The following is a 72,089-nucleotide window of genomic DNA, read 5'->3' as shown; positions in this document are numbered from 1 at the left end:
TGATGACCTACTTTGTTAGATATTTTGCAGAGAGAACACTTTTGTAAATCTGTATTTTATGATTCATATACCAGACACATTGGAACAAATCCAAAGAAAGTTTTGGGTTTCTTTTCCATCAAATTTGATAAGCATCCAAAGTTTTTCCTCAAGAATTTTTTTGGAATACACTTCCCCGGTTGTAACTACGTCAAACAGCAGACATCCTCTGCGCTGTGTGCACTTGAGCAAGTCAAGTCTCTCACTCTGCCATGTCGCAGACAGCCTGAGTGGCCTCAGGGATGTTTTAATGGTGACTTGAGCTATCACTCAGAATAACTCTTTCTGTGTCTTAACTTGCACCTGTTGCATGAAGTGCTTTAAAATACCAGACCTGACAGACACTAAACACACTCGGCACTTACTTTTCACCCTGAGAACACAAACGACTTCTACCCAGCAACACGTTTTCCTCTAAAGCCCGACCTCTCAGGCCTCCTGATAGCCTCTATTAATACGAGCCCACCTTTCACATTAATGTGACTCATGCTTCTGTGAAACCTCATTGGTATTTATGATCATTTTGATCTGCGTGCGCTGCGGTGGCACAAGCAATGCAACCCTGCTGACCCCCCTACTGCATGGAGACAAGGGTAATAAGATTAGCCGTGCATGTGTGTGTGAGTGTCGTTTGTGACGTGTCCTCTCCAGATTGTGCGTGCTTGGCTCTCAAGCTCTGCAGTTCAAGTGACTAAATCACTGCAGTTAGGAGATTGAGGATTACTGGGAAGGGTGAACGGGTTCATGAAGCGACGAGTTCAGGCAAAGAGTTTGGCTCCACGTGCTTGTGCCAGAGGAAATGACATGAAATGACACGGATGTGTGACTGTTTCCAGTACAAACTTTCTTATTCTCTTAATGATATTTGGTAAGTTCTATTTGAATGAAGTGGTACCAATGTTTTGACTTGTATGCCATGTCTCTACTCCAAGTGATACTGGCAGATTTGCTTCCTTTGCTGGTTGCACAAATTTGTAAATTTGTGTCTGAAGTATCCGTATGACCAACTGATGACTTTGTTTTGATGTTTGTCTAATCTGTTTATTCTTTTGTAGGATTTCCTGGAAAGGCAGATAAAGGACATAAACTTGTCTCTGTCAGTGAAGTTTGGGGAAATGGATAAAGAAATAAAGCCAGATACAAATGCCAGCAGAGCCAATTTGTTATGAGCAGTGGGCTGTTTCAACCACTCGCTCAAAATGCAATGCATTCTGGACTGTTGGAGCTTTTCAAGCCTGGTCTTCTCTATATGAATCGGATGGCAGTATGAAAATGGTAGCTGGTTTAGAAAAAAATCTCTTATCCTTAAATAATGCAAAACTTGAAACTTCTTTTCAATAGCTGAAAACTCTGGTGACAAAATGTATGATCCAAACTGAGAAATAATTAGTTGGTAAGTCAAAGAAAAGTACTCTAAAATCTAAGATATTTAATTACTGTTCAAACAAAAAGGCAACATCGGTTCTACTTCATGCTTCTCAAATGGGAACGTTTAAATATTTTTCTGAACTCATGGATAATTCACTTTATATCTCTTTGTTTTGGAGAGTCGATTTCAAAATAAAAGCCAATTTGCAGCTCATAGAAGAGACATTTCAGAATTAAATGTCAGTCTTTAGACATTTTATATAAATCATTTTTCAAGGATATCATCTAAGACCTAAAACAATAAAATGCCTTCACTATGCTTCTAAAAATGAAATGTTTCACATCTGATCTTCTGTGTTTTTTATCTTACTATAATCGGTTTGAAAATCATTGTGTCCACTTAAACTACGCCAAACATCCGACATTGAACTATTTTAAATCCAGTGTTGTTTTAAAGTTGGACAAACTTTATTGATCTCTTGAAACTATCTGAACTTTGATCTCAGGAGGTGGTCAGGCGTGTAAGTTTTTGTGTTTACTGCAGTTTTGAGGGAACACGTATACTGCCCACTGACTCTGGCTCCACCCAGAAAGTCTTAAAAAGCACCACAAGGTTTCGCCCTCTATACACCCACCCGTCTGGTTCGCTGTAGACACAGATGCAGAGACAAAGACACAACTGTGATTCTGTACGTCTAATCCAATCACTTCAGTCTACTTTTGCTGTTGTCGTTTTCTTTTTCTCAGCCTCAATACTTTAGTTACATGTTGAACACTGGATGCAAGTTGTATGACCAGATATAACTTGCTTTGTCTCCTCTATGTTCTACACAGACATTCCACACTGCATCTTATTGGCATAGACAGATAAATAAGTTAAAAGTCCACAGAGTGCAACTTAAAAATCATTGGATGGTTTTGTGTTTGGGTAAGTAGGACCCCATGCCTCATATCATGTTCTAATGTTTTTAAGAACTTGTAAATGCAGATACATTTGGTAATTTTATGTCCTTACTTCTCCTACTTGCATGAATATGTATTTTTTATTCAGGAGTAAAGAATCCAACATTTATACATTTGATATATTATTTGTTTGTGCAAATAACGTGTTTTATGTTGTTGTGCACACAACAACATGCCAAACATACACATCTTCCCTGACTTTGAAATAAAGGGGAGTTTGTTCTCCACAGTACTGCTGCTCTTGCCTCCTCCAGTCACAAGATTAAATGCTCCATTTTTATTTTTGATTCAAAGTCACTCTACTTTTTTGTGTGGCTGAACATGAATGCACAGATATTTACGCTGTTTCTATACTTTCCCCCCACACAATGACTCTCTTATGCTGCTCGATCAGGAGTCCAGACACAAAATGCTTGCAAATGCAAAAACCACTTGATATTTAGATTAAGGATTACGACTTACTTGTCTCATTGCCTCTCCTAGAATTCAATGGAGGTTTCCCATCATCCATAGGCATGTGAAATCCTGCTTTGCCGTACAGCGTCGAGGTCGCCTCTGACTGTGCTCAGATGTTTTGCTTGAATGCTCCTTGACCTCAGACTGTCTGGAGGCTCTATGCGCACTAAGCCATGCTTATTTGTAAACAGAATGCTTTGCTGAAGCTCTCCACGCTCGCCCTCCTGCCTCTGAATAAGGCACCTTTGCACAAAGAGACCATTCTCACTCCCATTTCTATACTTTATATTTGTATTAGAGGCCTCCATTTGCTTTGGATTCAGAGAATGGGACTTTTTTTTTGTTTAAAGCATGCTTTAATCAGTAAATTAGGCATGAGTATGTGAGTGAATGACTTGAAGGTGAAGCTTGATCTCTGTAGTCTTAAATAGTGCCCAGACCACCAACTACACTGACAATACACCTCTTTAAATGCTGCATGAAATCAAACAAGATTATAAACCAAAACTGGCACAGGACCTGAAACTCTTGGCTGCTGCTAACTTTCTCACATTTCTCCCTTGTGCTAGCCTGTTAACTTTCCAAGCTACCTCCTCAAGAAAACATGTTCATTAAATTCCCAGCAGGGGTCCCTACGTGGGCTTCACCCTGTCATTGACAGATGCATGAATGACTCAATATGCGTCTGGATTTGGAACCTGCCAGAGCTTAAGAAAGAGCCTGGGAGACAATAGCAACAGAGGCAAAGCTGCACAGCCTTCAGTCCAAACAAAATCTCATTGTTCCTGTTTTTCACAGTTAAGGGGGGGTTAGGCCTTACCCTCGCCCACCTCCCCTCAACTCCAAAAAGACTCCCAGAACCTCAGTCCGCTGTCCCACCTCAGCCTCTGTGATCCAGCAGCTCTGAGTGCTGTTAGTGGGGCCGGTAATTAACCAGGGTTGCCTCTCAGTTTCTGCAGCTCCGTGGGGGGAGTCCCTTCATGAAATGCACTCCTCGTCCTGGGTCCAGACGGCAGTTGATGAGGGATTATCTGCTGGCAGAGGCACGGCATTCTCCCCACCGTAATCTTCAATTAGTTCAGTTCACGCTGATGTGTTCGGTGGACCTGCCTCCGCCTTTCCCAAGACTTCCCAACATATAAAATTTTGTTTTGTTTTAGAAAGTGTCAGGTTCATAGAACGTTTTGTGCATGGTGCGCCTGGAGCTTGGTGGCGGCTATTCACGTCTTAACACTTGAGTTACTTCGCCGGTGGGAAAGGTAACTCAAGTGTACAACCGAGGTTCTTGAATGTCAACCACAGTTGACTTCTCTCAATTGCAGGCTTGAGTTGTTGCTGGGAGGGTTAAGCGCCGTTATAACACAAGCTAACACTGAAGAGCCATCATGTGACCAGGACCCCAACGTAAAGCGGAGGGGTTCCTCTGGGATAACAATCTGCTAACTATACATTGTCCCGCTTTATAGGGTGTGGCCCCACTACAGATTTCCAAGATCCATACTGACACACTGTCCAGCTCCACCAAGCGCTGCCTCTAACTTGTGTCCCTGGAGTCTTTCTCAATAATAACTTCAGACTTCTAATGTACTTCCATAGCCTTTCCATCACAAGCATAAATATACTGTTGACCCAGACTCGGTTACATCTGTAAATATCGGATGAAAATCTTGTTAGCTGTGACAGTGTAAATGACAGTTATGGTCAGGGGAGTTTTAGAACTGTTCCCTTGAAGTAGACAAAAACAAAACACTACAGACAGAAAAAAGTCAGAAAGAACCCTAACTTGAATATCTAATCAAGAACAATAAAGAACAGGCGCATGGAAAAGTCATAACCAGTAGACTAATCTCAGCTAATACGGCTCACATTACCTTGAAGGGGCTACCTTAGACTCTCTGAGGTTAAACCTTCTAACAGGCATGATTTACAGTCATCATCAACAGTTCCTTTATGTCTTGGCTCATTAACAATCTGAATAACAGGATTCAGAGGTTGTGTATCGGGTTGCAAAAAAGACAATTACTTTCAGTGAAAGTTTTTCCAAAAGCTCAGGTTGTAGCTTTTCAGCCACTTTAGGAAATACAACACTTATGTGAATACCTATTGCAGCCCCTTTAAGCTGTTCAAATACATTGGTATTACACCCTCAAAAGCCACGCACCTCACTTACATGCATGAGCACCGTTGCTCCAGAAGCGGACCTAAGCTCATCACTTACATTGATTCAGCGGTAAGTAAACACTTAACTTTATCATAATTCATGTAAAAAAATTAAAAAAACATTGGTTGACATTGGTCAATGTTTTTACAGGCTTACAACTGCTACAGATGACAGATTTTCTTTGTTTCTTTTTCAGAGCACATGAATTATTCATTTCTGTCAGGACCTAAAGACAAATTCGACCAAAAATTTAAAAAAAGTCCATCTGGAAAAATTACCAACCCTTCCTTTAAGAGCATACGGTATGGGCAAAATCTGTTATAGCTAGACTCTGTATGAAGAGCATATGATTAAAATGGCAACATCAGTCACAGCTGCAATGTATTAATTGAATTTAGTTGTACTTATAAGTAATAGCAGTATCTCCCTAATAATCCGATTGTAATATTATCATTCATACGAGTAGATTTTAGTGAGAGAATACTGAAAAGCCATCATCTCTAAAACCTTTCCATCTGAATTATTTATCCTTCATCAAGAATCAAAAGTTTCTGTGGGCTTGAATGTCAAAGTGAAACTGGGTCTGTATTAAATGAACTGCAGTGTTTTGAGAGGAACACAATATTCTGCTGAACCAGTTCTCCCTGCTTAAACATTTCACAAGCTTATGTTTGAAAAAAGTATTGGCTCTGATACTGAACGTCACATAAAACGGTCCACTGCCAACAGACTGTTCAACAGCGAGGAGATATGATGACAGGGATTTATAACTCACCCTTGTCAGTTTGAAGGTTACTCGTTGCACTCATCAAACAGCAAAGTGACAGGCAGATAGGTTGGACAAGGAGAGTGTGAAATGAATCTCTCAGCAACGTCAGCTCTCTCTCTCTCTCCTGTTGGCCAGCTTGTTTTTCGTGGGAAGTCACCAACAAAATGTCCGAGCAACCCTGGGAAGCATTTCACATGTGAAAATACAACTCTCCAGTCTGACGAAAAAGTTGAGGATCAGCTTCAAACATCATCACAAAATCTGGGCACTGCATGAAAACAATGACTTAGGCCTTTCATCATCATCGGTTAAGTTTACCATGATTCTTATTTCAATATTCCAACATGTTGAATTATTAACACTGACAGAGATTTTACAGACATGTTTACATGTTGTTTCTTTCTGGCAAGGCTTTACTAAAATGGAACTTACCTTTTCATATTTTTTTACACAAACAGAATTCAGTTTGATAGAATTACTCTGCTGTGAATCAATGAGCAAATACTTTTATTCTGTGGGTAAGTCTTCTCCTATCAATATCTTATGAGACTGTAATCTTGCGTTATTGTCTTCCTCTATGCTAACTATGTGCTACCCAAATATTTGTGCTTTAAGTTTTTTGTGTTTTTCTGTGCCTTCAAAAATTAGAGTTGCAGATTCATACATTTTAGGCAGCCCTCTTAAAGTTGACAATTCAAACAATCTGCTCACAGTTTCTTAATCTGCATTTCTTTCTTGCTACATGTAAGGGCAACAGCATGGCAGAGTGTAAACTTCACAAACAGAGACCTGAAGTTACCTTTTGGTGTCACTTGCCGTCACTCCGCCTTTGTACCTTTGTAATGAATCCACAAGACTATAACAGCCATGGCATTATGGTGGGACTTTATGATCCTGGGCCACTGGCTTGTGCAGCTGGCCGACCCTAAATGATTGGAGAAGAAAATATACTTTCTTTACTTATACTTTATTCATTCATATTTGATATTTAAATGCAATATAACCCCTTCAATATTTTTTTTTTACAAAATCATGCTGCTATATATCATGTGTAAAAGTCTTGACTAATTAAATTAGGCCATCTAACGCTACCTCACTTGTAAAACTAGCGCCTTTATGCTGGCACATACTTCATGTTACTTTGCCCAGCAGCCGATGGATCAATGAGGGATGAAGGGTTCAGAGAGAGGGCTACATGTGAAGGACAGGAACTCAACTTTCACCCAGGTAAAAGAGTGTTTGTCTAACTTTCCTTCATGACTGCCACTGCTTCTGGTGTGAGAGTCCCTTCTACTTTCATAACTGTAAAAACGTTTTCCTACTGAGTCTAGAACAAACAGAAAAGAACAAAAATCAGTCGAATCTGGAGGTTTTCAGTTGTTTCAGATGGGACGGAGCGACAAGAGGGTCAAGAAACTACTGTTATAGATTTATATCATTGACAAAGAACCAACATTAATCCACTATGAGCACATGGCAGTATTTAGCAATTTTACAGTGGCAAGGAAAAACAGCCTTTTCACAGGCAGAAACCTCAGGCAGAACCAGACTCATGTGGCTGTTGCTAACATTAGCTCACTAGCAAAATACATTCCTTCATCAGGTAAAATAATATAGTAAAAATGAGATTGTATGCCCTTAAACACTAATAAAATAGTAAACTGGACATTTTTACGAGTAGTTGACAGCCAGCATTAATGGTTAAAACATGAGACCTGCGTCGGCTGGGGTCTTTGGTACAGTGCTGAGCCATGACAAAAATGAAAGGAATAGCTGAAGCTCCACAAAGAACATCCAAATCTGGTTTGACAGACAAATTTGTGACTTGACTACAAAAAAGCTTTCATGATAAACCAATAAAGTTCCCTCAAATATTTCTTCAACTATAAGTATTCTTGATAGTGCGCTGACAGTGAGGACTGGTGTTTGTGCGAGTATTAAAAACGAGTGGCGAGCACCGGCTGGCCAAGCCTTTGGTCCACGCGACCCATGTGCATAGGCTGTTGTTCTCCTAGAGGGCAGCCTAGGATTGACTCTGACCCTCAGCTCCAGGAGCTCTCCCTCCCCGGTTTCTTATTCTGTCCACTGTCTGGTCTGAGGAAAAGCATTCAAATTTAAGATTCAAATAATCCCAGAAATATTTATTAAAAATATTTCAGTACAAAAAGAAGCAAAAGGAAATACAAAAAATGAAAATGTACTGCTATGCTGATACAGATAAACAGCTTTCAGAGCATACGCTCCAAGTATTTTCAAATTAAATTCACAGCTTTTTTCTTAATACAAAAGGCACCAGCTCAGGTAACAAACCCATTGAAACGTCAGTTTTGTCCTGACAAGTTCAAAACAAATACAGCACAGCTCTTTACCATCTTTACAAACCGGTGCTTTAGTCTAAAGTGCACAGCAGGTCGTGTTACATTATAATAGAAGGTAGAAGGAAAACAAATGCAGAACACCCATAAGGTGAGTCACATTCATGTGGCAAAGGGTCATGTCAGGTAAAGTTATCACGTGGGTTTCCACTGGCACTACATGGCTCTTCATCCTATTATTGAATTGAAAAGCTTGTCCCATATGCTCTGTTTTGCAAGAAAGTCAGCCTGACACTGACACGAGTTCAGTGCAGTTCTGTGACACAAACAAGACACGAGACTCCTTGGTGTACCTGTGACCTGTTCCTGAGGACAAGTCAGAGAGGATGCTGCCAAGTGTTTTTATGGAGTGTGTGTATGTGGGTCTTGTTTGTTTTCCCTGGGAGCGCAGTGATAGGCTTAGATAGGCTGGCAGACGTGCCTTAACAAGATGTGGGGCAGGCCTTTGATAACACACTCAGATGAGTTGTGTATTTTTGGTCATGAGACTGCATGGACTCATTCACCCCAGCCAGTGCAAATGAAAAACATTCGGCTGCAGATTCAAATACCAAAATAAAGCAGGAAATTTGTTTTGTTGCTTTATTCATACGAATGAAGCATGAATAACATGAGGGCTCAAGCACATATTCTGTACATTTTTGCATTCTCTATTATGGGCATATATTTCCCTTGGAGGCATGTTTGCATGTTTTAGAGCACTAGAGTCATTTTTGCATGTGGCATCTAATGTTTGCCTCATGTGACCTGGCCCTGTTGTTTGTCTCAGCGTTACCACATCTGATCCCTGCCAGCGCTTCTTGGGTTGTCTCCACTCGAGGGTTTTATCCCTCCAGCTGACCCAGAGGTATCTTTGCAGTTTCAGACCGTCTGTTGGGCCTTCCCCACAGCTCTGCTGCGGTTCTCTTACTCAACACAGCATGTGTTATTCATCACCGGTTGTCATGAGCTGTCAGAAGCAGCCATGACAAATGCTGCCTTTTTGTTTATGAAACGATCATCTTGGGCCCAAACTTCAAACCACCATTATCTTCCACGGTTGACTGCTCTGCACTTGCAAAAATCTGTTATGTGGGCATGCGGTGTCGTAAATCAAGGGTAGGAGGACGTTTAATTTGCAAAAACAATCAAATACAACATTCTTTACTACATGCAAAGAATCAGGGCGTTACATTTGTTCAGGAAATGTCCTTCTCTCTTGAAATGAAATTCCAAGTACTGCTTTTTTTTCACCTTCATTACACTGCAAAAATCAGACTCATTCTGTCTTTAAGTGATGCAGCAAAACTCATCTTTGCATTTACAACCTCTAACAATAGGGAATGGCAGTAATTGAGCCTATTCATTTTTCTGCCAATATGTTTGGTTCTGCTCGAGATTTCTGCCTATTTAAAGCAACGTTGGGTTTGCTCCTTACTAAATTAAGTTTGGACTTCTGTAAACAATATTTCTACAGTAAAGTCTCGACATGCTCTTAATGTAAAGTGTCATTAGATAACATGCTGGAATCAGAGCAACATGAATTGAACTTGATTGACGCCAGTGCGCATAAAAAAGCTAAAAAATAAGTAAAGGAGAGGCATATATTTAATGGTCAGACATAAGGATTCATCACAAAACATTTCCCCTGAAAGGCAGTGATCTTAAAGAACTTAACGCATGAACTCATCAACACTGATCACTGCACAAGACTTTACTGTATATCTCTTACACCCGTCACTACTGCCAGAGATGACAAACATGTATTGTCCCTCTCCAGGGCCTGAACAATCACTTCCTTTGTGGAGGGAGGCTCGAAGTTCAGGCAAGGTCAAGTTGAGGATTTTCTTTTGGTACAGGAGGACTGTAAAACAAGGCACATACGGCAATGTGTGGAAGGGAAAACTAATTCACCAAAAACGCTATTTATAATATAAAAGAAGAATATTCAATTCTGCTTATATTAGCACTTCAAGCATCTTTTCCTATAAAACCTTTTATCAGCAGTTCAAATCAAGTTTCATACATGTGTATTTATTTTTTATTTTGGATCACGAATGCTCACACGTCTGGTAAAGCGCTTCCTAGGTCACAAAGCCTTCCTGAAGATATTTCTGCTGCATGGAGACAATATTATCCCTCCCTGCATCAGTCCTTTTTTTCCTAACCCCTCCTCTTTCTCCACACAGGCTGAATCAGCACGCTCGGCCTCCCGGTACCGCTTTGCTATGGCATCACCACAGATTTGCTTTGGTGATCCGGTCCATGCATCATTGACAGAGAGCGGTCTCCTCCAATGACAGGGCCAGAAGGAGCTGAGGGGGCGGGAAATACGTTTGAAATAGTAAGAAATAAACCAATGAGAGAAAAAAAGTTTTCCTGAAGTGAGATTTAAGGGGAAACAGGCATAATAAATCAAAGAGAGCTCATGGAGCTTCTCTGTAATGTTGTTTTGGCTCATGTTCTCATTTTGACATTTAAAAGACATCTGTATTCACTTATTGGTGTATAAAGACCACAGCGTATTTGTCATGATGAAATACATGTCGAAAGAGTAAAATCTAACGCTGCGTGATAACTAAACACGAAGAAAAGGAAGGAGATCAGTGCAAAACTGGCACATGTAAATATTACTCGCTGACTTTGTACATGACCCATATGATTAGAAAGAAACTTAGGGCTCACACGTGCAGCAAATGGAGAAGTCGAGCAGTTTATTGCTGTGGGCTCTGCTCTGTTCGAAGGTGAAAATTGGTCTGGACACAGCAAAGATTGATTGTATACGGGCAGGAAATGTGCTGCACACTCAGTCAGTCTAATTTACTGGGTCACTGCAGCTTGATTTTTATCTTTCTGCAAATCTTTGGAGCATTTTAGGGAAAGATAATCAAATTAGTAACAGTATATTTTATGGTAGTTTGCGTGACGATGCTTGCTGACCAAGGCTGACAGTTTCTGACAATTGAAAAAAACTGATTAAGAGATCCTGAGTAAACTTTGTCTAGAAGAGATTAGAAAATGAATACAGGGAAAGCAAATGTTCCACTATGTATTTGCAGTCTCCTTCGTCTTTGGTAGTATTTTTGTTCATTTGGACTCAATTTCCATTTGCAATGGATGGAATAAATGGTAGTCATCAGCATATGAGTTAATATTTTTAAACATTGTGACTTTGGCCTAGTCCACATGTAGGCGGGTATTTTTTTAAACTGAGGTTTTCCTCCTCACACTCTTAGTTCTCAAAAAAATATTTGTCCACAAAAACACTCTGTTATGGCTGTCCTGAGCATGCCAAGTCAACAACTATGTCTTTGACATGAGAACATTTTCTCTGCAATGGTCATTTATTTTCAAGGTTGTCCCACCAACCCAACATTGGCGGCGGGCAGGGTTTGTGATATCAGAGTGTTGTATGAAGCAGCAGTGACCTCCGTAGTCCATCTAGGTGCCTCTGCTTGTCAACATATTGAGAGAGCATCTGTGTATGTATGTGTAAGCATGTAAATAGTCCAGTTAGCAATGTTAACACCAGCACTAGTTTCTTTAGGTCTACTATTGCACTAATCTCATGTTAACAAAAGTGACAGGGTCGCACGATGACATTAAACAGAGGAGAAACCGGCACACAGTGTGACATTACAAGCCCAGAACTCAGTTTTCCCAGTCTTCACATAAACACCTTAAACAGAGTTTCTGAAAATCTTCAACGTGGAAGGAGTATTCCAAAAGGTGTGTTTTCAGTTACCTAAAATGTAGTTTGTGTGTGTACGAAAGTCAGAAACACACAGAAACGCTACGCTTTAAAAAAATGCCTATACCTACCTCTGTTACTGTAAATCCCCTGGAACAAAAAACAAAATGTTAATATTACAACTGACTGGGTTGCATTTCTCGACCAAAATGTCTCTTTTAAAACTGATTTTCTGACATACTTTTGCAGATCACATTGTGTGAGTTAAATTATAAAATTAACAAAACTTTATAATACTGGTTTTAGAAACCATTACATAACCAGTTCCCATGAACATGGAAAAGGGCAAAATACTTCACTAAAAAAGATGGGCTTGGTATCTTTAAGCAAAATCTGTTAAACAGGAATAAATGTACATTTTAAGGAACTACTTTCAGCTGCAGATTCATCTGTGTAAAACATTTTCACATGGGATGAAGTCGGTTGCAGTGTGGAATAAGAAGTACCAGACTTTTGCTTCACACATTACTTGTAAAAGAAAAAAACTCTTTGTAAGTTTTCAATGGAATTGTTGAAAATGAAATCAAAGAATAAAATGTAGCATCACAATACGTATCCTTTTACAATGGATTGAAGAATTCTGACATAGAAGTAAACTCTCTTTGTGGCTACAGGTGGAGTTACTCCAAAGCAAAGTCTTCAAAGTTGATTTTAATGGACTGCAGTGGCAAAAAAGACTGTGGTCATACTGGGGAGGCCCCTTATGTTATGCTGGATTTTGATGAAAAAAAGCTGCTCTGGAAGCAAGGTTTAAAACGTTTTCTCCACACAACCCTGGACATGAGTGACATTTCCTCACAGGGGAATAATCACATCGCTCAGTGCATCAGTGATTATTATTCAGCTTGTGTAAGTGGCATACACCTCTATGTATTCCAGACTTTTACTGTCACTCCGCACACTATGAGAGGAGACAGTTTTGATGATTAATTCCGGTCCAGATCAGCCTCTGATTGTGCAATTAAACAGAGTATTTACATACGTTTGATGTTCAAGTGCTTTGTGTTACATGCTCAAACAGACCACGGCCACTGTAATGCACTTTGACTCGGAGCGGCGGGCACAACGTCTATCTTTGATCAGGCTCTTTTTGAATCTTAATAGGGGTACTGTTACTGTACAGTGATACGCCTGGTGGGACCGGGAGTGTGGGGTGTCCGAGCCAGACACTGTTTCAATCACACGGCAGGGCTGGAATTGGAGGAGATGTGTTCCTCTGAATCTCGAAAGTGGTGTGCAATCAAGAGTCAAGAGCCCCACACACCCCCTCCTCCTCCTTTACACTCTGACTTACACACATACACACAACCCAGTCAGCAATCCAACCCAGTGTAGTGTTGGCTGTAGTCAGGAAGTGCTAATGAAGTTATTAATGATATTCATGTGTGCAGTGGCGTGCAAGCAGAGCCTGGGCCTCCATTAGCCAGCTGGTAGATCTGTCTCAGCTTTAGTCCATGGTGATTAATAAAGTGGGGAAGAAAAGAAAGAGAGACTTTCATTCTGGTTTTTCAAGTAAAAACCAGCAGAGAGATACTACAGATGAAGCAGGAAAAGCCCTATAAGAGGAATGCTTCTTGTGAATTACAGCTTCGAGTGTCCTCAAACATATTTTTAATCGTGGTGAATTGCTTTTTTGAGAGGTTTTATTATTTCATGCAGTTTGGTTGGCCGTAAGATTTTTGAATAGTAAATATCTTGGCAGTCAAACTTTTTAAATTTATTTAGGATTCTTTGATTACACTATGTGCATCTTATCTCCGAAAACATTTCGTCGCCACAGTGATCATTTTTAACCCTGAGTCGCTCCTGTAAAAGATGGCAGCAATTAAGATGGCGGTGGGTCTGGGGAGGACAGGCAGACCCCAGCTCCACGCCGGCCGGATCCACTACCAGGGGCTGCTGAAAGTAACCACCTCCCTCACACCGCTGCCTCAATGCTTGTGCAACAACTCCCTCTGCTGGGTGTCCATGTTTGTCAGATTCAAGCACCACCTCTGTTTAATCAGACTTCTGAACCGTTTTATGCATATAAAGAGCCGGTCCATGATCACTTTCTCTTTTAGCTGCTTTCCTCTCCTGTTTTCTGCATTTGTCTGTCTTAGAGTCAAAGTCTATGTTTAAGATTTGACATCACAATAAAGCTTTTAACTAAACTTTTTTTTATGCAAATTTCTTCGATGGTCAAATAAGGGAGAGAGAAAATTGATGCCACGCTCATTGTGTAGCATTTTGTTCTGCATACTTTGTCTCCATCTACTGGGAGGACTCAGCTGTCACTTTGCTTTACTTAGTTTATTCCGTTGGCATTTAAGGCATCAAAATGTTGATATTGAAAAGTAGGAGGGAACATGAAGACTTTGATCACTTTAGGTTTTGCTCAATCAGGTTGGCAGTATTCATAGTGCACTCAGATGCACATTTTATGTCAAACAAAAAAAGTGATCTGTGTATGACTGCTGCTGTTCCCACAGGAAGGTAGAGTCCTGTATAAATCACAGCACCAAACACACGTTTCTTTGAACAGACGGTTTCAGACAAATCACACATAGATAATAACACACTGGGCCGATCCTTTGACATATTACTCTGATTTATCATACCACACACAGGCGGGCAAAGATCCCTACAGACATCATCATTAGAATGGATTCCTGATGACAGCGGTCAAGTTGGAGTATCATACAGGAGTGCCAGGATCCAACCACCCCTTTACCACCAATATATCCCTCAATATATCTAACCGCTTGGTTATGAATGATTTATCTGTCCGCCTGTGTGCGGCGCCAGCACGGTGCACGTTTGGGAGTCATTATTCCGTTCAGGCCAAATGATGATAAAGGAAAGACAAATTTATTGCCCTCATGCACCATTGGTAGAAAAAGAGGGAATTACATTGTCTACATTTGCTATGTGCCACTTTCTGAGTTTTCTGTATGTCTCCTCCAGCAAGCGTTTGCTACGAATTCCACTAGATTCCAGTAAGTGGTGTCAGACAGCTTTCCTGGGCTTAACGGGAAATCTGTCTTTGGGGTGCAAGATTATAACCTCTGTAAACCGCTGGTCAATGGAAAAGTCCTAATCCACTCAAAAAGGCCAACCACTCCTGAGTGTAATATTGGCTACAGAAGATACGGAGGTGGCCGATTTGACCAAAAACAAATAAATTCTGTGAAGAATAAAATAAATAGTCAGAAGAACAGCATGTGGGGAACGGAAGAATATTACGGTTGCTGTTTTCTTACAGTCACTTTTGGTTATGTTACGACTTCATTCGGAGACCAGAAAATGCTGAAGATGTGGGTTTTCTGTGTCCCCTCTGAGAAGCTTAAATCACTGCAAACTCCTTGACACCGAAGCATTCACACAAGAACATTAGCTTGTTACAAATTACAATTACAGAGTCAAGCGAACATCTTCCATATAAATGTCTTTTATGAGAAGATTCCCACTTACAGCAGCCTCTCATCAAAGCCAATAATGACTTTTACTCCCGCACTTGGCCGAAATTTTACAAGACAGTCCAAACAAAGGATATGTCTTTGAATCCTCAGAGAGAATGCATGCAGTAAAAAAAAGTGTTGCACCGCAGCAAAATAAAACCAAATGTTAGCCCTTTCATGTCTTTGCAGTTTTGGTTTATGACCGGGTTTACGCTTCAACTGAAAATATCATTGACATGCTGGTGGAGGATGAGGTAATGGCTCTTCTTCTGTGTCCGCCAGCCGTTGTTGTCAACTTTACCCAAAGTTCTGACACCAAACAGAGGGAGGAACAGATGAGGTTATGAAGAAGACAAGCAGAGGAAGAAGAAGAAGAATAAGGAGGAACCTGAGAAGCTACAGTCTGAGAGCAATGGATCAGTCAAATGCCCTTTCACCTCTGCCTTCTAACAACCCAGAATGTTCTCTGTTTGGCCTTCTAGTTGCGCTGATCCTGCCTGCAGGGAGCTCTCGGTTAGGCGGCTCTAGCTGTCACTCTTCTTTTCTCCAAGGAAATGTCTTCTTCCTCTTTGCGCTGAGGGGAAGCTCGAGGGCAGACACCCAGACCGACAGACAGACAGAGAAACCGCAGGCAACCCAAGCAGCGCTCGCCCTGGAGTTGAAATAGCAGTCACTTCTCACAGGAAGTCATTGCTCACTGGGATGCTTCACCGCTCAGACACAACAAAGTGGGCTTTTACAGACCCAAATGCACAGGGAGGAGAGTGCGGGGTTAACCGGAGGCCAGGAGCAGGATGAGAGTTGAAATAGAGTGTGTGTGTTTACTGTGCATGCTAATTGTGTGGGATTCATGTCCTTAAAACAGCCTTGAAAGAGTGTTCATTCACCGTTTTCAGAAGGCTGCACTTTTTGTTTGACGTCATGCTCACGGTCGTAAGCTAAAATGCGGATAGCACGCTATAGGCTACTGCTGTATTCCAGGTTGTAAGTCTTATAAACTTAAGGATAGCCAAAAATCATTATAATTACACAGCTTCCTGATGTATGAGACAATTATGATACAAAAAAAGTAGAATTGTGTGAACACATCAGGCAATATTTAAAGTATAAACCATCCTTGACAACCTGTTAGCTACCATTAAATAACAGCTAACGTAACCATTCAACAACTGTCTAGCTAACGTTATGTTAAATAGAATTATCTATACTTCCTGCTTTATCATGTACCACTACCTAACACTGACATAAGGCTGCAGCCTTTTCCTAGCTACAAGTAACAAACCAAAAGGCGCTCAAGTCCACTTGTCTGTTTCCAGGCTTACTAAGCTAGCTGGGCGCTGAATGCTAACATTAGCTGTAGCCTGCATGACTGTAGCTTTCAGACATGATCAACTTGGAATACCCTGTTTCTCCTTCATATATTATCTTTTCAGTTGCTGAGTGAAACGATAATTTTTCCAAAGCACCTTAAATACATGCAACTTACAACCAGGGAGGCAGCAATATGATAGCAACATTTGAGCTTCCCATCCTGAGCGTGACATCTGAGGAAAACGACAGCTTTATGAATGTGGTCAATAAGGAGCTCATTTCTATTCTGAAAAAAAGGTCAACATGAGTCCATGCAGTCTGGTTTCCCTTTGCAACCTGTGTTGTTATTTAAACTGATATGCTGTCTGTGTCTTTTCAGCAACGTCACCACCAAACACCTTGTACTTTTATTGTTCTTGACAGTTTAAGCTAGTCTGACTTCAACCCAGAACAATTTCAGTCCTTCTAGCATTTCCCTTTCTCTGTCTGCCTTCGTATCCACTGTCCGACCTCTAAGCCCTACAAGAACCTCCTGGACCCAATTTAGATGTCAGATTACTGTTGTGGAGTCAAACAGGCAAACAAGCAGTGTGTGGCTGTGTAATGGATCCATCCAAACATTCCTTTGTGTACATGAGGCCCCTGCGAGGTTCAGTGTGTGGCTGACACAAACAAAGAGAACCTGTGTTTTATGCCAGGCCCAACCTGAGGCTGAGAGAAGCTCAGGACTCTCTGCACCTACCTGAGGCCACCGGTCCAGCCCAGAGACTCCACACAGACACACAAACACAGATTACAAATTCAGAATGTGCTCACAATCTCAGGAAGCAGTAACTAGCATTCATTTACTTTTTATTCTGAGTTTGTGACACTTGTGTTATATATAGGGGTATTTAGTTGGTTTATCCTAATTACCAGATGAATCATAGAAACTATGACGTTTTTTTAACTAGATTTTGTCCTGTGAGAATTTTTTTAACAATGAAAAGATGCAAATAAAAGGATGCCAACAGGACTGGGGATTAACCTGAATTCTCTCCTCATTGTAAAACTGGATAATAAGCCTGGAAACAGACAAGTGATTTTGATTTGCTACTTAATATTTATCTTGTAGGCCCTGCATTATTTTCAAGTGTGAGATACTAAAAAAGATAGTTAGCATTTCAGTTTGTACCTACAGTAAGTTAGTCAAATAAAGCATCCCTCTTTACTTTAATAAACTGGCTTCTAGGAAACCTTTATTTCTTCAACTCCTACACAGTGCACAATTCTTTCAAAGTTTGGGATGCTAAAATGCTACTTTTACCTGAACTGTAGATGGAAATACAAGTCAGAATATAATTTCATAATTGATTAGCGTGACCTCTCAAAGTTTTCTTAGTGTAACTTTAAGTCACTTGTGGACAGAAGCTTTAATGCCATTGATGCCACTGATGATGATGAGGAATTGAGGACTTTGTTGATGTTGATTAAAATATTGGTGATGATGCTATTGTTGGGAAAGCTGTTGAAGCTGTTGATTTGCCTGTTGGCACCTGTGCCACTATATGTCTGATTTGAAGCTGTTTTGCAGCACTTACTCCTGTTGTTTCTTCCTGTCTGGATCCTTTACTTACTCGCACTGCGTTCACTATCCAATAAGCCCATTTATAGAAGACATTTACAAAAAATGCAGTGCGCAATACAGCAACCACGGCCACAACTGATGTGGCTAATATACAAAATTAACAAACTTGTTTCAGGGTTTTTTGCTCATTATCTTCTTCAGTTGAAATAAAGTTTGTCTCATGATTTCATTAGGATTAAAATCTGTCTGACATAACACATGTTATCACTAACGCTTAGATTCCACCTGCTGAGGAAGTCAAATTGACCAACGTCTTGTCAGTCCTCATTAGTACTGTTTTTCTCTTGGTTTTGTAGCATTAGTGACAGTTACTTCACCCCTGCAAAAAAAAAAACTTTTTAAGGAGAAAGTAACCATTTCTTCAGCTGTGTTGTGTAACTGTAAAGGTTGCAAGAAAATAACAAAATGTACCAGCTACTTCATGTGTTTGAAACCTTCAGGGAGAAATATAATCATTGCATAACCCAAAAAACTTGGAAGCGCCACAATATGATGTGAAGGATGATTGGTCGGGCTAATTGCTCCCTTATATCAACAGCGAATCTAGCTTGAATATCAGCTGTGCTGAAAAAGGCTGCATTGTAAGGAAAGAGTTTTTATACCGCAGTGTATCAGCCCGGTGTTATTAGGCCTCACCATACAGCTGCCAAACCATCAGAGAGCAGGAGTGAATGCCACAGATGGCCTTTACATATTACATACTCAGTGATTGATGTCAGGATGGTATATGAAAAGATACTGTGACAGTGCCAAAACAGGAAAACCGCGTTCTTATATCCAAACATATCAGACCATTGGTATAGAAACCTCAATCTGCCAAACGCAATGCTGAAGATAAACAGCACAGCTGGATGGAGGGGAATGGCAAACGCAGAGGCCGAGTGGATCGAGGATAGAAAAACACTTTGAAAAATCTCAGACATGAAGCTGATGCAACCATGCATAGCATTTTATGCTGGGAAATTAGCAGAATAACCCATGTGTGGAAAAATTAAAAACCTCTTATTAAAGCTGATCTGTATTGGGGCCAACAAGGGCAAACACATCTCAACAGGCCCAAAATATGCTCATCAGGAGAAACTGCAAAAATCAGAAACACACACAAAAAACACCAAAACAAATACAACAGTTAAAACATGTTCTGAATGAGAAAACATGCTATAAAACCCCAAAGAAATACTTTGACAGAAAATTATTTGCAAACATTGGTAGCAACTGGGGAAAAATATGCAAATGCAGCATCTTTATGTTGGTATGTTTTTTGCATCACATATTTATTTGCACTGTAAGATATTTTTTGGGGTGCTTTTTCCAACACGTTTGCTTATTTTAAATATGTTTCCATTGTTGTATTTGTGTTGTACTTTTTCTATTCATTTTTGACTTTTCTAAGTTTGAGGCATGTTTCTCCTCATAGAGCTAGTCTGGGCTGTTGCAGAGTGTCTGCCCTTGTTGAACATCGTATTTGTGACTTTGAAAAAATAAAAAAATAAATGTAAAGCTTGATGTAATATATGACGGATAGATCTGTTTTTTAAAGACCCTTCTTTCTTTTAGACAGTGTCTAGAGTTCGTTGTCTCTTATTAACCGCTCTATGACTAAGCAAAAAGCTTAACTTTGTGTACCAACCTCTTCCCAAAAGTGAATTTGTCTTTGTGACCACAATTGTTACAGAAATGAAACATTGCCCAACTATAGTCTCTGTGACCCTCATAGGAATGTTAAAAAAATATATCTATTTGCCATGGCAAAATGTATCAGGTGCATATCTGACACTCTACTTGATTTCTCAATGAACTTGTCCTTTGTTGTCTCAGTGCGACCTGAGGACAAACCTTCCTGTTTTGTGTGAGTGTGTGTGTGTGTGTGTGTGTGTGTGTGTGTGTGTGTCTTCACAAAAGCGAGCGTCAGAGTGTTGCTCGAGTGGCTAGGGGACGGAAACGTGCGTTGTTTGAGCTGGGTGCAGTGCAAACACAGACAGTGCACAGGTCAAAGTGAGAGACAGAGTGGAGAACCAACGAGCCGCTCGCACTGCAAACACTCCCAGCTGTTCAGAGAGCGGTCTGCATGCACGTTGGTGTGTGTGTGCGCACGTCTGTGCACTTGTGCCTGTCCATAGCTGCGGCCACATACAAATATGGTGGCCACACCTTGAGTCAATGCTCTCTGTTTAACTTTCACAGGTATGTAAACTCCCAACGCCAAAGCATGCATTTGATGTGTCCGCAAAGTTTACCCAAAATGGAGAGCAAAGTTAATGCCTAATTCGGTTTTGCAATGTTTTCTCATTCATATTCCTGCCTATTGAGGCAAAAAAGCTCCCAACATTCACTAACAGAGCTCAACCAATGAGGTCAGTGATGCAAGATGGTTATTTAAAGAACCATAGGCCTTGTTGGAGGGCTAAGAGCACTCAAAATATCATAAAATTAACCTCAAACTTACTGTTTTATGTCATTTATGCTTTATTAATGCTCCTTTTTAATAGCCTTTTTGAAAACAAAACAGCAATTATCCAGTTGAATTGTTGCTCCTGGACAAAAGGAACATTCATGATATTAATATTTCAGACGAAATCTCATCCAAAGTGCCAAACTGACGTGGACTCTGTGTGTTCTCAGACCTTTTCCTCATATCCTCGGGCTTATTAGAGGCCAGCAGAGAGTCTTGCTTGTGTTCGCTCCACTGCACACGAGGTCCGGGGCCTTTGCTGCAGACACAAGCCATATGTCTGTCAGATTTTATTGTGAATGTAAATGCCTTGGTTCCATTCTCAGAGCGAGGAGACTGACTGTGGTTTGTGCATTTCTTTATTGTAGCATCAGTCTTTTTTTGTTGTTTGTTTTCTGGTGATGAAATTCATTGTTCATTGTTTGCTCTTAGCTTTGCAAACTTGGCTGTATCCACAAGGAGTAAAAAAAAAACAACAACAGTACCATTAAAACGCACCCTAAAACACAAAATATACACATATACACTTATCCATGATATCCCTTCCTTATTGCAGCTCACAAGCCGTTTGGAAACTGATGCTTGATTTCAATTCAAGCCTCTGCATACAAATAATTTCTGAAGAACTGGCAGGCCAGTCACATGGTACATCATGCTATGTCATAAGTGTGCATTAGCAGGGTGCTGGTGGTGCGCTGGTTAGTGCACGCGTCCCATGTACTGAGGCTATAGTCCTCCAAGTTGGTGGCCCAGGTTGGAATCTGACCTGTGGCTCCTTTCCCACATGTCATTCCCCTCTCTCTCTCTCTCTCTCTCTCTCTCTCTCTCCCTAATTTCCGACTCTATCTGATGTCCTATCTCTACAATAAAAGGTACAAAAAGCCTAAAATAAATCTAATTTTTTTTTTTTAAAGTGTGTATTTGCTTGTGTTTGGCATATTCAAGTCTGGCTGTGGGTAAAAACCAGACTCAATTATGATTTCTGGAGGTAATAATATAACTTCCTTTTGTGTCCCTCAACCCCGCTCCACACTGAATATTTGACCTAGGGAAAAAATCATCAGAACATAAATCTTGAAAAAGAAAATCTGGCAAATTGGCAGAATACGAATATTGTCTACTGTATAGGCAAATATTAGTGTGTACTGGATGTGTGTCTGTGTGAAACTAAGTGTTTGAACTGTAGACATGAAGTAGAAAAGAACTGTTATGTGTCTTTTTTTTTATTTAAATGAGCTGATGGTGGCAATGATTTCTGTTCTAGCAGGATTTATTCTTGATACTGAGCATTTATTATGTTACGTCTGTGGAAATAAACAGACCCAACTACAGTCACATATAGTCACGGGCCAGCTCTAGACACATGGCACAGTAGCAACGAATCCTAATCTCACTCATTCTCCGGCCCTCTCCAACTTGAAACTGGATTCTTTTCTTTCCTTTAAGCCATTTCTTTAACTTTACAGAGCGGGCTCTTGAATCAACCCTACAGCTTTGGCTTGGCGTCCAAGTCTGTCAGATTTAGGTAAATTGATCCTGCCTCCCTGTTCTGTTTCAGAGCCCTGGTCTGATCAGGAAAACACCCATGACAGTTTGGCTCGCGGCCTTGCTAAGAAAGGAGCCCCCTTTTTGAAAATGGCAACATTGCAAATGAGTGTTTGAAGGTTTTAAACATGAGGGGGGAAAAATACTGCTTGTCCTTTGATTTTCTGTTCAACATCCAAGCGAGCTCAACAAGTGGTAAAAGTGGACACTGGTGAGGCCAACCCTCTGAAAACAAGTGATTTCCATTGAGAGGGCATGACGCAGAATTTCAGCCTGGGCTAATCAGCTGCTAAGAAGCAGACGGGGACACACGCGGACTGAAACACACACACACACACACACACACACACACACATGCACATAAATGAGCAACCAAGGACCTGACATATCAGCGAGCATGGTGGGGAATTAATCAGATCACACCCTGTTTCCTTTTCCACAGCTGTGACCGAAGAGGACAGAGGGAAAAAAAAAAGGTCAAACTCATTGGCCCGGGATGGGAGAGCAGGGAGAGTTGGTTTAACATCTGACCCCTCGGTTAGACGTACGAGGAGACGTCCGACATCTAGGTCTAAAAGGTCACTTTTCTCCCTCTGCAGCTCCTCTTCCTCTGGGGCTGCTTCCTTTTACTGTGTCATGTTCTCTAACTAATCTGAGCTTGGTCAATTGAAGGAAGAAGAACAGAAAGTCCCATCAACCTTTATTTGTACTCTCAAGATCAAAGAGAGGTGACTCTCCTTCACTAAATGGAGCCAACTACAAAAAGCCATTAAAAGACAGAAAACATGGCGATATAAGAACCACAAAGTAGATTTAGAAAAGGCCATTAAAATCAAAGAAAAGTAGAAATATTTTTAAAAGAGGTTAAGACGATGGAAAAGGTCAAACAAAACACAGGTCCTCCAGAAAGAGCGGCTTAAAAGCTCCTGCAAGGAACTTTCAGTTTGTGACGATTTTAGCGCCCCCTTAAATTCATATTATTCTTTCCCGAGGTTGGTGGGGATGGAGATGTAAAGGGGGACTTTTTCGAGCGTTATAGCCGTTTTCCCCCCTCTCGCCTGGGGCCCAGTGTAGATGTGGTGGACCCAGCCCCAGACGCCACTCCATGGTTTGGCACACTCTGCACTTCAGGCCTCTCACTGTTTCCAGCTGAACCGGCTCCCATGCAAACACATGGGCAGCCGGTGGGTTTTTCTTATTTAGTTGTCGGTCAAGAGTACTTAATAATATTCAAAAAGACAGTGCGACATATCATCCCCTGCTTGCCAAAAATACTATCCCACTTCTTTTTTTTTTTTCTTCTTCTTCCCAACATTTTCCCCTCTTGCAGATGAAAAGGAACAGATACACAATGGTGCAATCTTGGGGAAAAAAAAAAAGTCTGGCTGACAGTTTTTAAAGTAATGGAGCAGACTGAGCGGAGGGTAAGAGGACATTGACCGCCTTTCAGGAGGAGATATTTCAAATACAATGGCCTGTAATGCAGCGTAAAGCTCGAGCGCTGATGTGGCGTATGACTTACTCAGATTGATACGTCCTCGCTGACCCACATGCTCTCATCCCTTCCTCAGCTTTTTGAAGTTAAATAAACAGTGTGTCACAAGATCCTCCGCATACCACCCAAGTGCTACAGTGTGTGTGAGAGCCTCTGTGTGTGTCCGCAGCGCTTGTGTCTACACTTTGATTTGTGAGTCTGCATGTGTACTTACTGTAAGTGTGGACGCAGGGAGACAGATTTGGTGTGTTAGCGCTCGCAGGAATGTGTGCGAGTGTGGATGTGTGTGACATGTCTGTAATGACAATGGCGGGTGACGAATAACGCTGACGCACGCTGTCCCCAGTCTCGATCCTGCTTTAATAAAAACGATGTAGCCTCTTTGAACATTTTAATTAAACTAAAACAGGACCATCCCCGCCCAGGCCTCCACGATGAGCTCTGTACATTTGAAGACAAACAAGACCATCTGTTGCAGGGTAGACATCAAATACATGTCTCTTTTTATGTCACCCTGCGCCTGCATGTTGACTTTCATTATTCCTTAAAATCCATCTGGAATTTTGATGGGCATGTTTTGCAGGAAAAGGCCTTGAAACCACAACGCAGGGATCGTCTTGAAACAAAAGGTCTCTGCGGTTTTGTCTGTTTCTCGTGGTCAACAACAACCCGGCAGCCTTTGTGTGTGTGTGTGTGTGTGTGTGTGTGTGTGTGTGCTCAGATAGCACAAGTTTGTAATTTTAGTTTATGCCATCATTATTACAACACGTGAGCCGTTTTTCATGCAGTTTCTTGGAAATGCGAGCGCTTCTTTTAAGAAATTGATTTAAGGCTGTAAGATTTGAAGAGAAGAAGAAGGAGTTCTTTAGATATTCAGACGCTTCAGGGGACACAAGTGTTGGGATGAGTGTTTTTTTGATGCAGAGAGATTTTTTTCTGATGCAAATTTGGGAAATATGAAAATGGGTGAAAATATTAACAAAGGCCTTGTCAAACTAAAACCACTTAAATTACAATCTACACACAGTATGAGACTTAAGACTTAAGTAGATGGTATTTGATTATTTATGCATTAAATGTGGCACTATTTTAGGCACTGTTTCTTTGCATCTAACCTAACACTCTAAATAACTATTTTGTACGTATATTTGATGCTTATTAGGTTGCTCTTATTTTGTACAGTAATGTTAGAGCAATCTGGCATCATTATTTCCTTCAGGGTTAATAAAGCTTCTAATAAAGCTTCTAAAGTCTAAAAGCAGTATTGCAAGTAACCAATGATTTCACTACATCAAAGATACCTGAGGAAGACTTGAGTTGGACTTAATTAATCAAGCTACAAGAAAAAAGTAGTTGTGTTCCTTTGAAATAATGTCCCCATTGAGAATATTGATCTAATACAAAATTTGAACAAAATAAAATTCAAACAAATGTCACACACCTCAGTTAGGATTAGTTTAAAACATATCTAATGGTTCACAAGCAATCAAAACCCCCTATATTGTTTCTTCTCGTCGTAATGAGAAAAGAATGAGTGTTAAGAACCAAGCAGCAGTATACTACTCAGTGAATCATTTATGAAAACCTGTGACAAACTGAAATCCATTTAATTCAAGTTTGATTTTAGAAATATAAAAGCAAACCTACAGGTTCCAAAGTTTTGCTGATCATCCAGCTTCTTTGATACACCTGAGACCTTAATCCTGAAACAATGTAGAAATAAGCATTTCATTTGTCCCATCCATTCCTTTAACAAACCCAGATACTGAAAATATGAATGAAATTGATAATGTATCGGCTAGATTCTGCGTACTAGTCAAATGCTAGTTTAATTAAACGAAGTTCATCTCACCCCAGTGATTTATTAAACTAAGGTGTACTTCCTGGAAAAGCTTCACAGAAGCCATTGCACAAATCTGCTTTGTGTTACAACATATCAGGTGGTTGGTTTTAATTGATAGTGTCTGGATGAGAAAACTCCCTTAATTCCATTGTGATATCTATTTCTGCAGCCCCCTATTAATTTAATATCATAATACCACATATTAATGCATTTTTATCTCTGTTCAGACTAAATCTTAAAGTGTGCTGTCGTGTTTCACACAGGATTGTGAAAGGTCTGTCTTTAAGGGGGGTTGTCTCTGTGTGTTGCCACCAGAGGGAGTCTTCTCAGTCAGATAATGGCACCCAAAGGGGTTGACTGTATTCTGAACATCTGCACAAAATTCACATCACTCTGACTCAAGCCCAAGTTATGGGACTATTACTGTTTTGTTTATGTTGTTTTGTTCATGCATTGCTCTGTTAATCAAAGTGACTGACAGAATCCCACTGACAGATATTTATCATGACGCCAGTTCAGTATTATTAGTCATTATTAGTCATGCGATGGTATTTTTTATCCATGCAGCTGGAAAGCCATTCCTCGTCTGTTTGGCTTTATGGGGCTCACTGTTGTGGTAAAGCACATCACTGGTGGGGCAATGCCCAGTGTTGCAAGCGACAGAAACCAGTCTAGTCCGGGCTGCAGGCCTATAAAAGGCCATTTCACTTGGTTCCTTTTAGTTTTCTGCACAACAACTACACATGTTGCGCTCAGAGTTGAAGCCCGACCCATTCCCTGCAGATCAATGCTGCAGGAGGAGGAGGAGGAGGCGTGGAACCCTTTTGTTACCTGTGTTAGTGTACCTGGCTGTTGTAAGTTAGTAACAAGAACTGAGTTTATGATGCCTTTAGAGAAAAGGAACAGCGTTATGATAAAACTTTAAACGAAACAAGGTTGGCAGGTCACTATACAGTGCAACTGTTTCTACCTGCATGGCGCAGCGAATGGGAATGTTAATTAGGCTCCACCGTGAGCGTAAGGACGAATAGGAGGCACTTCCTCCAAGAACCCATTCACCTTCCAAGTCCGACCCTCTCTCAAGTTTCGTTTTGGACTCCTCAGCCACCTTTCAGCTCGTCCTCATCATCTCACCTGTATACGTAGAGATCATGGATTTCACACGGTCGAAGATTTCAAAGGCGCTCCAGCTTCACGTCACGGAAAAAGGGCGCTATACGTGCATCTGGAAGGGTTAGAAAAGGCTGCCAATGTGAAAGGAAAACGCGTGACCACTACTTCATGTTACAGTGAATGGCCTCCGGACAAAGTGGACACGAACATGCACAAACCCCTCCGAAAGCGGAGTCTCTACGTGTTGCTGTGTTTTGGCATCATATACCTCAGACTTGGGTGAGTTTTTGTTACCTGTGTTTACCTGCCTGTACTGTTTTATTCACATGCGCACACCTGAATATCTAATTTAGACACTATGTTTTTTTTTTTTTATTGGACTTCAAACTGCACCGACCCTTTGACACCAGCCCATATCACAACATGAAATTTCGGGTTCAAAACAATACGTTTATTATTACATCCAAACCCCTGTACCTGGGCTACGTGCGGTGCGTAGAAGTGTCAGATCAGGTCTCATGTCAGCAGACACTATAATTGATTGAAGTTCGCTGACAGAGGAGTTTTTTTAGTTCACCTCATGAGACTCCTGATCCTCTGTGGCACAAGATAATTTGAGCCGCTGTCTGCGCTGCAGATCCAGCTCAGCCCTGCATACCTTCATTAATAGCGGCAGACTGAGTTGTATTTCCACATTCCATCGCCCCAGACGGAGTTTTTACCTGTTTTGCAATAGCTCACCTTGATGCATACACACACACACACAAGGACTTCTCTCCATTATGTACCACAGTGTCTCTCACTTATGATCCCACGATGTACACAAATAAGAAGAACCCTAGTCAGTTTTTTCTTTTTGTATTTTCCCCCCCACACTCTCCCTTTATTCTCTACAAATGTATAATATGAAATACTTCTTCAGTAAGCCTAAGAGGCCTGCAGGTGGGCGTGCAACTATGCATACCTGCAGAATGAAGATGGAATGTTTTTTTTCCCTTCACAATTAAAATATGAATCACCATCAATGGTAAAATCTATATTTCATGCGAATTACATGTGTGCCACTACATGACCTTTTTGAATAACTGTAGCCAATTACGCATGAAATATTTGAAGATTATTAGTTTAACCTAATTTCACCCGGGAATAATAAAGTATTTCTGATTCTGATTTTAAAAGCTGCATATCAGACTGCCAGATTATTTAAAAAAAAACACTTCAATTGAGTTCCTAGTATTTTCAGAGATTTTTGCAAGCCACAAAGAATCAAGAACAAGCGACTTGTGAGCCCTCCCTGCGCGGACCTCATGTGGATTGAAGCGTGGAACTGACAGATGCTCATATCACATGACAGTAGCTCCTGCAAGGGGGTGAAAGTCCCCCCCCCCCCACCTCAGTGTGTTTACTGAGCGCGAGACAGTTTGCTCATTCCTTCCATCCTTTGACTGTGTGCTTCATCTTTCATGGTACCCTCTTCATTTACACAGACTGCAGCCTGCAGGTGTTGAGTGAGAGTCACGATGCTGAGGCGATAAGAGCTCCTCCACTCTCTGAGCTCTGTGACAAAATCTCTCAAAGTATTTGATTCCTCTCTTCACATCACGGGTAACAGGAGAGCGATTTTTTTTTTCTGCCTTCACCTTAAAAAAAAAAATCCCTCTGAGGGGGAATATTACCCAAAGTAACAGCAGGGTCACAAAATGAATATTTGGACATTTCAGGATGATTGCCCTGAGATTTTATCAGAGCGCAGCAGACAGGCAGACTGAGCAGAAACATTATAGACGCCTATAGGAATATTATAGTGCTACCACAGGAAATAATAAGGCCACTGAAACTCATATCTGAATACCACAAACATACTTTATGTCTCATAGGAAATATTATAGGAAACTTGTTTCCAGAGGACATAATATCGTAAAGATCCCAAGAATTTTATAGGATTATCACAGGAGATAATAATAATACATTATGCTCTCTCTCCAGTGCAGAAATATTATGAGATTCGTATCCGCCTTAATATGAAGACTTTTGTGCGTAAATTTGACACCAACTTGTTGATCCAGAATGACGCATCCTGCCAGAGAAATGTGCTGATTTTTTGCACATGGATGGAGCTGTGATGATGGTGTGAGGCTCGAGCAGCCAGCGTCTCTGTTTGTTTATTTTTGGCTCGATGGATGGTGCGGATGGGGTGGTAGTGGTGGAGAGGGGCTGAGTGGGTGATAATGAATGAAAACCTTCGGCACGTCCAACGGGGATCAGATCAGTGTCACCCTATTGTCCCGCTGTGGCAAAGTGGGCGGATAGCAGTGTCTCTCACTGCCCAATGGCAGGCACGACTCTCATGAGAGTGGAGAGAGGCACTTTTCTGCCATGCGAAATCCCTAAAACCATCATCATTCCGGCTCGGGAGCCCACAGTACTGTGCAACAGCCTCCGCCGCTCAGAGATGTCAGAGCCAATCTCAGCGCACACACGGCCCTGGGAGCTTGGAGCAGCGTAGAGACGAGGAGACTCACGGCACATCTTTAATGATTTTGTGCGAAAACGGACTTAAAACAAGGAATTAAGGGATTTTTTTTCATCCTGTCTGCGCCATCGATCGTGGCCATTTGCTCAATGTCATCATGATCATCTTCTCGTCGCGCAGTGTACTGCTGTCAGTCTACTATCCACAGATCTTCCTCATCCTGACAAGTGGCAGCTACCTGTAAGTTTGAGCCAATTAACGGGCTCCTTAATTAACTTCAGCGAGCGCGCGCGCTTATCCTCTACAGCAAATAGACGCACGGGTTTCGGTTTTACTTGCGCGCAGATTTCCTCCGGACAAACGATCTTAATTTCTCCTTTCCTCATCATTGTGAGACAACTTCTTCATTTCTACAGATTGAGGGTGAAATCAAAAGTTCTTGTGTTGGCGTATTAAAGAAGGAGCAGGCGTAGCGAAAGTAGGGTACAACTCCCGGAGAAAATGTGATTAAAATCTAGGATTCATTCTCAAAAAACTTCTCAATGTAATAAACGCAGAGAAAACTCATCAGCGGACACCACGGCTGGGAATAATCCACACGGGAATATATTAATTAATTAGCTAAAAACCTGAACAGGTTGGCGGGCTAATGGGGATGTCTTGTGAGTAAGCAGTGATGGTTTGTATCGAGCTCCCGTACCGCACATTTCTTGAAGAAAATATTTAGGTATGAGCTACAGAGATTCATTTTGGCCACAGAGTGGCAGAGATGTTCAAGACAATCGGATGCTTAGACTCCTGAGAGGAGAATTTAACACTTCACTGTGGGCACTTTTTACGCATGTCAGCACCGTTAACCTGTCAGAGCGTGTGAGAGATCATCTCTGCGCATTACCTCATCTCTGGTCCACTCTTGAGTATTTCGATGTTATCATTTGAACCCACATCTTTAAATATCTGCCTGCCCTGCAACATGCACGTGATTGACGCTCTAATGCGCTGCGGCTTTGAAATCAAACGAGAATTTCTCTTGCAGGAGAATACTGGCTTTCTGAACGTTTCCAAAATAATTACTCACCCATGCTGCCTCGCTCCTTCCTCTGCTGCCCGGAGACCCCAAACCTGATGCTGAAATAGATGTGGTTTTTGGTTTTCTGTTAAAAGTGGCCTACACTGCTAAGTATAGTGATGGCGTGCAGATTAAAACATACCATTGTTTGTTTGGATTATTTAAGTATGTTTTCTGTTGAGCATTAACCACAAAATACGTTTCATGGAGCACATTCAGACGTGGAAAGGATGCAATGATGCCTAAAAGCGGCAGGACTCGTGTTTGTGATGTTGAACTCTAACATTTGTATAGCTGTGGGTGGCAAATGAGCCGTCAGCAAAGGGATCTGACCATGTAGAGATTTTGAGGCCATTGCACACCTCAAAATTGAGGAATTTTACACTTAATGCTCCAAAGGCAATAACCTCCCCATCCTCCGTCTGTGTTGTTGTTTTCAAATAGGTCTGTAGGACTTTGTTATGAGTCAAATATCTCTAAAGTTCTTGTATTTGTAAATGAGCAACAAAAGAGGAAAAATCATATTCGGCACTTTGATAACTTAATTTTCTGCTCCTGGAAAAACAGGCACATTTACTCACTTGACTAAGTAAAGTTGTGTCTCAGACATTTTTGTGAGTGCATTCCTGGGTAGAGGATGCATGCCTGGGAGCTTAACAGTGTGTCAGTTAGGTTCAAAGTGTTCCATGTGATGGAGTAGGTGGCTGTCAGCGCTCTTCTTCCCTGTATGTCGTAACTGACTATGGTCGCTTGAAGAGCCAAAATACCATGTGATAGAGAATGTTTTCAATTTTATTTATTTTTTGGAATAATGTTTTTTGTCAAAGCAATTACTTTATTGTCATGTTAAACTTGCAGAGTCCTCTGTTACTCACTGACATCTAGTTTTGACGCTGCTGAGATTTGTTTTTCTGTAAGAACAAATAATGGATATATAATGTGACAGCTCATTTTAGAAGTAAAGTTGTAGTTGTCAGAGCAGCGCTCACATGCAAACTGATTTACTAATGTTTGATGGATGCAACATCAGACAATTGGTCTCTAAATGTCCGAGGTTTACTTAATCTTGTAGTCTGTGCAAGGCATCTCGGTGGTTCTCATGCCACATGTTGCTTTGTAATTAACAAAGATTCTCCCCTATCTGTCATCACAGCCTCATTTTTTTTTTATCATGTACAGAGATCAATTAAACACAGCACATTTTGCATTTGTGTGAATTAATCGATTACTTTAATATCTGATTCCCAAATCCTACTCGATGTGTTGCATGAACTTGTAAAAATTGATAGCTATACTGCACCATCTGCTCAGACGAATCCTGTGACATTTTCAAGTGTTGTTAGAGTTTCTGTGGCGGGTGTATATGATGGTCTGTCTGTGATGGTGGGTGAGCTGCACACAGACACACAGAGCACATGCTAAGCAAACAGAATCGCATTTGTGCACTTTGATGATTTCAGGGATTTGAAAGCTTAGCTGTGGAATTCTCTGTTTGATGTTGTCTCAGGTTTTTTGTTGCACACAGTAGACTGTGTTTCTATTAATAAGCAGGTGAATGACATGAGAAAGTGCCAAGAAAGGAAGTCTTTGTCAGACTTGAAAACAACATTGTGCTGGTGTGTAAGCTTTAAAGCAGTGCATTAAAATATCAGAGATATAAATAACGCCAGTGCATTTTATTGCCTTTGGATTTATACACACAAACCCGTTTTTCTCCCTCTTAGCATTCATTGTGCAAGACTGAATATGTCTCCAGTTGCACATTACTCGTCTTAATGAGCCTGACCTTTTTGTTGGTACAGACTTCATGTCATTGTTGCCATGAACAACCGCATATACAGCAGAGGGTCACAGAGGGTCAGAGGAGTTCAAGCTTGTTTAACAGCAGAGAGAGCAAAGAGGGTTTCAGAGCTGCAGCAACAGCAGCAGGCCGAGTGTTTACGGCAGACACTGAATGCACCTGATCGAATTCTGGTTGTCTTTGTTGTTTAAGATTTGGAAGTAAACATATCAGTTATATGCACATATTTTTAAGCACAAGATGAATTATGTTTTTTAAAATCTCAGTTCATGATTCTCTCGTTTTAGGAATGCAATTGCAGGATCACATTTCTTGCATTTGAAAAACAATCTTCCTTCAACTAGCTCTTGTAGTAATTTCTAGAGCTGGGTTCACAAAACTGGGAACATCAAGAGAATGTGTGCGGTCTTCAGTCTGGAGACAGACACTGGTCTCGCTGACGTTGGGATTTATTTGAACTTGTTTGTTTGAAACTAAGGTTTGTTCTTCTGTCTTTGTAGAGAAAGTTAGAAGACTGCCTGAAAATGGAACATGATTCTCTAACGCTACTTGTAATCAAAGATCACATCTTTGTTCTTTGTTGGGGTCTTATCAAGAACCCTGTGAAATCATTGTTTCAGTGTATCTTCCTCTGTGTCTCTACATCCTCATCAATTTGTCCTTTTTCTCTTTTTTATTGCCATTGCTTTTAAGCTGACACATAACTCCCAGCCGTTAGTTTGCCTCGTCTGTGGTGAAGCCTTTGGAGGTCGACGTCATACTTCAAAGCTGGCGCTCATTTCTGGCTCCCTATCCCTGACATGTTTGAAAAGTATGTATCTACATGGTTTCCAGGCCTATAAACAGAGTCGTGGAGAAACCCAGCGTTTTGTTTAGCCGTAATCTGTTTTGGCTTTCTCAGTGGTTGCAAAGTCATCTTTAACATATGTTTTGATATTATCACATGGAGTGATCAAATATGATCAAGTCTCCATGAAGGGGACGGAGAAAGATATAAGTCACTCACTGTACAGCACATTAATACACTACAAATGAAGGAAGCCAAGGTTGGAAAACGTAGATACTTTCCATGCAAACCAATCCTAGGATGTGGTTGAAAAAATGTAGTCCCTCATGAAATTTACAGGCAGCACTTAACACTATGAATTACTATGAACACAGTTACACAAATTATATGAAATAATATTTTGTATCACACTTGGTTAAAAAGTGAACTCTGCAGTTAAATCCCAAGAAACCGAAGAAGAGTCTGACAGCTTTTCATGACGCTCACATTAACAGCTTCTAATTAGTCAAACTCCCCATTGGCTTTGTCAGCTGTCAAATTAGCATAATGTTTCTCTTTCTGGGCTGATGTAGCAGGTTTCCCGCAATGATTTAAAGTTTATTTAGAAATGTAATAATCATAGCGATATGAACGTGTGCAATAAACACATTATAATCCAAAACCAGAATGGGTTTTTATTGACAAGTAGGTTTACACATACATGGATTTACTGTTGGTGATTGTGTTGCACAAAGTCAAATTAAAGTTATAATATAAAAAAGTGAAAAAAGTACATCCACTGCTTAAAAACTATAGAATAACTATAGCGGGAAAAGAACAGCGCACCACCAATTGATCCATTCAGATAATTGGTGTCAATTTAGTAGAAACGGCAATGTTGTACAGTTTTAAAAATGTCGTGGTGGAATGCCATCGCACACTTTCCGAGTGAAAGAAGTTGGTGATTGGTCAAACAAATGATTTGCTCACACTGTACGCTCCAATCTTCAGGCACAACCTGACAGCTCACAATGTACCTGTTAAATCCGGATTGAGCATTTACATTTCATTTGAAAACTCCCACAGACTGAAGTTAAAGTCAGACCTATGTGTATTTCAGTTGTCTCATATGCACAACAAATATAAACATCGTCTCACCTTCTAACATGCATATACACTCAGCATTATCAAAAAACACAACCTAGCAAGCTAAATCATAACAATATCCCCCGTTTCTCTCGTTCGTATCTTTCGTGACAATAGGGGAAGGCACATCATCCCTGCTGTTGCCATGGTCCTTTCAGATGCCATCTGCCAATTTTGCGCAGGCACAATCAGGAAAACAAGGCCTGAAGTCGGAGAATGGGTTTGTGTCTCTCCTTTCGCTGTGCAAGAGTATGTAGTGGTATGACCAAAATTTCAAACATGTTAGAAATGTATCCAACCAGCAGCAGATTTTGGCTGTGATCTGCCCCCTTAACACTGCACGGCAAATAGTGCGATTGGGAATTACAGCCGACTTCAAAATCAGTCGTGCAACTCAATAATTGGGTCAGAAACTGCTTGAAATCCCACAGTGAATGGCGGCCTTAGCTAGCATATTGGCCGGGAAAGGGTTGCAAATGAAATGTACGGTGTATAACAAGCTGAAAAGTAAGAAGACGTCGGAGCTGTAAATAACATGAAACGCTAACTTCAATGTTCATTTACTGCACGTCAAATCATCATCGCAATATTGGACAATTTTATCTAACGTATCAGCTTTTCCTCATACGCTTAGCATAAAGTATTGATGTTTTGGATTTACTTCTTACCCATTTTATAGTAAAACTTCAGGGCAGAGCAGCTTTTTCTTCATTACATAATGTGCATCAATCACTGTTGAATGTAATCCAATTCTGGAAAGTCTCACACAGTGAGTCAGTCTGACCATGCAGAGGAGGATCTGATCAAGTCTATGTTTGTGTGTTTGTCAGTGTGTGTGCAACCATGCATACATGTGTGTTGTGTTGTATGCATATGTCGATTGATGTTTGCCTGTGTTTGTGTTACCTTGACAGGGCCCTGTCCTCGGTGGTGGCTCTGGGTGCCAACATCATCTGCAACAAGATTCCTGGGCTGGCACCTCGCCAGCGGGCCATCTGCCAGAGCCGCCCGGACGCCATCATTGTAGTAGGTGAAGGCGCTCAGATGGGCATCAATGAGTGTCAATACCAGTTTCGATACGGACGCTGGAACTGTTCGGCGCTGGGAGAGAGGACAGTCTTCGGTCAGGAGCTGCGAGTAGGTCAGTCTGGGTTCTACTGAAAATGGGAAAGACCACAGTATGTGTGGTTTATGTGTGTGTTTTGGGTATGCACCTGTATGGCGGTGTTTGTAAGGATGTTTTGTTTTGCATCAAAGATATTTGGGGTTTTAACAAAGGAGTGTATGAGGTTTATGTAAGGCAGATTTGGTTGAACACTTTGATCTAGGGTTACATCCTTCATAAAATATGATAAAATGTTGCTTTTTTTAAGAAAAAGATCTAAATATAATGAAGAACTGGGAAAAAAGGAAAAGGAAAGGATTGCAAAAAAGGACTTGATACAGTTCCAGTATAAACTGATATTTAACTCTGGTGGAGCAAATGTTCAGACTAATTTGCAGTCAACAAAAGCACCAAAGCTCAATGTACATGCAGCAAGTATTATGACCACAAATCTTCCAAGAATCCCCTTAATCTCCTGCTTTTGTGTTCGTTGCTGGAGTTTAAACATTTTAATATTTATTGGAATTGGAAGAACAGTTTGACAAGCATTAAAAAAAAAAAAAATAAGGAATCATATTTGTGTTACTCTGAAGCCAGTAAGGTGATATTTAAGAGGAATGTCAAGGTTATTGAGATCAATAATTTAAAAATGTTAATATCATCAGTAATAGATCTGCACTAGCGTGTGTTTTTCTAGTTGATCTTTAAATGCGCAAATGATCCCAGAATATTTGATGGATGCAAAACAGAGGATGTTTCTGATTGTCATTTGGTCAAAAAGGCATAGTTCACAATTTTTATACCAGTGAATTTCTGATTGAAGAGGGAACAGCGGTTACATAAGGAGTGTTTGGAGCCATGCTATTGTCTTAGTTTTAAGTAACAGTGCAATAGAGGATCGAAAATGTGGTACCAGCACCCGGCCCTCTGAGCCCCATGAAATATGGCTCTTTACAAGCCAAACCCGAGCTGCACACATCACACAGTCAAAACTCAAACCAGCAACACAGTCTATTTGACTCTCTATTGTATAACCATTTTTGTTGGCAATGATCGAGAGAACTTTATATACTGATGATTCCAGCCCGTCTTAGTTGTACTCTTTTCAATTGACATGTTGTATGTCTTCAGCTTGCTCTGGTTTCTGTTGATGTATGTTCAGCAGTGACCCTGTTGGTTAGCCTTGTTGGCTATGCTAAAATTATGGAAAAGCTATGGAAGCCCCAAAGGGAAAGACGTAAGGTTGAAAAATGATATCGCAAATGTGGCGACAACTAGTTGTTGTGTTGAACATTGTCGAACACAAAAAAGGGAAACATCTGTTGTTCATCGGGCAAAATTGGTTGTGTCCATGGATGGCTGTCTCCTAAGAGTGTGCTCATACACGTAAAAACAGCAGACAAACATTTACATTTATGATGCTTTTGTATGAGAGACTTAGCATTCCACAAACCTCTTTTGCCTCACTTTAGTTTTACTGGGACTTTTATGTATTTCCTTTCATTAAGAAGATGCTTTGTTGCCATTACTTGCCATTACGTGAATGGGCTGCGCAAATAATCCAGTGGCTCTGTTAACAATCACCCCTCTTAAGGAGTAGCCGAATTAGCTCCAGCTCCCTCTCCATCTCCCTCTTCATGTTCTCTCTTCGTTGTGAATGTGGTGCTTTCTTTTGTAATGGAGCTCATGTTGTTTTCCCCAACACTCAACATGTCCTTTCCCTCTTCGTTTTGGTCAGTTCTTTGAAATTGGGGGTTTGAAATTAGGTTCTTGTTCACAAGAGGTATGTTTGTCTATTTTTGTCGGCCTGATGCTTGTGGTTATATGTATTTCACTGTTTACCCAAAGTAAAATCATAGACTAAAACAAACAAAAAAGAAAATTCAAACACTCATTGTCCTTTAATAGAGGTCTGGAAACTCATCTCTGTCTATTTAATGTACATGCCAAGTGACTGAGGCCATTCAACCCATTGGTGGCGCAAAAACTTTTCTTTAGAAGTCTTCTTCCCATAATGGAGTCATCTAAATTTCACGCTCGCCTTTCATCCTCTTCTTTGGTTTCCATAGTGGATCTGCACAACTAAATGCGTTATGTGCCCACACTGAGTACATGACTGCTGGTGTCCAGTTCTGGTTGGTCAGAGATGGATGACTATATGGGCAGCCTTGATTGTCCAATAATGATGGGACTTGGTGGCCTTCTTCACTATTCCAATGATGACGTCTCCCCTTACACCAACTTGGAACTCGATTTTGCTCATTTGCCATGACGAAGACATCATTGATTTGGGTTTTTGATGAACACAGTGCATATAACCAGGGGATAAGAAGCATATTAGTTTTGCCCAACATCTTATATTGTCTACATGATCACAACCACAAATTTGCCCCACTTTTACAATATTTAAATCACACAAGAAGGTATAGTTATTAGCAAGCTAAATTAGTTCAGATTCATGGGAAATCTGTCTATGTTCATTTGATAAATGGCAAGAAAAAATGTGGTAAAGTTTCCCAAGTACAGTTTTGGACTACAAATTGTGACAATTGTTAAACCCCTTGACTGTTCCATTGGAAATCTGTAGCTTTTTTTGTGAAGTTTTGTGAAATGTGCAAGAATGGGCAAATTTGTGCTCTAACAGGGGGGTGCTGAAATACCAGTTACTTCCTGCCTCCTTCAATTCAATAGATTTTTTCCTCCATGAGAAAATGTCGCATCATCTGTGACTCTTTGACAGTGTTGGCATATTTTGTGGAACCCCTGGCTGCATACAGCAATTCTTTGTCTGCTTGATTGGTGAACTGTCTAAACAGAAGCTTGTGCATTGGTTTTGTGATTGCAGTGTAGCTTCATGGAAATACCGAAAGGTTAAAGATAGTTTAAAAAAAAATCAAGAAATCTGTTCTGCTTAAAGCATCAATATGCAAAAAGAAACTTGAGTTCACATCTTAGTATTCAGATTTTAGCAAGATCTCTATTAATGAATGCACTGGCAAAGGACAGTTTTAAAAAAGAACACACCCATTCAAACACAAGTAATATTGTGATGTAAATGTGTTATTGATAAACTGTGGTTAAAGTCAAGCCAAAAGTTCAAAGATGAACAATAAATTAACTTACTGACTGGAGCACGAGTTGGGCAGATAAAAAAGATGTATTGAATTTAATTGATATGAACTAAGAAATATTCTCCTCCTCATTCTGGACACTTACTCTAAACTTTCTGCAACACGACTTATCTCTTCTCAACTGCTTTCAGCTCAAATTAATGTCTAATTTAATGATTAATTACGACTTTGGAGGGACAACACACATAATGAGAAACTTAAAAGTTCTTACAAGCTCTATATTATCACACCTGATACAACTTCAATCATTTTTGTGATTAAACAAAGTTTTTCATTTTTGATGTTTTGGTGATCAGTATGATAGATAACTAGAACTTAGGAGGGGAAAAGGAGTGCAACAAGGCAATTATGATCTATTAATATTAATAAAATATCAGATTAAAGAAAGAGCCTTTGGCTCAACCTCAAAGACTGAGCTTCTAGTCCTTCCAGCCAGTCCCCCTACGCAACCATAGAATATCCAGCTTGGACCAACTGAACTTATTCTCACACAGTCTGCCTGGAACGTGGGTCTTATCTCAATTGCTTGGTTGTATTGATATAACTTGTACAACATCAGGAAGATCAGACCTTATACCTGTCAGAGCCTCTTGGTACAAGGCTCTTGTTATATCACGCATTGACTACTGTAGCTCATCACTGGCAGGCCCCTCTTCATATTCACTCAAACCTGTGCAGATGATCGAGAGAACAGCTGCCTGAATGGTCATAATCCTACCCAAAACAGCACGTCCATCCACCCAAGCTCTGCCGATGTAAGGCGCCTGGTCCTACCTTTACAATGGGGAACTAAGTCCCTACAGTAGTTCCCTAAGTCCCTAAAGTAGTCTTCTCTGTAGTCACCCAGTGGTGGAATGAACTGGTTCAGATATAACTGATTCTACCCAACCTATGAAAGCATCGGCTTATTTCTAGTAAGTTCCACGACCAGAAATGCTTGGAGATGCTTTGGTAAAAAGGCGAGAGGTTAGAGCGCATAAAGGTTTCATGATGTAGAACTGGCTAAACACTGAAGCTTCTGTATCTGCTAAATGGCAACCCGCCTGTGCATCGACTCTAGGGAGGAAGGGGGGAGACAGGGCTCAACAATGTTTTGAATTTGAACTGCAGAATCAGTTTAAACTCTATGTGTCAGAGTAACATATTGCTCCTCAAATACCTTTTAAAGGTGAAAGCACCTGAAATGTTCTTTACAATCATTGACAAGTATCTCTTCACAAATTGTTTACAAAAACATAGGTAATACAGCAGGACATTTATACTGGATAATGTGGTTATCATCACTGTACTGTGATTTATTCTAAAATAATGGTTAACTTGTTTAATACTAGAGATTGCTTGTGTTTGCCTGGTGATGTGTTCAGGTTGCTCTTCAGGTCTCATTGAGATCTGTCAAGGACTGCTAAACTATGAAGAACAGCCTTGTGTTAGCGGTACACCACCTTTATATTTTTGCCTACCAAAAATAAAATGATTCTCTAAAGTAAATAAAGTTTGTTTGAAAAAGTGCAGAGTATTCCTTATAAACATTCTGCTTATGTGGATAGTGGCTAAGAGGACTTAATTTATGTGATAGTTTTACAACCAGGATGTTCAAGGATGCAGTTTTCCTCTTGGAGGACGAATACTGTGTAAATAGAACATTGTTTTTTATAACTCTAGGCCACAATCACAGCTTCCCTGATCTTTCATTATGCTTAAATGCTTAAAGGTGAGGGCTTGGTGGGATAGATCGGGTGGGTTGAACTGATGCTTTTGTAGAAACGTGTGTGACCAGCTTTCGCATCTTGAGACAATGGGGTCACAATCCTAAACTCTGGTGCTGTTGATTTGGAACTGACATGACTTGTATTTTAAAGCAGTGTCCCACCAGTTACTCGTGAGACCGCAGACACCACAGCTACTGCAGAACTCCCATGGCAGTTAGAAACTGCGGAAAAATGGGCAATTTATTGTTTTCTCTTAACACCTTATTGTCAGAGTGCCAATAATTCACAGTTGTGATAGTTTTCCAGCGTCTGTTGCTCTTGATTGAAGATGTATCCATGTTTTGTTTTCTGACCATGTCTCAGTGTATTATGGAATTCTTTAGAATGGCATATGAAATCATGGAATACACTCCTTCAGCAAAATGTTCCAATCCCTTCTCCCAATCTGCAAATTCCCACATCATCATAATCAAGTAGTGGGGAAAAGCTATTCCCGTTCCGCTCCCATTTAAGTTTTTTATTCAAATCCCCCAAATTATGAACACTAAACCTTTCCCCCCTCGCTCTCTGATCCAGTCTTACTTTTGGACTGGAGGGAGGAGATGTCGGCATTTTTTCAAGAGCTAAAGATCAGCCGACCGCAAGTCTAATGCATTCTCTCTGTGCTGCCTGAGCTTGGAGGCAGTCTTTCTGTTCTGGAGCTGCTCCATGATATTACATTTGCTTTCCAAGAGAGCACACATTAATAGTTGGGTTATTGAGCATTACCAAGCACGAGATATCTTCATTCAGCAGTGGTTATTCTGTTTCAAAGGCTGGTCATTTGATATTTAATTCAGACTCTTCTGTGAACAGAAAGTGTTTTCAGTTCAGACGATGGCTTCTGCTGGGACTGCCCCCGTTGCCTGAACACAAGGCTTGAGGAAAGATGGATTGATGGAAACATTTAAGTATCCCCATTCTTGTTTCAGCTGTATCCCTCAACAGTTTCTCTGTTCTGCTAAGAGTGTTGGCTTCCTTGTTATGCTCTAACTGACAAATTGGAGAACAACTCCATAAACTCGCAGTGAGATTTGAAACTGGCAATTTAAGCACGTCTCTGTTTCCTCTGCAGAAGCAGATTTAGCAGTCCTCCCCCTGTGCCTTGCTCTGGTGTTGGCATGACTTGGTACCTCCAGCCTGTGAAAATGTGGAATGAATTATCCTGTGCTAACAGAAACGGGTGTTAGTGAATGGCTTGTTGCAGTCTATTAAGAAGTAATAATAAGATTACAGACAGATCCATCAGCGAGGCAGGAGGGAAGGAGGGGTTTGCAGGATAAGAATGGCAAAAGTGGTCAATCCTCCAATCATAATACTTGGCCTGAATTTACAGATGAAACATTCAATTTGACATATTTCTGCTGAGACTGATTCCATGACTGCAAAATTGTTTGTGTATATTCAAGTGTGTTCATCCGTGTGTGAAGCATCAAAAGCCCCATGTGGTTTCTATTCCAAATCTCGAATCATAAGATGGTGCATTTTAGATCAAGCCATTGATCTTTGTCCTATACCTCAACTTTAACAAACATGCACTATTACATGAACACGTTTTTTTTCCTGTGGCATACGTATATACTATTAAATCAAATTGGGTTGTCATCACAGACAGTGAACTTGGTTTTATTCATACATTTTAAAACAAATGCATTCAGTTACCACAAAAAATTACATTGTTCACTACTCACATCACTTATGGTGTACCTTAAGGTTCAATCTTAGGTCGACCTGACCGAATTGATTTCTACGCAGATGATGCACAGATATATATCTTAGCAGGGGAGACAGTGGGCTCCATGACACAACATTTTCTTCAACTCAATCAATCTTAATGAGAGTGGCCTAGGTGAGTTGTATGCAAAACATAGACTCAATACCAGAATATTAAGATATTGTGGGTTTGTTTCTTATCTTAGCTTTGAGCACATACAGAAAATGTTGTCTAGTTATCTTTCCACCCAGAGTATGTAACATCTCCAGAGTAAAACCAATACTTTTAACACTGACAGTTGTTCTTTCAAAATTCTCCCTTGCCTGCAGAACTCAGCTTCTAACTTGTTTTTATAGATTACATCAGATAACCCCAATCTTGGCATCTCTACATTGGTTTCATGATAGATAAATTGATACTTAGATTGATATATTACTGTACTTAATTCTTACCAACCTGATTTGGCATTTGTAAAGCACTTTATGAACTCTTGTTTTAAAAAGGGCTGTATAAGTTATTAAATGATATTAGCATTAGTTTTCAGATACACTTTTTTCTTCTTAATGACACATCTTGACTAGAAAAAGATTAATCTTGTATACTATCTGACATTCCTTTGCTTAACCACCTGCGATAGAGATGCCCTTCTCTTAAAAGACCTGCTCTGGAACACCTTACAGCTCTGATCAGTTTGCAGTGCACTTGATGTTGGCGATTAGAGCTTGAAAATGGACACCTTTCAACAGCTACACTCAGCATCAAAGGCCCAACACTGGCCCCCTTGTCATGAAACAGCCTGCTCTGGTTACTTTCTGTTTGACTTTCCAGCCAGTTTGTCACCGCCCAGATTCATGCTTTCATCTGAAAGAGGTTTCTTGTTGGGCCAGCAGTGAAATATTACAAAAGTTCAATCATGTTGCCTCTGGCTCATTGCACAAGAATAGATGCAGCACTTGAGCAGGTAAGCCTTTTGCTGCAGAAGGAGTACTGTTGTTTATTGTTTTAGGTGTGCCAAAATAAAGGATTTAATATGTCTAGGTTTGAAGGTGACTGGATCGTCTTTCTTAGATACAATTGTACAAAATACATTTTATGATCATGTATGACACAAAAACTCAGAAAAGCGGGAAGAGAAATTCAGTTTTGCTCTGTGACCTACATCATACCTTCTGGTTTCTTTTCAGTTTTTTTTTCTCTCTCTCTCTCTCTCTCTCTCTCTCTCTCTCTCTCTCATTTTTACGTCAGACACTGAGTGTTTGCCCCAAGCTGTGTTTTATGACTACAAACAACAAACTTTTAGGATGAGAGCAGGATAACAGAAGAAGTATAAGAGATGTCTGTCTGAATAGTCAGTCAGTTTTCCCTTCAAAGTCTTCAGGAAGAGCAGCGTTGTCAGGGGCGAGTGATTAGTTACATCATTTACAGTTTGTTAGAGACAAAACATACATAAGTTATTGAACTAGCATACATTTGTTAGAACACAGTTGGTTTGGGCCATGGTCTTTTTTCTTAACCTAACCAGAACTTGATGTTGACTAAAACCTTACTAATGGTAGCCATTTTCCAACATGAACCATGTGTTCAAGATTTTTGCCCATTCAGAAGACAGAAAATGTTACATTTGTAGGCAAGGTTTACTTTGGACAATAAGACAATGCTTATAACTGCTATCATGACTAATCTTTGAAGGTTTAATCCAGACATTGTATAATTATTATAACTGACTTGAATGTGGAGCCATGCACTAGTCAAACTGACACTAGAGTGGTACCTAGACTCATATTTGGAAGTTTTGGTTCTCAGACAATGCTGCTATATTTGATGAGGGAGTTAAAAAGTGTTGCAGCAATACATAGACCAAGTAAGAAAAGCATGTTTTGTAATTGTGAAAGCTGGGGGTGAAGGGAGATTGGCAAATAAAGGGAATGTATTTTCTCATTCCAATTGAAGTATCACATCCCTTCCTCCCTTATTCACCAATCCACTCTAAGAAGCGTAGTGAAGGCATTGGGTGATCCACCTGCCAGGAGAACACGACTGCAGGGGCCAAACTAGAGTCTAGTCAGACAAAGGATGTTAAAATCAGCAGGTTCATTGAAAACCACTAGTGTGGAAAGAACTCCCGGACAGGCAGGCACGTATTTGATAGGGAGCTGGAGATGCTGGAGTCCTTTGAGCAAAGCTCCCTCATGGAGGAGGGGAAAGGTCACAGTGAGAGATAGAGTCAGACATAACTCAGAACTCTTGTATCCACAGGTGAAACATAGTTGGGGGATGAGTTCATAAAGGATTTGGTTCAAGTTTTGGGGAGTTGCGGCTTGGGGTTTTATATTCCATACCATTTCTAAACAAGCTGATTTTTTTAAGGAGGGAGGACTTCAGTTTGGATGGAAAGAGTTGCAGAACATATTTACACTAGTTTTGGTCTTAAGCTATTATTACATACTGTTGTACTTACTGTTACAAGTCATATAACAAATATTCTTAAATGTCCTTGGCTCTTATTTGAAAATAATTTTGGTGTCAATCAATTTTCTTGAGTAGGTACAAATTAAAGGTCATTATTTTACATTTCAGATCACTTTAGCAGATGACAGTGGCTTTACATTTATTCTCTCGGGCAAACGTTCACGTTCAAAAAAAGATTGGCAGCCATAATTTATGATCATGATCCTGACATCGAATTTATTACTTATGACTTCAATAAGAAATGTATTTGCTTTTCCCCACTTCTCTTCTCCCACAACAAGCTTCTCCTTGGAGGATAACAAAATCCTTGCAGATTATAAATTTACTGGCTGAGCTCCTTCACCTTTCTCGGAATCAGTTGATGTTCATTTGTGGTGAAATCATATCCCCGCAGTATGCGAGTACAACATCACAGTCTAACCTAAGGCTAATAATGAACGGACAAGAAAATCTATTCTAATGACCGTGTGGTTACACTTCAGCTTTGTTTCCTCATTTTGACGAACGTAACGTAAATGCAAGATGAAATATTAATTAAGGAAAACATTATTTTCTTAGAAACAAATATGTCAGCTGTACAATGTAACTCTAGCACCAGCATTATAAAGATGAGGATTTATTAATTGTTTAGAAGAGAAATTAGCTTCACATAATTAAAAGGCTATCATAATTAGAGTGAAGCGTCAATGTTAAATGTTTGATAGGAAAAATGACTGTGTTAAACTATTTGACATGTGAACTTAGTCAGTTCTTCATGAGTGTTTATGATTAATAGAGACAGACAAATTTTCATCTTTCAAAACTTGGGTTTTTCAATTGGATACTTTGACACGGGTGAACTCTAACAGAATACCATCAATCATCTCACTGCCGCCAAGGTCTTTCCCTTTGTGGGATTAATTGCTTTTTGGTTGTACACCCTACACGCAAATTGTGGTTTTCAACTAACATAAGTAATAATTGGCTACATTCTGTTATCCCAAATAGATAAAAACATATTTGTCTTAATCCTCATCATTCTAACAAAAAGATGAAATTTCTCTCATGCGTTTTAGTGCCAAGATACCAGCAAATCTGCAGATTCACTTCCAGTACTTTATACCATTGGATAACAGAGTGGAAATGATGCATGCTTTGTGTTATGGTGGAACGACGGCGGATAAAAGGCCTGTTTTACAGCCCATCGAGATGTGGGTAGCAGTAATCCTCTCTGCCCACCTCTGTGTGAGTCCAGAGGAAACAGAGCAGTCGTGTATGTGTGTGTCCAAACATGTAGGATCATTCCCCAAACTATATCTGATAGGGGATTCTGATGCGTTGTTGTTCTACAGTGTGTGGGCTGTGGTCATCACGGCTCAGTAAAGGTCATCTCTTACTCTCTTTCTCCCAATGTTTCGCCTCACTTCCCCTGCCCACAACATGTGTCGGTATCTAGGGTGAGGCCTCTCTTCCTACGCAACCAAATAGCACTATCATCACCAGATCCCCTTCGCTTGTTCATTCATCAGTTCGGTCTCTGTCTCAGACTGTGGGTGTGTCGGGTGCTGGGGTCCCTGTCAATTTATCTCTCTCTCACCCCTCTCTCTCTCTCTCTCTCTCTAGCCCATTTTACACATGAGTTCCAGACAATTCCGGGACACTTAGGCTCCGATATTTCCCAGAATTTCCTCCACATGTCCATCACTGCAGGATATTTTAAGGGTTGGATGGGCTCTTAAAACTCTGTTTAGTTTTGGTAAAATGGAGCGATTTTGGTGAAACAGGGTGGCATGTGTAGAAGAAGCAGGCTTCAGGAATCATGACAGTTTCCAGGAGAACAACAGTACAACATGTATGATGAAGTTTTCACAGGAAAAAAAACAACGGGACAGTAGAAAAAATAATACTTGCAACAAAACCAGCAGTAAGAGTTTCAGGCAGCAAAACTGCTCAACGAGCAACCCAACCCACCTGCTCCAGGTGTTTGTTTCAAACTACGTCCTGCTGTATTTACACTACAGTTCATCCCCATTTTATGTACTCTTTTCAGTAAGAGGCCTGCAGGAAACAATATTTTTTAGTGTTGAGTTGAGAGTTGAGTGAGCAGATTCAGAGTTATGTATTTACACATGCAAACTTCCAGGACAATGTTGGGAAGTTTTCCGTACATAAGTGAAAGGGGTTTCTCCTCTCTCTCTCTCTCTCTCTCTCTCTCTCTCTCTCTCTCTCTCTGTCTCTCTCTGTCTCTCTCTGTCTCTCTCTCTCACTCTCTCTCCTGCCCACCCACCGTCTGTCTGCTGACGTGGCCTGGGGTCGTCCTGGACTCTGGCCCTCAGGCCCCAATTTTTCACCCCTCCCCCTCCCGATCGACGCTGTGTTATCGGTGGGATCTGCGTCTGTCTGTGTCTGCTAGTGCTGCTAGACGCAGGAGGAAACAGGATGCGAGAGGATCAACTGTAATCTCACAGCGCGCTTTGTTCCACACAATCCCAGGCCGATCACTGTATTCTCTACACGCAGGGCCGCCACTGGACATTTACATGTGCCAACAATCACACCGCTGCTGGCCCGCGTAGGTGAGAGCGCACAGAGAGGGAGAGCTAGTGGTTTAGAGACACTGGTAGGAGGGAGAGGATATTAAGAGACCCGGGGTTTTAGTTGAGGGTTTGGTGAATATCAACTAAAATGGAAATGTTTGGTCTGGAGGTTTCTTTTGTAATGAGAGCTAAAACATATCATCAGTGGCACATTTGACTTGCTGATTATAGTCATGATGGTAATGATAAGTTGAATGATATGATGTGGGATTGATATGTATCTCAGTAACTATGTTCCCATTGAAGATGAAAGAAAGTCAAATGAGATTGAAATTGAGGAAAATCCTCAACATTGTCCTCAAATGAACTTGATGAAAAGCAAGTAGAGCACATACAGGCCCAGTTTTTCCAGATCTGAGCAGGTGAGGTCCGGATTCGGTCTCATTATTAGGATGAAAGAGTGGGAGGAAGGATTTGTGCTTGTTTTAGCAAGTCTCGGTATTCAACAAAATGCTTTATCTCCACCTCGGGGAGATCAGGGAAGAGAAAGCTTTTGAGATGTTTCTGTCAGACCAATTTTCTTTGCCTGGGAGGCAGCCTATTTAGACTCTCAGCATTTGGTACCAGCAACGTTAAACACCCTCATAATTGTTTTAGCTTTACTGCTCAAAGCCCTCCTGATTATATGAATCAAACGTTGGGACCCTACAGTGAGCTGTTGTGCCAAAGCATGTAACTTCCCTTGCTTCATGATGTGAGTACACTGACAATGTGGAGCCTAGCTCTGGTAAAACAATATTATTTTATTGTACAGGAACATGGCTGTGCTAATTCCTCAAGCTGCAAACCTCACGGACCACAACTTTGTCTATAATTTGCCGGGAGCATATGTTCATAGCAACAGTACATAAAGCGGAACGGAAAACAGTAGTAGAGCGCACATTAGTCAGTTCAGTGATTGGTATACAAAGCGAGGGGTTTTCCTCCAACTTTCTTCCCCTTTCAAGGGGCCCTGGAGTCACAGATCCAGCACCAGCCAGCACACATTGGTTGGAGCTTGTTTTCAGTATTTTGGGTGTCAAAACTTCATTCTATAAGTGAAGAGTGAGAGGAAATGCATTGTATTTAACTTTGTATGTATATTCAGTGCTTTATGCATATCAGATACCTATTTGAGTCGCTGTTTTGAGGATTGTCTTTGGTGGACAGTTTCATATTTTTCAGCAAAAAGTTCACTATTTCTTTTTTTTGATGGAATATTATGGACATTCTTATCTTTATATATAACACTTTGTTTGGGTGAGTGGAAGTGCGAGAAGGTAGAGGGAGTAGGGGGAATGTGAAGGAAAATCCTTCAACTAAAATATGACAAAAGTCAGTGAATAGGGCTCCGGAAAGAAGAAATTCTTAATTCTCTAACTTTCCATCTGACCACTTCTCATTGTAGTTGGCTGGTAATTTAGAAAAAATGAGTTTCAGGACTGACATAAAACTTTCTTGTTGTGTGGATGCCATCCGGTCACTACAAGTGTAAAGGCTCCTGGCCACCAGCAGGTGACACTTTCCCCTTTGTTCACTGCGGTGCCATTTACCCCATGACAGGATGTCCTTGTGCTTAATGGAGATGAAGCTCTAAAACTGCTGTGTGTTGTAGCGCTGGTGAGATGTAATTCTTATGCAATCCAATCCTCCTCTGTCCCCGGGGTGTGAGTGCATGTCCGGGGATAAGGGGGGGGGGGGGGGCGGGGGGGGGCCTTTAAAAAGCTTTCCCCTTCACTGCTCCAATGACAGGCTCGTCTTGCGTAGAGAGGCCATTCATCTGCACTGCTGGGCTCTGCCGGTCTGTGTGTGTTTGTGCATGTGTGTTTTTTTACCTCTTGTTGGGCCCTGACAGAACTACAGCCTAAACTACATCTTTCCAGCCACTCTGTTATCTGCTGCCTTTCATCTCTTATCTTCTTAGACATACATGATGATGATTATTGTTGTAACTGCCAATTATAGTCATATTTCTACCATTATTATTGGCAATGCTATTTTCAGTCTGTATTATGTATTATTTTTGTTTCTGTGTGTCACTGTCTCTATACCTATTCTTCTCTCTTTCTTGGCAGCAGATGACTTTCCACCAATGGGATGGTTCTGCTCCGGGTTTTCTGTCTGAAGTTTTTTTTTATACTTCCGACTGTTGTCAAATGCTTCCTTATGGGAGATTAATGTTATTATCTTCAAATAATATAACAAAATGGTAAGGTCTAGTTAGATCTACAGTCAAGTGTCATAATTATTGTTATTTTGAGATCTTTCCTCACCTCTGTTGGAAAGAACTAACATCTTGTACAGCTATAAATCTGCAGGTTTCACTGCAATTTGCTCAGGCAGCTAATGGGATTGTGCAACTTTTAATGGTAAGAATCAGAATCAAGATTGGTGGCTTAGTGTGCTGACACTAAAAAAATAATTCAACCCTAGTTTTCAGAAGCTTCTTCTGTGCCAAATACAAAACATACAGCTAACAAGCTAAAAGCTAAGTATGGTGTCAGAGAAATACAAAAATGGGTGTAAGATGCAAGATGACACCATGATGTTTGGTTACAGAAACAGACTCAACAGCCTCTTGACCATGGTATATATTTTCCTTTTCCTACCTTGTCAGCATCGTAGCCTGACATTTCTTGTGAAAGGTGAAGAAAGCGAGGCTTGTTGAGGTCAGCAGCCATGTTACTACATCAGCTTTTGCCCAAACTACATCAATGCAGCCTGTACAGAGTCGTCAGTTGTAAATCTCCCTTGCTGTGTCATGTGAAATTTGTCCAGTGGTGTGCCTGCCTCCGGCTCTAAACAAAGATTGTCGTCTTAGCGGCGAGCCACTACATCCAGAGATTTCTTTTTGCGTCCCAGCTTTCAGCAGATGGTCAAAAGACACGCTGGGCGCTGCAGCAGGGGCCGCTGTCCAAAGCGGTGTGGTCAGAGAATGTGAAGGCCGAGGCACCCTGAGTCAGAAGCCTGTGATACATCTTTGGTTTGAGTCTCTGACGCAGGGATACAATAGGATATTTTCTGCTTGTTTTATGACGTTGGTACCTGTTTTAAAAGGAGCCAGCCTGATCTTCTTCCTCCCTACTTTCTTGGATAGTGCAGCAGACACTTGCCACTAAACTCCATTAGACATCTGGTTTAATATTCCCCCATTCTTCTCTCCTGGATGTTTCCAAGTTCATTGAGGTTTTTCTGGTCACTCCAATTTTCCACTGGCAGCTAGCGAGGCTATCCCAGGGTGGTTCCTCCTGGAGGGCTGTCAGGACTCTGGGGCCAGCCTCTGCTGCTGTTATGGGTGCTTTTTCCCCTCCGCATTTCATCAACTGCACGGCTGTTAAGCAAGGCAGGGCTTTCCTGAGGGTACGGTGATGAAACGATGTTCCACGCACGACATGCAACACAAGACAGCAGAGTATTGTAGTTAAAAAGGGATTGTCCTCCTGGTAATATTGCCACATTTGTTTTAGACAGTACAATCAACCTTTGGTCCTTTGATTTCCGTCTTTTTATTGCAACACAATATATTTTCTATTTCTACATTGCATTTTTACAAGCTGGAAATAAGTCTAACTACAGTTCAAGTACAACTCTGCATGTGTATGGAGTGGATTTTTGGTTTTATGTTTCTGCTTACAGAATTGTCTTATATAATATGACTTTATTTGGATTAAAGGGGCAGGAGGAACACTGAATGCTCCATACACAACACATTTAAGTGCTAAAAAATCTGATTTCCAATGTTTTCTTTGGCTCAATGCACAAAGAAAAAAGGGTCTTTATCGTTGCAGCTCCATGGCTTGTGTAATTGTCCTCATCATGGCCAGGCTGAGCCTTGGCAGTGCCAGACCCACCAGGGGGTGACAACCAGTACAAGCCCCATCATCATCATCATTTTCCTCATGAGCAGCCCAACTCAATGGGCCCAGAAATGGGTATGCCTCTATGGCCCAGGGAACCACCCTTTCTCTGGATACTGCCTTTATCCTGTTTTAAACATTACAGTGACGCTCTGTTTGTGCGTCTTAGTGCAAATGTGCTTTTTACAGCGTGTGTGAGTGAGGGCGGAGGGAAGTGAGAGTGTGTTGTGTATTTTTATTATGTGGCGGGTCCGAGCATCTGCGTCTACATGTATGTGTGTGAATGTGCATACATCACGGTTGTGCGTCTACATTGTGTGAGGTGGGGGTAGCAGAACGTTACCACAAGCTGGTGGGGCACAGCTCTGCAGCTTACCAAAGAGGCAAGTGGTTGTGAGTCAGTCCCCACCGGGCAAATTTGTGGCCGTGGAATTAGCTCTGCAGCACCAGTGCCAAGATAGGAAATTAACGGTGGCTTTGGGTGAAAACGTCTTAGGGAGTTCAGAGACGAGAATAAGAGGTGCAAAAACTCCCTCTGAGGTAGAAAGAGGAAATGAGTTTCAAAAACAGCTGCATTGACTGCAAGTAAGCAGTTCAGAGGAAGCTTAAAATAAGGCAATAGGTAAATACCCCAACACATAAGTATATTTTATTATTCTGCTTTATTCTTTAAAAAAGGCCAGCTTAGGCTAAGTAGCTGATGTTGGTACATTTGATTGCTCTGTGTGGTACACTTAAATACAGTTACAAAAAAACAAGCAGATTGAGCATTTATTCACTTTTAAAATTCGAAAAAGTCAGGCAAAATGACGTCGTCCCCAGTCTATTCCATTTGTTGATCTTTGTTGTTTCATCCTTATTGTTGTACTGTGCTGCTTCAAAAATCAACGTTGCTCATTATTAGCATTTGGGGTAAAGAGCGACAGTCTATGTAGTGTAGGTACTAAATATTTCCAAACATGAATTCTTCCAAACATGAATGTTTCAGCTGATTGAGAACTGTTGTAGCTCACTTTTGCTCACAGAGCATTTTGTGTATTTCTGCAGCCTTTGGAGAATATTTGTTAAACCTGCCCCATGTGACATGTATAGGAAATCCAATAAAGTGAAATCTGATTTAACTGGTGGGATGACGGTACACCATTCACTCGTCACAACAAGAGAATAATTATAACCATATATACGCCTCTATGAATTGTCTGACCTCATTTGGTCCTTTAAATCTTTTGCTTTTCTTCTGCAGCGAGAAGTGACATCAAGTCACATGTCCAGACTCCTGGAGTTGTTCTTTGGATCAGGAGAAATACAGTGAAGTTTGTTGCCAAAGTAATCGTACAGGCTTCTTGGCTGTTTCTTTAAAAGCCTTTGCCAAATGATACATCAACAAGGGAGCTTTCTGCTCTTGAAAGTACAAATAAAAGAGCATATTACCTATAGAAATTCCCAAAAATGTAACTGAATACATTACACAACGTAGATCAAAAGACTTACAAAACATTGCTCAGTGCATTGTGGTTAGCCTTGTTTCTGCTGCTCGGCCTCTTACAGATTACTGCCAGTTGAAGGGAGATCGTGGTAGTAATAGCCCACAGTCTGTTTTGAAGCAGGGGAAGGCTTTTTAAGGCAGCCCTCTGCAGCCATTAGGAGGGTAGTACTGGATGACTCTTAACATTTTAGGAAGAGCTAGGAATGGTATGGCATGGAGGTTTGTCAGCAACCTTTTGGCTACACAAGTAAGACTTGTCATTTGTATCAATATTGATCTCAAATACCACACCAATTCTGATTAAGTCATTTAGTGACATTATTCCATAAATACAAACACATTATTGTTTAATGTGCAACAAAACTTTAAGTAAAAAAAAATGAACATGTGTCAGTAACAGTTAATCTTTTATCACTATTTTAACAAATAATCTATGACAAAGCACAGGTTTTAGCCTTTCGATCTAAGGTTTAGGTTTTATTCTCTTTTTTTTTATTCATTATGAATTACATTTGTTGGGGAACCAGACTAGTTTAAGACATCCTTTTGGTTTCTTTGTTTTTCTGGAAAATATCTATATTTTTATATCTGACATTTATACACTAAATAATTAATTATTCTATGGGCAAGTATGGTTGTATCAACTTAAACAACAATAAAATATCAGTTGCAGCAGTGTGAATTAGTTGGGACAGACTTTGGTGATAAAAAAAAATATTAATTTGAATCATAAATGTAATATCTAGCTTTTCTAGAAGCCTGAAACTGTGTCTTATTTTTACTTACATATTCTTGACTTGTAGCAGTTTTTCAACTTGAGGGTGACACGGTTAGTTGGAGGTACATATGCAGTCTGAATAAGATGGTTATACTTTATCTCAGCAGGACACTGTAGATCAGAACAGGTAAAAGACATCTCTTGTTCAGGAGATAAAATCTTACCTTGTGGAGTCTCTGTACTTTCTGGCTCCAAGAGTGTCTCCTTTCTTGTGTGCAAGTGCCTCAGAGCGACCTGCAGACCCCAGCTGTTTTCAGTGTGGGCAGCAGCACAAGGTGCTCCTGTAGAGGAATTCAGCACTTTGGACAGCACCTAGACCAGCTCTCCTCACTCTGGAATTCCAACACTGCACTCTCGCAGCCTGAGTCCAAGGACTTTGCGGTTTGTAAATGTGACCGCATTTCTTCCAAGGTGCACGAGGGAAGCTGTTAGAGAAAGGGAAAGGAAAAACACAAAGCTTATCAACGAGATGCAGCAGACTTGGAAATGCTGTGCTTTTTATCAACGTCAGAACCTTTGTTGCAGAAGCTACCTTTGTTCAGTTATGGGAGGATGTAGGAAAGGTACAAATGGATGGATGGATCACTTTTGCCAGATTTTTCTCATAATTTTTTTGGGGGGTTAAATAATTGGAATGGATTCTACACTTGACTTTTAATTAGCAATCTTAAAAGTGAAAGATGTACAAAATCTTCTGAGTGCTAGTAATCCAAAAAAAAAGTTTACATACCATCTCATCTAAGTATCCCTCAAGACCAATCTCTTTTTTTTCTTTCAGGCAGTCGGGAAGCAGCGTTCACCTACGCCATCACAGCGGCAGGGGTGGCCCACGCCATCACCGCAGCGTGCAGTCAGGGCAACCTGAGTCAATGCGGCTGCGACCGAGAGAAGCAGGGCTACTACAATCAGGAGGAAGGCTGGAAGTGGGGAGGCTGCTCGGCTGATATAAAGTACGGAATTGAGTTTTCTCGACGCTTCGTGGATGCCCGCGAGATTAAAAAGACTCCACGTCGCCTGATGAACTTACATAACAATGAGGCCGGGAGAAAGGTAAACAGAACTTCCAAGTGTTATCCAGGAGTAATAACAATTTTGGTCTATTTCTTTTAGTTTAGGTAGATTTATGTATTGATTTGTTTTCATTGATTAAAGCTTGTTTGATGTCATAAATCACTTGAATACAATGTGTTAATAATCAGTAAAAAAATAAGGGGCAAAATGATGGAAATATTTCTTCGTATTCAACCAAATATAATTCTCCGATTTAGTCTTTGAAAATTACATGACTTGAACTCTTCCATTTAAAACTCAAAACTTTACATGGCTCAGTGCTTGAGATACACGTATGCTTTGAAACATGGATTCACAAACACGTGTTAATGTGTTCCCTTTGCAGAGAAGCAAACAGTCCCAAATAAGGAGCTAATAGTCACACACTGTCATGTGACAAAGGCCTGTGATTGACCAAGTTCACAAGTGATTGATCACCCAGCCTTCCTTTCAGCAGCTTGTTTTGCTCCAGCCAATTATTGACATTTCTTTCCACTCTAAGAGGCCACCTCTTATATCTGAGAGATTGTGTTGGCAAACTTCATTATGGGCATGTGTGTTTGCTATTTGACATTCACGAACAGTCATGGAGGAAAGAAAAGGAGAAAGAGAAAGAGTGTGAGGGTAAATAACAGAGAAAAAATGATGTTATGTTGACAAATGGATCTAATTAATAACTTTGGCTTTTTTTGTCCACTGGGGAAATGGGGCCTTGTGGCTGCCACATGGACAACTGCCATTTCGCCCTCCAACTCCTTTCATGGAATTATAAAGTGTTAAGTCAGGAACAGGATATTATTGCAGTTCTCTGCACAATACCAAAACATGTCACTGCCATTTGGCTGCGTCTATTCAGTGTGGGAAAGCAGGGCGACAATGTTGGTGTTAACACAGCAGGCTGATAGGGTCTGATCTGTATGCCAGGGTGCTGGCATGTTGGACTCTTAGAGTTGGAGTTAGTTTGCGCTGTTGCTGTTGTCATGCTGAGGCTTAAAAACTTTGGAGTCTACAGGGATGTGCAGAAGTCAGACCTCCTCTTTGCTGAAATCACAAGTTGCAAAATATCTCTTAGAATTGGAAAGTATTTATAGGATTTTGGCCAAGCTTACTGTTGCTTATTTCACCCAACTAACAAATAAATACCTAAATAGATAGCTGTTGGAAATGAAAATATTACATCCATCAAGGAATCCGAGATAGATTAACAACGATAGGGTAAAGACTGATCGTTGAAAACATGTTGGTTGATAAGCTGAAGCTAAACTGCTGCCATGCAGAAGTTACTGATTTTAATGCATTCTTAGCTTGCCTGGCTGATTGGTTAAAGTATTTGTTTGTAACTTATACGTTTTGTATCTGTTTGTTTTTGTTGTCTAAGCAGTATTCTAAATAGGAACAGGTTAATCTGTCGCTGACTTCTGTAACCAATTGAGCAACAACATTTGTATAATGTTGAGTTTGACTGCTAGGCTCCACCCAACAAGCATTTTAATATGGCTTATAGTTCAACATAAATCACAACTGTTTGACTTGACATGAGTTGTTATCCAACACAGGCCATCTGTTTGGAACTTTTTAATACTCTTGAAAAGATATGATATGTGTAAATGGGACCTTTGTTGGCTTTTCAGAATACACAGTTTTTATGCAGATGATTATCTTCTTTTTGGAGCTTTTTTAGAAAGCCACTGTTTCCCTGTTTATTTAAGGTTGATCAAATGCCATGACATTTTGTCTAGGAAAAGCAGAACACAACAATTTATGAGCTGATAACAATTATCCTGATTGTGATATTGGAGGAAGCTGTGCCACCAATGAGATTTTGGTTGTTTTGTTTTCTAATGACTGATAATAATAATAATAATATATATATATATATATTTTTTAAAACGGCCAAAAACAGTCAAATCCATGACTAAATTGTATGTAAAAAAACAGAGTCACCAGATCTCTTTCATCTTGCTTAGGGGCTTCATCTTGATGAGTGATCTTTGGATGGGAGGCTTGTCATATTGAACTAATTAGTATCAGATCAGATTGCTTTGATCGACACAGTTTAAGTAAATGTTTCCATGCATCCGTCAGACCCCTTATGCCAGGAATTCCTTGTGGTTTTGTGCTATACATTTTTGGAAATCCTCAATCTGAATCAACATCAGAGGCAAGATTGACAGCTGACCCCACTTTTAAGAAGTCGCAGAGCTCATGTTTTTTCAATCAGATGTCCTCAAATCAGGAAAGCAGGACCACATGAGTGCATGGACAAGTAAGACATTGATATTGAACAACTTTGGTGTACATTTGGTGAGTGTCTGATAGAAATGATGACTTGTGCTGCTAGCAAGGCAAGCTGCCAGGAAAAAGCTGCACTGGAAAAATGCCCTGCCAACCTAACTCAGATCTTATACAATGACACATGCTTCATTCAAGCAATTCTGGGGTTCTTAAGTTTTGCACTGTTTTAGTCCCATGTTGCAGTGTACCAACAATTCAATGTTGCTGACAGTACACAAGATTTCCCACATGCCCCAGTATTAGGAAGCAAAGAGAAGACTTTCTGCCGGGTGTACCATACTGTATGTTAGAGATAAGCAAAAAGATACATTTTAATCTGATTAAGGGCATTACCTAAACCCATTTAGCTTCAATGAGTCTTTGACTTAAAGCATGAGTCTATAACTGTGATCCACATTCAAGCATGAGGCAACATTTGCTTTTTTACTAGTCACATAGTGTTAAAGCAGTCAAATGAATCTTAAATCCAGCTGTGTGCTGCTTAAAATTACCCCATGATGATTGCTAGCTGTATGAGATCCATGTTTGTTTTTCTGCCTTTGATGTGGTTAAAGGAAGGTTGAAGAGAACATAATGGAATATTACCAGTAAGAGTTTTTTTCCCCTCCATCAGGACATGCAATTGCCTGCCCTTCTTTACCAAAAAACACATGTGATATGCTTCTATTCTTCAAAGAGTTGTGTCACCCAGAACTCCAGCCAGATTTCAAATTTCTGGATGCCAAATTTAAATATCTGTGACATAAATGCACTGACTTTGAAGAATTAATCATCAGCACAATGATTAATTACCAGGATTATAGTTCCAGATAAAAAAAATGCCCCATTGCTATCAATTCAAGAAATATCTTGGTTGATCTGATATATTTGGGAATCTTGGCTTGCCATGTATGACATTGTGTGTTGATTTTCTCACACACAACATTATTGATTAATAAATATAGAATTCAGAAATTTTAAAATCAGCTGGTATTTCAAAATCTGACCAATGGAACATGAGAGATATAGTACGGAATTTGACATCTGTCCTTGTATTATTTTGGGATTCACTTCCATATTTGTGACAGTTCTACATTTGTTCTGTTTTTCTCTACTGCTCTCCAGGTACTAGAAGAAAGGATGAAGCTAGAGTGCAAGTGCCATGGTGTCTCGGGCTCCTGCACCACCAAGACCTGTTGGACTACACTTCCCAAATTCCGTGAGATTGGCTACATACTCAAAGACAAGTACAACGAAGCAGTTCATGTGGAGGTGGTCCGGGCTAGTCGACTCCGTCAGCCCACACACCTTAAGGTGAAGCAGACTCAGGGCTACCGCAAGCCCATGGAGACTGACCTTGTCTACATTGAGAGGTCGCCCAATTACTGTGAGGAGGACGCTGCAACGGGGAGCGTGGGCACCCAGGGACGCTTGTGCAACCGCACCTCACCACATACAGATGGCTGTGACCTGATGTGCTGTGGGCGGGGATACAATACACACCAGTACACCAAAGTGTGGCAGTGCAATTGTAAGTTCCAATGGTGCTGCTTTGTCAAGTGCAACACATGCAGTGAGAGGACGGAGGTGTTTACCTGCAAATAAAGGACGCCAAAAACTCAGTGCCAGGAAGTGAGGCGCCAAGGACTAGCTAAACGAGGAAGACTCAAGCAAGGGAGATTATAGTGTGACATGGACCAGTGAACGATTTTGAAACAAAAGAATGGAATTTACACTATCAGCTCTTCATGGCAATGTTTTGCACAGCAGAATCTATCTAATTTCTTTTCAGAAAATAAATGCTAGGTATCAGTAGATAATTCCTCAGAACTTTACTGTTACATAGAGATTGTGCTCATGTACTGATCTTTCCACAGTGAAGATGGGACTACAGATAATGAATGAAATCCTTGGTGGGAACTGTGCATTGCACTGTTGGATTTACAGCTAAAATTCTCAAGCGACTTGTGCATGGAAAGGAAATGCAGTAACCTGGGAGTTGATCGAAATGTCTGTGAGAGATTGGTCAAGTCTTTGATTGAAAACCTTTCAAATTTTTTGTTGTATTTTCACTAAAGGGGAGCAAAGGTGAATCTTTACATTGAATGACTCCCAACCTGACTGGGACTCATGTCGGATGTTTGTAGAAATGAAGAACATTTTGTAATATTGGTGCGTTGGGGTGCGCCAAAATATGAGTGGAGAACTGTTAAACCCTCTGCTGCCAACTGGAATAGAGTGGAGTTTGTTAGTTTTCCAGTCACACTGGAACTGTCTGTTCTGAACACTGAAAATAAATTGTTTATTTATGTTATAGTATCTTAAAACAAAGCACTAACGGGTAGAGATGTCTTTTTTTGTACTAAGTGTAAAGAAAATTACTTTTTAGAAACTCTGACTGAAAATTTGTCTTTTAGAAAAATTACCCCTCATTCCTTCAAACATCTTTTTTTTTCTTAAAAAGAAAAAAAAGCTTCAATGCTGGTGTGTTGACAACAAAAAACATCATAACAGTGTGTTTCACATTAAAACACCTTGGTTCTATTTCACTGTAGCATAGATTATTTCCACTCCCTTACCTTCAAGCAGTATCATCTATCCAGATGCTTTTGCAATTCCGTTAACAGACAGTAGCAAGTAAACACATTTTAACTGCAAAGATCCTTCCTCAATTCATTTAACATTAAACTGATATGTTGCTGGATATGTTGTCGAGTGCTGCACTGATATTTCTACTCAGCTACAACTCATGAGAACTAATAAACTCCCATTTGACTCAGTGTGGAAGTTTATTGCTAAAATTTTATATTGGAATATGATTTTAGTTTTGAAAGAGATACTGTACTTGTGAATTAATCTCAAGATAATTGTATAGTTGTGCATGGTCAATGTTGTAATCAAAGGTTAGAGCTACAGACATACATACTGGGTCTGAAGAGGTATCAAATTAGTTTATTTGTCTTTAAACTTGAAATGCTATTGGAAAAGAGTTTTAAAGTACACACATTTCACGTTTAAGAATGGGTGTAATCATCAGGGCTATGGTTGAATTTGTTCCTTCCTAGGTTCACTCACCACAAAATTAATGAAAAACCAACAACTGAAATTCAGAAGTATGAAAATATTGGATTCACAAAAGTAATTGCTGAGATCTGGGAACAGTGTTATGATAACCAAGCCAACTGTTTGCCAATATTATCTAAACTACTTTGTTGGTAAAGACAATATTAAGCAACCAAAATTGTAGGTTATTTTGAGTATACAACCACAGCAAGAACAGTTGGAGAAAGATGAACCAGCCTGTCAATTGTGATTGATAGTCTGTGATCTACTAACAGTTTACCATTTGCCTTTTTCATTTCCAAAACCCTTAGCACACCTCATTTAAAGCAGATCCCCAGATTAAAGTTATTGACTTGGCAAATACAAATGTTATCATAATTCATAGGACTTGTGACCAAAACTATAAAAATTAGGTGTAACTGTATTTTTCTATTTGTATTCAATGGGCTTTATTGGATAAGACAACTTTAGAGAGACAGGAAATTTGTGGAGAGAGAGTGGGAGACGACATACACCAAACAGCATCAGGATCGGGAGTCCAACCAGCAACCAGTGGGACTAGAACTGTAGCTTCTTTTCAAAGAGTGCCTACTCTAACAACTGAGCTGAAGCAGCACTCATCCTGAAAAAAATATCACATGATATTACTTTAACTTAAACCACAGATGAACACACATTTGAGAATTGATTAGACAAAGTAAGCAGTTTAAGGTACATTGAGTTAGCTTTAGTAATGGTAGGTGTAAATTGTGTCATTGGAGAGCAAAAAAGCAGAGTAGGCAAGTTTATCCTGCTAAGATATTCCAAGGTAATTCCATTCTGGCTTGAGGGACAAACTTACCACTCAAACTTTGGAGTGGTAATGATCTTATCCTCCAACAGGCAGCAAGACATTTATAAACATAACTAATAAAGTTGGATGATGTCTTTTAGTCATACAGTTTAAAACAGACTAAATTAACCACAGGCTATACAGGCATTATGGTACAACCACTTGTAGTTGTGTTGGCACATTGCTGTTTCTGCAGTCTAATCAGCTCTAATCTATTTTAACATTTTTCAATGTCTTTTGGGGATTCCCAACTAGAAAGGACTTTGTGTTTTAGTTTACAAAATAACAAATCATTTTTGAGTGTTATAATTTTTGGACATAAATCATAACCACAGCTTGCCAAGCTAACCACACTTTAGTCTTTTAAAGGCTAATGCACATTGCATAATAAGTAATCTAGTTGAGTTTGCATGTTGGGTGTGCAACCATCTTTAACTTATTTTATCTCTGGAAAGTTTTTAATCAAATCAATTCGACGTAATGGTTATTTGAATAGGATGCATTGGCTCAGATAAAGTATACAATTTATCTAAATCATGGTTCACTCTGGCATTTATATTGTCTAAGTATAGCTCCAAACTTGAGACTTTTCATAAATATGTTTCCGTTGACAGGCAGGGATGAAAATCTTTTAAACACATTAAAAGCTGATGTATCTTACATAAAATGAGGAATGGTATGAAACATAGAAGAAGGCAAACCCCTTTAACCCTGAGTAAGGCATCCACATTTTTCATTTTATTGTGCAATGCATGTTGGTACAAGAATGTTCCTGTTCAGTGTGCAGTTGCCCGTGTCCACCGTTCCAGCAAATATCCAAAGCTATTATTTTCATAAATTCTCTCCCTTTGAAGGAAAACACACACATTAAATCTGGTCATTGTGTGTTTTCAGGTCTGAAGCCAAACTTTATGTGGAAGTCTGTTATTCAAACATTCCAACCACGCTTAATTTAGAAACTGGCAAATGTGTTGGAGAGCATAAATCATTAAAAATCAAAAATAAATAAACTGAGCAGTATGCTGACTTTGACGTTATTTTGTACACAGCAGATTTTGGTAATATGCTGTGGTCTTCTTTCTTGATTGTGGCACGCACGGAACAGAAGTCAATAATCTCTCCCAGCATGGAAAGGAGCTTCTTCTCCATGTGTGTGTCAAAGCAGAGACGTGATCAGGAACACAGAGAGAGAAGGAAAATGCAAGAAGCAACAAGGTTTATGGAAAACACTTACTTTCCATTAAAATGCAAAGCAAAGCCCCCACAAAATCAATCCATAGTTACCGTGCAAAATGTGATTATTCATGAAGATGGAAATGGTTTTGTTTGAGAAAGAAAAGCAGCCATGCTGCTCTTTAGGGATAATTGGGGCTGTCTGACTTGGGTGGTCAAAGCCACCTGTGACACCCACACTAACGCTTTACCTCATCATTTTGCCTGTTTATTTAATGTTGTATTTGGAGCATTAGACAGCATTATGAGGTACAATACATGAAGCTCAGAATAAACTGAAGAAGAATTATGGACGCAGGATGGCAGAATGAGTGGCTCCCCATTCGAGCCTCTCCTCATGCCTTCGAGGGTTGGCAGAGCTGCTCGGAGTCACTAAATTGGAAGAGGACCTTCATGCAAATGTCCTGATGTGAATGGGAAGTGGGCTCAGTGTGCCTCTTGTCTCTGGACACACAAACAAGAGTGTAGTTCTTTTATGCGGGTGTTTTTGAGATGGATGGGATGGCTTGATGAAACAAGGAGGTGCATGTGTAGCCGGAAACTGCGAGTGAAAAGAGTGGTTATTTAGGAGAGGAGCTAATTGAGAGTGGTTTGGAGAAAGGGTTGGTATATATAAGTAGGAGCAGCTGAACCGTTTTACAGACTAAGCCTTGTAAAAGTTATTTAGGAATAATTTGATCATCATCATATTCACTTTACATAGCTGTCAAAGTGAAGTACTCTCCAAGTTCACTTGAATTAGTTGTAAACTTTGCTGATCACAGAAGAAGAAGAAGAAAATGGACTAGGGATCTTTGATACTTAAAATTGTTTCCGTCTTTCATAAATGACCATTTTGGACACGGGCCCTCATAGTCTTTCAATCCAGCATCTTTTTTTTTATTTTTATGAAGTTGCTCTGTGAAAGAGAGCCACGTTATTTCATTCATTTGCTGGACGCTCCCTCTCGTCCTCCTGTATGTGTAAAGCATTGTAGGCGAGCAGCAGAGCAGAAGTAAGAAGTGTTTTGTTAGTAGTCTGAAGCCCTGGGGACCGGAACCACATAAGCTCCCCATACTATACTCTGAGTTGAGAAAAATAAATGTGTTTGTTTCTGACAAACATTTTATCATTAAAATATGAAATAGAAAAACAGACTTGGTTATGTCTGCCTTATTCTAAAGCAGCTATTGTTTGGGTGTCAGGATCATTTGATCCGTATACTGCTTCTGGTCTGATTCACAACTTGTCCAATTCAGGTGCAAGTTTTGGGGGAAAGACAGTTGTGAGGCAACATGACCTCTAAGATTACTTCAGAGCATAGAGCTTTAGTGTACAAAAGTGGTGCATTAACTTAAAAACAAATTGTCATGCAATAAAGAGTTTTAAGGCTCTTCAGTGTTTTTGGAAACCAAAGCATCTTCAACGTTAAATAAGTATGTTAAGGAGTCATGAGAGTTTTCATTTAAGCACAAAGTTTGTGTAGACAGGTGTAATTTATGATTGCCTCTACCTCTCAAATCCTGAAATCATTGAACCAATGAAGTAGCAAAGAACAGGTTGTTAATCCTGAGTGGTTTTCTCATTAAGATGACAAAACTTTTTATTATTTGCTTTGAAGAGAATTTACAACACCTTAGGTAATTGAATGGCTCTCAGCCAAAGGCATATTAAATCAATTTAGAAATTAGAAACATTTCGTCATGCCAAGTATTTTTCTCAAATTTTCGTCCCAGTTTTGTGACGGGACAAAAGCCCTTCCAAATTCCTTTGAATTAGCTCCAACAATCTGCCTCCTCTCCTAATTTGTAACACAGAACATTTAGAAGCTCAACCTCTAAGAGATAAGGCACATCTGCATGAGGGGGAAGAGAGCAATGGGGCAGAAGGAAGCAAAGAAAGGAAATTACCTAAATAAAGAAATGAAATAATAAATCAAGGAGTCAGAGGTCTCCTGAGCTGACGCTTGAGATTATCCAGATACCTAGAGAGAAGAAAAGAACAGTTGTCTTCCAGACACCGCACCTCAATTACAGACTTCTCCTCAGTTGAGTAAAGAGATGTTAAACAGTCCCAGAGGTGATGGATTATTCTGGGGCAATCCTTTAAGTTTTGTTTGTTATTTCAGGATGTGAAGGGCTTTGGCAAAGGTGACAGAAAAACATGGAGGAACTACTGTGCTGGCAACATGTTATAGCAAACCCCTGAGGACTTACTGCAATCAGTCTGTTGCAGCAATGATGCAGGTTTGGAAAGTTTAAATTCTCAACGCAGAAGAGCACACAATACAGTTAAATGCTGCCCGCAACACAGCCTGCAACACAGCCTGCACCAATTAAGAACGTATAGTTTTCTTTTTCATGTGATCACTTGGTGTTTTTCTGTGTTCCTTTAACTTTGTTTTGACTGCTTGTCTTAGTGAAAGACCGTCATTTGGAGGTTTTTACTCATCATCTGTTTGATATTAGTGGTGAGGAACATATGGCCATTCAAAGGCAAAACCCTGTGTGACATCATAGACCACAAGGCAAAGTGGGGATCGTCAAGACCCCAAACTGAGGACTGAACGCTACCTGACTGCCTCCATCCATCTGCAACTGTATTGTCCCAATAATGGGCCGGCGTAGGTCTCTGTTTCAGATGTGTGCTTGAGGTTTTTGCAGAACTCTATGTTGTTGCTGCTTTTTTTTTACAGAAGGAAGAGATCCCAGAGGCCTTTTTCTCCGTAACTACAGTGTGATATAAACAACACGCAGAATGCAAAAAAACGCAGTGTGAGTAAACGGTCAAACTTAATAGCATAGGCTTTGTATAATGATTGAAAGGAATGCTTAAAATCAGTGTTTTAACTTAAAGCTCCTGTGAGAAATGTTTAGCTGGATATGACACAGACTGAAATTAATATTGATGTCGCTTTATGGCCGAATGAGACCATCAGCATTGAGACTGGATATTTTAAAAGTCATTTTTAGTGTCTGAAACTGTTGTCATCAACTGAATCAGTCTTTTTTCTCTTTATGCATAGAAAAGGTTCTCATTGAGTTACACATTTAACTGTTCAAACAAAGCTGGGGGTGATTTCATTGTTAAAAAATACTTTTAAAAAATCAGCAACAGAAATGGAAGCCCTTTGTCTACAGGGGGCGCCAAAATAGACACAAACCAAAAGTTCCTCACAGGATCTTTAAAGGTATAATATGCAACTTTCAAAGTAGTCGCCTAGTAAAATGTTACACTTTAGCACCAGTCTCAAACCAAAACAAAGCTGACCCTTCAGCACACCTTATCCCCCCACCCCTCCTTTAGTGTTCCAACTGTGTGCAACCGTTTTTCATCTGATCTCCATCCAGACAGGCCGCCAAAAGTTGATTTGTTTCTCACTTCTTTGAAGTATTTTATTCCCAAAAAATATTTTCTTCTGTTTGGAAAGTCTTCTCCTTTAATTGTACTACTCTTCTGAGTCATCAGTAACAGCCTTTACTAACAGCATCCCTCAGTGGGCGGAGCACTCTCTCTTCTCCCACGTGGTGGCGGGGTTAAAGGTTGGACAGAGAGGCCTTCACATGAATGAAACATGTTTGAGCCTCTGAATGAAACATAAAAATGTCGTCCTGTTCCATTTAAACATAGAGCTGAGAACAACAAGCTCAAAGGGAGTTTCAATTCACTCCTTTTTATTACACACCGATACTTAGTTATATTTGATATCTGCTGTATCAATGTTTAAAATGTCACATATTATACCTTCAAGAGTTTTAGTCTGAATACCTAACCCAAACCAATACACAATGACAAAAACAATTTATTTCTCTGTACAGTTCTGATTTAACAGGGTAACAAATGTCTGCAACCAACTTCAGATTCACAGAGAGTGAAGTTAAGTTACTCAACTAAAGTAACTACTGACCGTACATATATATATATATATATATATATATATATATATATATATATATATATGCAGGAAGACAAGACATTAGCCTGGGGAGTACTGAATTTGGCATGCACACCTGTTTATGTTGGACTGGGGCACTAAGCAGTGCTTGTAAAATATGAGTGAGGTTAATACTTATGTGGTGACGCCCTTAGGCCTCACAGCTACAATAAGGACAGCATCAGCAGTCTGAGATGATTGGATGGATTAACCCCAGGCGCTGCTTTATTTGGGTCTGTGTTCATGTGTGTGTCATTCTAAAGAGCATTATCTTTTATCTGTCTGCTCACCTTAACTTCATGCCACTTATATTTTTGCTAATGTGTTTATCCGCGTCTGCCACTACGTGTTACATGGACAAATCTCTATGGGAATTGGGTTTCTGCGGAGAGACATTTGGTGGAGGAAGTTCGAGGACAGCCCACACGCGCTTTTGTGCTGCTCAGTGTCCAGTGGTTGGCTAGGCCACGGCTTCTCCTTGAGGTTATTTTTCTCCTCACATTTTGTTTTCATGAAGCGAGGTCGGGGTTCTAAAAGCAGACTCCACCTAGGGAAAAACTACAAGACCCTTAAGGGCCTTTTTCTTAGCACTTCACCCCTCACCCCACTGTGAGGTGAAGCAGAAGACAAATGTTCTGGATGAAGCAAATTGTAATTTTCACAAAGATGATGCATGAAAAATTATATCTTGGACTTACACTTTTCACGGCCTGTTGATTTTAACATACACTGAGGTAGAGTATTTCCAAGGACTCAGCATGAATTTTTACAGCTAATTGCTCAGCAGTTTATACTTCTTAACCATGATTCATATTTTTTAGCAAATTGAATTTGGCATTTCATTTTTAATGCAGCAAATGATAAACTTAACTTGCTTGAAATTGCAACGAATTAAGTCTGTCCAAACCAAAGATATTCAGAAAGACTCAAAGTGCTGTTTTCTACATGATCTGTTCTGATGAAAAAACACTGATATGCTACACAGCTGAAACCACAGAACTAGACCCTCTACAGCTGCCAATTGGAAAATACAACCGTTTTTAATGTTTTGGATAACTGACACCGCACGCAGATGTTGTCAACAAGTGCGAAAGAATCCATCTTCAAATCCTCAGTCACCTTGAGCAACATCAGCTCTCTAAGCACTCTTAAGGAGTCTTAGCATGTGCTTGATTTGATTTATATTGTACATTAACAAAATGCAGCACTAGTAACAAGTCCATTACTCTTTTCTATGCTTACTGTAATAGGGACACTTTTAAGTCAGGTCCAGAGAGTGGTCCAGGAACAGCAAATCGCAGTACACAGCCAGCGCCAGTTAGTTTCAATGCCAGTTTATCATCATTCCCTGTCTAGCCTGTGGAAAGACAAGTGATGAAGGTGAAGAGGTTCCATGAAGTGGATATCATGTAAATGGAAAGTTCTGGTGTATCCCCTGCTTTCCGTGGGAATGGAAGGTCACAAGAACATAGCACAAACAGCTACAACTCAACATGTAACAAGAAACATTGAACCTGTTGATCAAACAAATTACAACTCTACTTTTCACAGCTTTCAGTTGAGTAAAATTTCAACTGTTTGTGACAGGTAATGATAAGCAACATGGTGACAACCTTGGCCTAACACAAGAAAACGTGTCCATCTCCAGCTCAGGGAGATGATGGTTAACTCAGTCTGTCAGCAGAGTGCACCGCATGGAAAGCAACATCAGAGGAACTGGTTGCCCAGCGCTTGTATATTTCTGTCTCCATCTGTGTCACCGGCTGGAAGTGGGCTCGTGTACATGCCTTTGAATATGTAGGGCATTGGACACCAGCTCCATGTGGTTTGGGAGAAGTTAAAGGCTGGTTGGGGCTTTAATCCGCCAACCCTCCTCCCAGTTTTTCCCCTCTTTTTCTTGTCTCTGTGGGTCCTGTCCCCCCTTCCCCACCAACCAGTTCCCCATCCACCGCACAGGCCCGTCAGCACCCCTGCTCTAAAAGACCCTCATCCCCCCCTCTGTTGCCTCCAAACCAACTGGGCCTTGCCTCGCCGCAGTCCTGACGTCCTAATGGCTGATGGATGCACCGAGGTCACACTGATGATCTAGAGAGGTCCTTTGGTCCGTCATTGGGCCTTTGATCAACATACTTAACCCTTACTTCCCAAGAACCCCCCTCAGTGGATGAGAATGTGGGGAGATTGAGTTACACAGTGCCGGGGAGCAGGCAGGCTGACATCCCTTTGGTAACACATGTCTTTGTTTAAGGCAAAGCTCTGGCACTGACAGTTCTCTTCCAAGCTCCTCTTCTTTAGTTAATACCCTGCCAGAGTTACCAAGAAAAATATCTGGAGAGGGGATCCAGCTGCTAGTGCAAAAGAAAAATGCTTTTTTTTCCTAAATCATTTTTTGTTTTTTCATCCAACAATACTGTTAAACCATTGGATAGCAATAGCTGGATATTCCGAGACACATATTGGTTACAGCCAATGGCAAGTAAGTTTATCACCTACCAGAAACCAAAAGCACACTTACTCATTCTGTGATGTTTGATAAATGTGTGGAAAATAACAAACAAAGAGTCTCAGAATGACAACTTGTGTCTTTTTGTTACTTTGATTGACAGGAGTTTAAGTTGTTTATCAGATCTCTTGATTTATTTCTTGTGAATTTAAAAATAAATATAGTTTTTAATAAGAAGCTTTAGACAATGTTGTACCTTTTGGCTATCTGTTTCTCCCAGTTTCATGCCTTTGGTTAAGGCAAGCTGACCAGCTGAATGATGTAGGTGGATAATAACCAGAAGGAAATGATAGAGGCATTGACCTTCACATCTAACTCTGAGTACAAAAGTGAAATAGCATACTGTATTTCTTAAAACATGAATCTATTGCTTAACCAATAATAGCGAGTGGCTTGTTATCCATCAACAAAGAACATGCCCATCATTTTTGCAATGCAGACAGTGTAAACATTGGACGTTTAATTATTTTTCCAGGCTCACCATTTCATCAATCATTTAGAATTACATTCTACATTTGCTTTTACATTTTAAAACATTTTTCAATTACATATGTTACCAATAACGCTTAAGTAATGACTATTAAGTGCATTGAACAGAAACACTGGAGGTTTGTCTTATTTGTCAGTTTCTTTCGGCAAAGTGAGTAATCGTTGTATGTGCAATTGTCAACTTGTTGAGCACCAACCACACTGGCACCGACCAACACCATATTTCCCGGTGCAGAAATCTGTGTGCTACCACACTGTAATTGAATTCACTGTTGCTTCTAAGAAACAGAAAACATGTTTTTTTTTTAAAGCCAGATTTTGGTGGTTATAATAATTTATGATTAATATGAAATACATGCATGCCATTCAATGAATAGCTCTTGATTTTTTTTTTGTCTTACCCCCGGCCTGTGGGTATGAGACTGTAAAACAACTATAAAGTACCATATGTGTTATAAATCTCATTAGAGGATAAAAGAGCAAATGGCTCATTTATGGAAATCAGATCTTTTGCTTTGACTTTGGTAAACAAAACAAATCAAATTTATGTTCGCACATTAGGAAACAAAGCATTTGTTTTCAGTTTTGAAGTAATTAGTACAATAATTTCTTTGATTTTGCTCTTTGATGATTTTTATTGGTCATTTACAACATATGTGGTTTGAAAGAATAGTTGCTCAGTATGTTCATTTTTAAATCATTTGACCAGTGTTCGGATATGTTGTATCAATTAGCGGGCTAGGGCAGACAGCAGAGGAAAAATGAATATGTTTCTAATTCTGAGTATCATGGTTTCTGCAAATGGACCTATGTATCATCCTTCCAAAGAAAACACCTACCCTTATATTTCTCTGTTTTATTGAGCTGAATTGCAATAAAATGTAATCCACAAATACATAAACACATTAGACCTCAATTGGGAAGTGCTATTAGGTCTGTCATGGAGCGGCAGTAAAATCCATTTTTAACTCCTGGCAAGTTGCTGGTTTCCGACCTGCAGTTACACCTCTCATCACTCAGGCCATTTAAGAGTACTGCCAGCTCCACGTGGAGTCAACGCAGACACTCCTGTCCTGTCATGTCCCATCTGTCTGCTTGGCATTCAGTGGACTTTTCCCATGCGCACAGGTTGGTGAGGCAACAGCAGCTGTCAGACGGTGGTTGTTGGCGGGGCGTGGTGCCTGACCATCGGGTCTGACCAGACACTTGCGCTGCTGCGCTGAAATCCAGGCAGAGACTTGACCCCAAAACCTGCCTCAAACTTCTGGATGAAGTGCTGTGGTTGCCGGAGATCATGACAACATGGATGAAACTTGATGGTGTGGACGACCTGGATTTCCTGGGTGTGCATGGACGCATTAGGATTGTCTAATTCTGACAGTAACTTCACAGCTAAATAAACAGTTATTTGTGGCCTGCAGTGATCCTGTTCTTTGGTCACATACCGTCTTTCTTCTGTTTCTTAAAATATGCTACTCGAAGTTCCCTCAGAGGGTTCTTAAGATCTGGCATGAAGAATAAATAGAGGACACAGCTTGAAGCCGAGTTGGTTTTAGAGGAGTATGAGTGATGACTGTCACCATGGCAACCTCCTCATGTTTTCGGTTTGAAGCTGACATCTCAATAAGCCCTGTTGTGTGCTGATATGTGGGGATAATAAATGTTGCACATGTATGAGGTGAGTTATTAGTAAGTCTGTTAATTACAGGGGTGGGCAGAGGTATAAATCTTGAAGATTACAGGCTGGATGTAAAAATAAAACAATCCACAAGCTCAACACTTGGTACTTTAGAGGCCCCGTGATGTAAGTGCTGAATAGCCACAAAGTCAAGACATGGTTGAAAGACCCAATCTTCATGAAATTAAAGCTGATGACTGCTGATACAAAGCGTAGGTAAGAAGTGGTTGTTATATCCACCGAAACAATTGCCATGTTCTCAATGGTAAATGGAATACCTGCTTTACAAATATAGTGTGACTTACAAGGCTTTTTTACAACTTTGTTCTTATTCTATCTAGCTTTCTTGCTACAATTAGGGTATGATTATAACTTTCCTTTTCGATAAGTCTGGACTAATAGGGATAATTTGGTATCTTAAAGTGGGTTTGAATGAGGTACTTCTCAGTAGACTTGACTTGGACATGCCCCTCAAGACTCAACTCAGATTCTAGTTTGGCACTAGTGCCCAATCTTTTTATTTTGTATTTTTGGCCTATTCATTACGTGCTGATATCTATCCTTCATATTAATCTACTACATATGGTGTGTGAGCGTCCACACTCAACAGATGACATCGTGGTGAGTTTGTCCTTGCCACTGTGCCCAGTGCTTGCTAATAAGTGGATTAATGTTGGTTTTCTATAAATTATATATTGTAAGTGTAAAGGCATAAACATAATGTGATTTGGTGCGATATAAAAAAATTGTTACAGAGCAGAAGTGTGTGCTTTAGAGCAAAACATGCACACAATTCAAGTTTTTCCTTAGTACAATGCTTATAATATTGACAGAATGAAGATCAAAATGATGAAAGTAAAACCCAAGATGAGATAAACTAGAGGTAACTATCTTCATTATCTTTTCTCAATATGAAGTGTCATATGATAAGTTAGGTATTGCAGATACTACAGTATAGGTCCAAAAGTCTAAAAAAAGTCAAATTGGTAAAAGGGTCAATGACGTGACGCTCATTTTTTTTGTGTCCATAAGGTTAAGTTAAATTTTAAAGGCTTAAAATTTTAAAATAAATGCACAGATGACATGCTTTCATTATTTTTTTTGAGGACCTAGTCTAAAATTTATATTTATTATACATTTTTAGAGAATATTTGGGGTATGTAGGCAAAAAATGTCTAAGTGGTGTAACCATTGAAACTTTGTACCAAAGAATTAAACTTGCTTTAAAAAGGTTACATTTTTAATATAACACCCTATGAACTAGCCTGGCATAATCTTACAATAGAACTGTTCAATAATAAATAAAAGTGATGGAACATCATTGTTCTTATTATTATAATTACTATTACAGCATGTCACTACCTGGAGCTTGCTTGCCAAAGTCTGGTACTATAGAAGGTGGCAATGCTGTTTGGGCAGTGATGGCCATGATGTAAAGAAGGAAGAGATGTAAAGTGTTGCCTGTTGTTATGGTGATTGTTGAGAGCTACCATGTAGGGGGGCTGTCGCTGAATGTCTAGTCTTCCGGGGAAGTTGTGGACCTAATTGGACGAACATCTGGTGAAAGGAGGGTCCCACTTCTAACCCTGGCGATGACCTGGTTCTTGCTACCCTTCGGTCTACAAGGTTGAATTGTGAATACCAATGTGGTAGGGTGGTAAGTATAAGCGTTGTCAAAACATGGCTAACTCACATACTGTAAAAAGAGCCTGGGTCTGCTGAAGGTGGCAATGCTGTTTTGGTTGCAGGGGCAACTAGGGCCGTAGGCTAGGATAGCCAAATCATCAATAGGACATAGGGGCATAATTGGGGCAGGGGTTTCTTCACTAATCTCTTATCCTTTCATTAGGGCACAAGTACCTTGAGTTTATTCCAAATAATGAAGAAATGAATTCCCCCTGAAGATTTTGGTCAGATGTTGTAATTTACTTAAGATATGAATTAATTAAGGATGCACCGATCCAATCCTGGTATTGGATGTCAGTCCCACCTTGACTAAGACAGCTAGATCAGGTATCAGTAAGAATTTGCCGATCTATGAGACCCATCCAAAAGGCCGATCTATTCACTTCAGTTTTATGCTATTCTGTGTTTAAGGCAAAGTGTGCTACATTACTGTCATCAGTGCACTGGTATTCTGTGCACTTTGGTAGGTGGAGCAAACATAAAATGGAGGAAGCTAACAACAATTTCTTCAAGAAACAATGGCCTTTGGCTGTAGAAGCAGCATGGTCAGTTGGTGTAACTGGTTTGCGTCAATTGGTGTAAC

General features: G+C 40.2%; 1 protein-coding gene across 2 annotated transcripts; it reads left to right on the top strand.

Annotated features, from left to right (window-relative positions):
- Positions 1 to 26,370: 26,370 nt before the first annotated feature.
- wnt7bb (wingless-type MMTV integration site family, member 7Bb) lies at positions 26,371 to 58,888 on the top strand. Of its 2 annotated transcripts, none has more exons than XM_065956999.1 (4): positions 26,371 to 26,966; positions 34,857 to 35,083; positions 53,564 to 53,835; positions 57,235 to 58,888. In XM_065956999.1, the coding sequence occupies exons 1-4, from the start codon at positions 26,896 to 26,898 to the stop codon at positions 57,712 to 57,714; spliced, it is 1,050 nt and encodes a 349-aa protein (XP_065813071.1). In that variant the 5' UTR covers positions 26,371 to 26,895; the 3' UTR covers positions 57,715 to 58,888. The 2 variants fall into 2 exon arrangements, with proteins under 2 accessions (XP_065813071.1, XP_020515857.1); XM_020660201.3 differs by lacking the exon at positions 26,371 to 26,966 and adding an exon at positions 28,913 to 29,400.
- Positions 58,889 to 72,089: the final 13,201 nt, after the last annotated feature.

This window comes from Labrus bergylta, chromosome 7 (genome assembly GCF_963930695.1).
Source record: "Labrus bergylta chromosome 7, fLabBer1.1, whole genome shotgun sequence".
NCBI lineage: Eukaryota > Metazoa > Chordata > Actinopteri > Labriformes > Labridae > Labrus > Labrus bergylta.
The sequence above is the reverse complement of the archived record's forward strand: the minus strand, read 5'-3'. Positions and strand labels throughout refer to the sequence as shown.

What these genes read in the sequence shown, in the direction of transcription:
- wnt7bb (XM_020660201.3), top strand. Translation starts at nt 29,318, where the DNA reads ATGATCATCTTCTCGTCGCGCAGTGTACTGCTGTCAGTCTACTATCCA. An exon ending in CGGTCAGGAGCTGCGAGTAG is followed by an intron (nt 35,084 to 53,563) that starts GTCAGTCTGGGT and finishes TTTTTCTTTCAG; the next exon opens with GCAGTCGGGAAGCAGCGTTC. An exon ending in ACAATGAGGCCGGGAGAAAG is followed by an intron (nt 53,836 to 57,234) that starts GTAAACAGAACT and finishes ACTGCTCTCCAG; the next exon opens with GTACTAGAAGAAAGGATGAA.